General features: G+C 39.9%; 2 gene segments (V, D, J or C); both read right to left on the reverse strand.

Annotated features, from left to right (window-relative positions):
• Positions 1-5,063: 5,063 nt before the first annotated feature.
• LOC121438631 lies at positions 5,064-5,476 on the reverse strand. The segment is given in 2 exon segments: positions 5,064-5,329; positions 5,431-5,476. Coding segments are annotated over 2 exon segments (312 nt in total).
• A 25,856-nt stretch (positions 5,477-31,332) lies between these two features.
• LOC121438490 lies at positions 31,333-32,368 on the reverse strand. The segment is given in 2 exon segments: positions 31,333-31,850; positions 32,308-32,368. Coding segments are annotated over 2 exon segments (564 nt in total).
• Positions 32,369-72,089: the final 39,721 nt, after the last annotated feature.

The following is a 72,089-nucleotide window of genomic DNA, read 5'->3' on the forward strand; positions in this document are numbered from 1 at the left end:
GTACCTCAGCCACAGGCTGGAATCGCAGAAAGCTAAGAAATGGGCTAGATCCATCCATCAAAGCCATGGCTTTAATCCTCTCCTTAAAGACTAATGTAGTCAGAAAAAGGGAGATATACAGTAAAGAGAGATACAAGAAAATATCTCAAATTGTTTACAGTGTGTTAAAAATATATGTAGGCTAAAGGTTAAAGTTCTTAAAAAAAGAAAGAAAGACAGTAGTTGGGTGTGGTAGTACACACCTTTAATCCCAACACTTGGGAGGCAGGGGTAGATTGACCTCTGTGATTTCAAGGTGTGGTAGCACACACCTTTAATCCCAATGCCTGGGAGGCAGAGACGGAGGGATCACTGTGAGTTCAAGGACAGCCTGGTCTACAGAGTTATTCTAGGACAAAGATATACAGAGAACCTGTCTCGTAAAATAACAGTAAAAATAAAAGAAATATAGGTTAAAATAAAGCCACACAAAGATGGAAAATACACTGAGAACCTTGATACTATATGCTATTATGCTCTCTTTGAATTGTTTGAATGTTGAGGAAGGAGCAACAGCTGCTAAAAGATATTTGTTTATAAATGCTAGCGAACTAATCCAAGATAGATATTTTGAAAATACCTTGACTTCAAAATTTGGATCTAAGGTTATGATGCTTTGGAAAAGTCCTTCTTTTGTTTTCACAGAGGATGAGACCCTGTGGATTGCTTTTATCCCAATATGGTATGATAGACCACACAGTCCTGAAAGGTTGCTGTGAATACCTTCAAAAAATGACTTCACTCAACTGCTAATTGAGATGAATCTAGCACACAGATTACACCATAAAAGATCTGATTAACAGTGCCCCCATTCAGCTCGACGCAGTTTGGAGAGAAATAACTACGTCCATATTTCAAAATATTGTTTATAAATGTTCTTTTACGTTTAAAGGGGTATATGATATAGATATGAGTAATTTGAATTGGTATGGATTTTAAGGTCAATTTTGTTATATGTATATGTATTTCTGATATTGATTAAAGTATCACAGGATAGTTCATTTTTAAAATGTAATGTTTAATTAGGAAATATAAGTTGTTAATGGAAATGGATAATCATCAATAATACTCAAGCTTGTAGTCATGTTAGTTAGATTTTCCAGATATATAGAGATATATTTCAGTTAGATAGGCATTCTTCATATCTTTCAAAGACTGCAGAATATGACATTTAATGTTTTAATAACTTAGGACTTTTCAGGACAATGAGACATGTCTGCTCTTTGCAGCACCAGTCTACTTCAAGAGAAAGATGGACATTGAAGAGGTTCTTAATAGAGTTTGATAGCCATTTGGACAAGAAACTGCTCTTGCCTGGACTGCTGCATAAACTGGACACAAAATACACCACAGAGAGAGGACTGCTGAACTTGTCTAAAGGTGAGATGGTCTTTTGAAGTTCCTGACACATGAAAGAGTCTATGAGACGTTCAGCAAGACACAGTAAAAAGGGACTGAACTGTCTTTGAATTTTCCTGCTTCATGGAAAAGTCTGCTGGCTACTATGGGCCTGTAGGCTGAAGATGAATGCCCCAATGGTACTGAGGAACTTTGGGTGACTCTCCAGGCAGCGAGATGTCTTTGTCATTTCTAGAGATTTGGAAGTTGCTTACTTCTTGTTTACTTAGGTAATATTATATCCTTCTGGAGTCTTTGATGGAGTTGAAGAATGGTTACTTATAGTTATAGTTTTCTTTTATTATAGTAAAAGATAAAATAGATCTAAATATTGTAACTGTAATTCTTGCTTGATAATTGTTTTGTTATATGTAATTTTACTTTGTTAGTGTTGAAGCCTTTCTTTTTTGTTTAAACAGAAAAAGGGGAAATAATAAAGGAGGGTCCTCTGTCTATGTGTTACTTTCATTGGTTAATAAAGAAACTGCCTTGGAACTTTGATAGGACAGAAAATTAGGTAGGTGGAGTAAACAGAACAGAATGCTGGGAGGAAGAAGGCAGTGAGTGAGACATGATTCTCCGACCCACTACAGACGTAGACTAGAATCTTTCCCGGTAAGCCACCTCTTTGTGGTGCTAAACACATTAAGAGAAATGGATTAACCAAGATGTGAGAATTAGCCAGTAAGAGGCTAGAGCTAATGGACCAGGCAGTGTTTAAATGAATACAATTTGTGTGTTATTATTTCCGGATGTAAGCTAGCCAAGTGGGGGCTAGGTGGCAGGACGCAGCCCACTGCTCCTTCTACATATTCACTGGTAGAAGTGCTGACTTTCTTTCTTAATTTCTTTTGACTGGCACATTTTGGTTGACCTGGACTCACTATGTAGACCAAGCTGATATTGAACAATAAAACATTTTCTAGCCACTGCCCCATGTAACTGGATTAAATGAATGCATCACTATTCCTGACATTGACATAAAGTCTTAAAAATTAATTATTTATTTTTTGAAAATATTTTCACTCAATATGTTCTGATTACTATTACCCTCTTTCATTCCTTCCCAGGTTCTTCCTCTTCATCACATTACCCAGTTGCACAACTGGAAGAATTTTTAGGACATTGAAGGGATTTGCCTCATGGTTTTCATTTTTATCTAGGCAATAAATGGTTTAAAAATCCATAATTACCAAAATATTTGTCCTTTAAAATCATTATACATTTGTTCCTTTTATAGATTACAATATTCTTATTAACATATACAATATATAATGATAATATCCAGTGCTAAGGAGATGGCTAGGGAGTAAGGTGCTTGCCTCCTAGTATGAGTATCTCAGTTTGATTCTCAGTATTTAACTAGGAACATGGGTTTGATGGTTTATACTTATATTCCCATCACTTGGTTGATTGTGACAGGAGGTACTTTGGGACTTATATCTAAACATTCTATCTAAACATGTGAGCTCCAGTTTCAGTGTGAGAATCTGTCTCAAAAAATAAGTTAAAGGGCAATTGAGGAAGACTCTCCTAATCATCATGTGGCCTACACAGTCATATGCAAACATACACATATGAAGACACAGTATCAGCAATGAGCATTTTAATTCATTCAAACATTTCCTTTTTTCTGGATTGAACTCATAGTTGTATATGTTTAGAACTATCTCAGGAAGAGGACGGGGAAGAGGGGAAGGAAGAAATTGTATCTCTAACTGCTGGCTCCTATCCAGAGTCTGAACCACATGAAATGATGACATAATCATCTACTGTGAACATGGAAAATAAGAGCAGATTGTGCACATGAGCATTGCAGTGTCTGCCCCACACTGAAAAGAGAAATTCAGAATCTACTGCTCTGTGTTTCAGTCTCTGATATTCACAGAGTCACTAGGAATCTTAGGCAGGAAGAGGAACTGGTATGTCTGTAGAGGCTGGTTCAGGGAAAGAAGGCCCAGAACCTGAAAGCAAATTTCCACTCCTAGTCCCATAGGACTCATGACCTGGGTTCACTTGTCCAAGGATGCTGTGGTAACCTGTGTAATGTAATATTATGAGAAAATAAGCATCTCCTAAGTAAACACACAGGCACTCAGACAGAAACCCAGAAACAAAGCAGAGATCAACCTGCACAATTATAGGCATACAAGAAAAGAGAGATAGATGTGTATTAGCAACTTGTGTTGCTTGAGAATGTTCTGGTTCTATCTGTCATTCATCCTACTTATAATGTCAACATCATGCTTGTTTATAATGTTCTGTGATTATATCCATTCATCAGACTACTCTCTCTCTTTTTCCTCTCACTACTTTGACTGTTCTGTCTTCTTCCACTCTCATGTCTCTTCTCTCTTCCCTCCTCCTCTGCTCCTATTCCTTCCTCTTTGCTTCCTTCGTCTGCTCACCAGAAGTGAGATTTCTGGGTAACACGGTCTTACATGTGTAAACCTCTGAGGGACCACCATAGTGTTTGCCAATGTCACCAAAGAGCCATGTTCATATGAATACAGTACATGAATCCTTCCTCTATATCCCCCACACTCATTTCAATACTTTCCTTTGGCAAATGGCACTTGCACCATTGGTTACAGCAACTTATCATTTAGGTTTTAATATCCGTGTCTCTGGTTATTGGAGATGTTGGCCTATGCAATGTCTTCCGCCTACATGAATTTGTCAATATGAAGGAGTGCAATCAGAGGATGGAGGGAAGGAAGTTGTCTGCCCAGGAGGGCATCACCTTTCACATGTGTTCCCCGAGCTTGTTATACCTTGTGGACCCAATTCTCAGACAAGCGAGAGGAATGAGATTTTTTTGTGGGAAGAAAAATAAGACTGATATCTTGAATGAGATAAATGGTGTTCTAGCCTTTAACAAGGAGGATTGATGCTACAAACACAATATTTATTAATCAAAATTTAGGCTACATTTTTTAAATATTATGATTTGGATCAAGGATTCATACATACTACACGAGAACTTAGCCATTGGTATAACTCCCAGAACTGAATGAATTTTTAAAGAAATAGTTTATTTTTAAGTGTATATATATACACTTATATGTGGGTAGTGTAGTTATCATGGAGACAAAAAGAGGGCACAAGGTTCTCTGGACTCACATATGTTTTTGAGCTGCCCTGAGTCTAGGGCTAACATTTTCCAGGTTATTCTTCTTCTTCACAATCTGACACTTCACTAAACATAACCACTTCTGCCCTGCTTGATGAAGGAGGCAGAAAGGGAAGAAGAGCAGTGCCTGGTGAAAGAGAGAGGGGGAGAGAGAGAGAGAGAGAGAGAGAGATAGAGAGATAAAGAAATAGAGGGCAAAACAGTACAATAAACAGAGAAGCATGTCACAATGTAAAATAGATATTTGAATAAAACTGTGAACACTTCAAAGATTACTGTAGAGAGAATCTTAGAATGTGATATGGAGATGCAGCCCAGACACAGAGGAGTCCATCTCTTTATGCCTCTCTGATCAGGCGCCTCTGTGGCCCAGAGGTCTGTGTGCTGTCAGCGCCACCTGCTGGTCCTAAGCACTTTCCATGGAGGTTTGTGTCTGAGTTCACAGTAGCTTTCACTCACTGTGTCTCTTGCACAATAATATATGGCTGTGTCCTCAGACTTCAAACTGCCCATTTCCAGTGTTCCTGGCATTGTCTCTGGAGATGGTGAATCGTCCCTTCACAGCATCGGTGTAGTAGATGCTATTACTATCATAAATAGATGCGACCCACTCCAGGGTCTTCCCTGGAGCCTGGCGGACCCAGCTCATCCAGTGGTTACTGAAGGTGAATCCAGAGGCCACACAGGAGAGTTTCAGGGACTTTCCAGGTTGCACCAAGCCTCCTTCTGACTCCACAAGCTGAACCTCACACTGGACACCTGCAAACACAGAGATTCCTGATTAGAAAACTGTCACAGAATCCAATTTTCTTCTTCCTCGTGTACACAAATGCACACAGCATATGGTCTCCATAAATTACCTTTTAAAACAATGACAAGGAAAAGCCAACTGAGCCCCAAGGTCATGGTGAATGATCTTTGATCAGTGGTGATCAGTGAATGGGAGGACAAGGGAATACAGGTCTGGGCTCCTCTGTCTGAACTGCAGGGTCAGGGCAGTGCTGGTTTTCATTGGCAAAGAGAAGCCTCATTTGCATGTCTTCCTGCTGCAGTTGCTCTAGAATTGGAGCATTGAAGGAAGGTGTTGCTCATGACAGATATAAGGCATCAAAATCAATGATGAAAGTTATAGAAATTGACATAAAATTATAGTTTCATATTCACATTTTTCTTGTGAAAAATTCACAATACTCCAGTTAGTTCCTTTATGTGACTGTGCACAGAACATGCGGATATATATCAGGTCTCCTCAGTACACATATGAAATTAAATGTGTCAAACACAGGTTTGTTTCTACATAAGAGCTCAAATTTTCCTACGTTCTGACCTAGAAATGGACTCTCCCTGATGTGGCTCTTTGACAAGGTAGGTCACAACATTCAGATGCTGTTAACATAACTCACTCTCTGCTGAAAGAACACTTGGGAATTTTCTGAATTTTACTTAATTTTGAGACCATGGTGTCCTCATGTTCTAGAGATATCCCTTGTCACTCTTTCTCTGCACTGCTTTGCACTTGCTAATGAGACCTATTTCCATTTGCATCAAATGCAATTTTATTTTTCATTCTGAATTTCTCTCTTTGATTCCTTTAAACTCCTACTTTGCTGTTATCTTCTTCCATCTTTACACCAGGCAACTCATGACTGTCTTTATTTTGTGTTAGAATTGTTTTCATTTACCTAATAATATAATTATCAAAACCAGAATTTTGATTAAGTTTTATGATGAACTTGTTGTTATTTAATCATTTGTCTGGTTTCCATCTTATTCATCAATTTTTCATCATCACTGCCACTTTTTTCTTTAACAGCACCAACATTACCCTGAGCTTCATTCTCCTTGTCTCTCACTTAAGATGCCTTCCTTTCCTAGGGTTCCCCTTCTTCTTACATGTTCTATAAAGCAGATGGCAGCACACCTAACACAACAAATCTAGGTGATTAATATGAAAGAAACAGGTAGTCTTTGTCCTTCTCAATATTTGTTTATATTTTATGACATAACTGTTTCTAGTTCCACTTACATTCTCCAAGACTCAGAGAACTCTGAGGAGAGGGAGTGGAAAGTATATAAGAGGTTGAGCATAAAGAAGAGCACTGTGAACTGCTGAATTTTGGATTTGAAATGACTCTCACATCATGAACTTATAATGGTAGTTGTTTTCTGTGTAAGCATACCTAAAAACAAGCCAGTCAAAACCATTGTGTGAATTATTTCTAGGCCTTCCTTCTTATTAATAATCTGTTGAATATAGATCTTTCCTGAAAATTGAGACACTTTCTTTTTGAGAATGTGATCATTAGTAGGTTTCTTATACTAAAGTGCCTGGCTACACAAGCATGTACACATGGGTAGCATTAACTAGACTTAAAGAGGTCAATAAGTTGTGAAATGTTATTTTGGGGATGATTATAGGTAGCTGAAAGGGAAATAGGGTGCAAATGTGATTATATTTAACTGTATATATTTTGGGTATGCAATTCCTCAAAATGAAGAAAGAATAGTACCCATTGAATAGATGAATTGTTTTAAAAATAAATCCCCAAAGAAAATGCTTAAGGAAGATACTACTAAATATGAAAGAAATGGGTAGGCAAGGCAAACTTTAGAAATAGAAATGGTTATGAAGGTTTATCCACACTTTATTTCGAACCACAATGAAGTACCTTGAAAATAAATGCAGCTTGCCACCAGCTCAATTGCTGACATATGGGGTCTAGGAGAGGAGCTACAGACTTGAGGTGGTTGATCGTGTTGTGGAGGTGCCCAGGGAATAGTAAGGATTTGCAAGGTAAATACAGGAGTTCTCTTAGGCATACATGGGTCATCTGTCAGGTAGAAAGCAGGGCACTGTGCAATTTGCGTGTGGGTGAATCAGTAGAACATGTCCACGGTAATAGATGGGGTGACAGCTGCATTTTGAGAAGAGATTAGATGTCAAGAGAGCAAATTTACTACTTGGATTTTCTAACCAGGTTGTGCAACTGATGGTTTCCTGCAAAGAGAGTGGCTGGGAGAAGAGACAGAGAACAGCAGGTTACTGACAAGTGGGACTTTGTGAGACCCCTTAGGGAAGATGTTATGGGAGTGATAGGTGCAAGATAGGTCATTATATTGGTGTGTCGATTTAATGAGACAATGAACATATGTAAGTCTATGATATGAATTGGGAAATCTAAATGAAGAGGGATTGGGAGCTGAAATAGAAGATCTTGGATTAACAATGAATAAAGACTTGGGGATTCCATTTAGACAAAGTTGCTGAGGAGGGGCATCAATATTGACTAGCAACCCAGGTGTATGGGGCAGTTGTAGGATCATGGGAAGGGAAGGATGAAAGCATATTTTTTATATTTCATATATCTGTTAAAACACAACTAATCAACAGTTCTTGAAGATCACCTCAATTTCAAGACAGTGGGAGACAAAAATGCTGCCTAAAATATAATGACCATCTTTCTTATTTGTGTTTTTTTTTTGGTTTAAATCTACTCTTTTTTTTTACTTTATTTATTTAATAAGGATTTCTGCCTCCTCCCCACCACCGCCTCCCATTTCCCTCCCCGTCCCCCAGTCAAGTCACCCTCCCTCGTCTGCTGGAAGAGCAATCAGGATTCACTGACCTGTGGGAAGCCCAAGGACCGCCAACCTCTATCCAGGTCTCATAAGGTGAGCATCCAAACTGCCTAGGCTCCCCGAAAGCCAGTGCGTGCAGTAGGATCAAAAACTCACTGCGATTGTTCTTGAGTTCTGAGTATTCCTCATTGTCCGCTATGTTCAGCTAGTCCAAATTTATCCCATGCTTTTTCAGACCCAGGCCAGCTGGCCTTGGTGAGTTCCAGATAGAACATCCCCATTGTCTCAGTGTGTGGGTGCACCCCTGGCGGTCCTGAGTTCCTTGCTCGTGCTTCGTCTCCTTCTGCTCCTGATTTGGACCTTGGGATTTCTGTCCGGTGCTCCAATGTGGGTCTCTGTCTCTGTTTCCTTTCATGGCCTGATGAAGGTTAATATTCAGGAGGATGCCTATAGGTTTTTCTTTGGGTTCTCCTTATTTAGCTTCTCTAGGATCACTCACTATAGGCTCAATGTCCTTTGTTTAAGGCTAGAAAACAAATATGAGTGAGTACATCCCATGTTCCTCTTTTTTGGTCTGGCTTACCTCGCTCAGGATAGTGTTTTATATTTCCATCCATTTGTATGCAAAATTCAAAAGTCTTTGTTTTTTACTGCTGAGTAATACTCTAATATGTATATATTCCATACTTTCTTCATCCATTCTTCCATTGAAGGGCATCTAGGTTGTTTCCAGGTTGTGGCTATTACAAACAATGCTGCTATGAACATAGTTGAGCATATACTATGTTGTATGATAGGGCCTCTCTTGGGTATAATCCCAAGAGTGGTATTGCTGGATCCAGGGGTAGGTTGATCCCAAATTTCCTGAGAAACCAAAACACTGCTTTCCAGAGTGGTTGCACAAGTTTGCATTCCCACCAGCAATGGGTGAGTGTACCCCTTTCTCCACAACCTCTCCAGCAAAGGCTATCATTGGTGTTTTTTATTTTAGCCCTTCTGACAGGTGTAAGATGGTATCTTAAAGTTGTCTTGATTTGCATTTCCCTGATAGCTAAGGAAGTTGAGCATGACCTTAAGTGTCTTTTGCCCATTTGAACTTCTTCTGTTGAGAATTCTCTGTTCAGCTCAGTGTCCCATTTTATAATTGGGTTGATTAGCCTTTTACGGTCTAGTTTATTGATTTCTTTATATATTTTGGAGATCAGACCTTTGTCAGTTGCGGGGTTGGTGAAAATCTTCTCCCAGTCAGTGGGTTGCCTTTTTGTCTTAGTGACAGTGTCATTTGCTTTACAGAAGCTTCTCAGTCTCAGGAGGTCCCATTTATTCAACAATGCCCTTAGTGTCTGTGCTGCTGGGGTTATACATAGGAAGTTGTCTCCTGTGCCCATGTGCTGTAGAGTACTTCCCACTTTCTCTTCTATCAGGTTCAGTGTGTTCGGACTGATATTGAGGTCTTTAATCCATTTGGACTTGAGTTTTGTGCATGGTGATAGATATGGATCTATTTTCATTCTTCTACAGATTGGCATCCACTTTTGCCAGCACAATTTGTTGAAGATGCTCTCTTTTTTCCATTGTATACTTTTAGCTCCTTTATCTAAAATCAGGTGTTCATAGGTTTGTGGGTTAAAGTCATGGTCCTCTATTCGATTCCATTGGTCGACTTCTCTGTTTTTATGCCAATACCAAGATGTTTTCAATACTGTAGCTCTGTAATAGAGTTTGAAGTCAGGGATGGTAATGCCTCCAGACAATCTTTTATTGTATAAAATTGTTTTGGCTATCCTGGGTTTTTTGTTTTTCCATATAAAGTTGATTATTGTCTTCTCCAGATCTGTGAAGAATTTTGTTGGGATTTTGATGGGGATTGCATTGAATGTATAGATTGCTTTTGGTAGAATTGCCATTTTTACTATGATGATCCTCCCAATCCAAGAGCAAGGGAGGTCCTTCAATTTTCTGGTGTCTTCTTCAATTTCTTTCTTCAAAGACTTATAGTTCTTATCAAATTGATCTTTCACTTCCTTGGTCAGAGTTACCCCAAGATATTTTATCCTATTTGTGGCTATCGTGAAAGGTGATGCTTCTCTGATTTCCCTCTCTGCTTAGTTATCCTTAGTGTATAGGAAGGCAACTGATTTTTTGGAGTTGATCTTGTATCCTGCCACATTACTAAAGGTGTTTATCAGTTGTAGGAGTTCTTTGGTAGAATTTTTGGGGTCACTTATGTATACTATCATATCATCTGCAAATAACGAAAGTTTAACTTCTTCCTTTAAAATACGAATCCCCTTGATCTCCTTATGTTGTCTTATTGCTATTGCTAGAACTTCAAGCACTATATTGAAGAGTTATGGAGAGAGTCAGTATCCTTGTCGTGTTCCTGGTTTTAGTGGGATGGCTTTGAGTTTTTCTCCGTTTATTTTAATGTTAGCTGTTGGCTTGCTGTAAATAGCTTTTATTATATTTAGGTAGGATCCTTGTATCCCTATTCTCTCCAAGACCTTTATCATAAAGGGTTGTTGAATTGTGTCAAATGCTTTTTCAGCATCTAATGAAGTGATCATATGTTTTTTTTCTTTCAGTTTATTTATATGGTGGATTACATTGATAGATTTGCATATGTTGAACCAGCCCTGCATCTCTGGGATGAAGCCTACTTGATCATAATGGATAATTTTTCTAATGTGTTCTTGGATTCGGTTTGCCAGTATTTTGTTGAGGATTTTTGCCTCGATGTTCATGAGTGAGATTGGCCTATAATTCTCTTTCGTGGTTGAGTCTTTGTGTGGTTTTGGTATCAGAGTAACTGTAGCTTCATAAAAGGAATTTGGTAATGACCCTTCTGTTTCTATATTGTGGAATACATTACGGAGTATAGGTATTAGGTCTTCTTGGAAGTTCTGGTAGAATTCCGCATTGAAACCATCAGGTCCTGTGCTTTTTTTGGTAGGGAGGTTTTTGATAACAGCTTCTAATACTTCGCGACCAACAGGTCTGTTTAGATTGTTCACCTGGTCCTGGTTTAACTTTGGTATATGGTATTTATCTAAAAAAGTGTCCATTTCTTTTACATTTTCCAGTTTTGTGTTATACAGGCTTTTGTAGTGAGATCTAATGATTCTCTGAATTTCCTCTGTGTCTGTGGTTATGTCCCCCTTTTCATTTATGATCTTATTTATTTGTGTGTTCTCTCTCTGTTGTTTAATTAGTTTCAATAGGGGTTTGTCGATCTTGTTGATTTTCTCCAAGAACCAGCTTTTGTTTCATTGATTCTTTGGATTGTTTTCTGTGTTTCTATTTCGTTGATTCCATCCCTCAGTTTTATTATTTCCAGTCTTCTACTTCTCCTGGGCGCATCTGCTTCTTTTTTTTTTCTAGAGCTTTCAGGTGTGTTGTTAAGTCCCCAATGTATGCATTCTCCATTTTCTTTAAGTGGGCACTTAGTGCTATGAACTTTCCTCTTAGCAATGCTTTCATTGTGTTCCATAGGTTTGAGTATGTTGTCTCTTTATTTTCATTAAATTCAAGGAAGACTTTAATTACTTTCTTAATTTCTTCCTTGACCCGGGTGTGGTTCAGTAGTTGACTGTTCAGTTTCGATGAGTTTGTCGGCTTTCTGTGGGTAGCATTGTTGTTGCCTTCTAACTTTAATCTGTGATGATCAGATAGGATATAGGTGGACACTGATACTTTTTTGTATCTGTGGAGGTTTCCTTTGTTTCCAAGTATGTGGTCAATTTTTGAGAAGGTGCCATGAGCTGCAGAGAAGAAGGTATATTCTTTCCTATTTGGGTAGAATGTTCTATAGATGTCTGTTAAGTCCATTTGCTTCATTACCTCCAATAATTCTCTTAATTCTCTATTAGGTTTCTGTCTGATTGACCTGTCCCGGAGAGAGAGGTGTTTTGAAGTCTCCTACTACTAGTGTGTGTGGTTTGATGTCTGCCTTGAGTTCTAGTAATATTTCTTTTACATAAGTAGGTGCTTTTATATTGGGGGCGTAGATATTCAGGATTGAGACATCATCCTGATGAATTGTTCCTGTTATGAGTATAAAGTGACCATCTCGGTCTCTTCTGATTGATTTTAGTTTGAAGTCAGTTTTGTTAGACATTATTATGGCCACACCTGCTTTTTTCTTAGGACCATTTGCTTGAAACACATTTTCCTAACCCTTTACTCTGAGTAGGTGCCTGTGTTTGTGGTTGACATGTGTTTCTTGCAAACAGCAGAATGTTGGATCCTGTTTTCGTATCCAATCTTTTAGTCTGTGTCTTTTTATAGGTGAATTGAGCCCATTAATATTAAGTGATATTAATGACCAGTGGTTGTTTACTCCGGTTATTCTTATTGCTTTTGGTAGTAGAGATTGTGTGTCTCCCTTCTTTGAGATGTGCTGGTGAAGGGTCGGTAGATGCCTGAGTTATTGTAGGCAGTGTTGGCAGTGTTCGATTCCTTGGGTTGCAATTTTCCTTCTATTACTTTCTGTAGGGCTGGATTTGTGGCTACGTATTGTTTAAATTTGTTCTTATCCTGTAATGTCTTGTTTTCTCCATTGATAATGAACGATAACTTGACTGGGGATAGTAGTTTGGGTTTGCATCCATGGTCTCTTAACTTCTGCAGTACATCTATCCAGGACCTTCTGGCTTTCATAGTTTCCATAGAGAAAGCAGGTGTAAGTCTGATCGGTTTACTTTTACAAGTTACTTGGCCTTTTTCCTTTGCAGCTCTTAATATTCTTTCTTTAACCTGTATATTTTGTGTTTTGATTATTATATGGCAAGGAGATGTTTTTCTTTGATCCAATCTGTTTGGTGTTCTGTATGCTTCTTGAATATTTAAATGAATATCTTTCTTTATGTTGGGAAAGTTTTCTTCCATAATTTTGTTGAAAATATTTTCTGGGCCTTTGAGCTGTGATTCTTCTCCTTCTTCTATTCCTATTATTCTTAGGTTTGGTCTTTTTATTGTGTCCCATATTTCCTGAATGTTTTGTGTTGAGAATTTGTTGGCTTTGCTGTTTTCTTTGATCTGTTTGTTTATTTTCTCTATGGTGTCCTCAGCATCTGAGATTCTTTCTTCTATCTCTTGTATTCTATTGATTATGCTTGTTTCTGTAGACTCTGCTCATTGACCTAGATTTTCCATATCCAGCTGGTCCTTAGTTTGTATTTTCTTCCTTGCCTTCATTTCAGTTTTCAATTCTTGAACTGTTTCCATTACCTGTTTGATCATTTTTTCTTGGTTTCCCAGGGTATCATGTACGTATTTACTCATTTCTTTAAACTTTTTGTTATACTTCTCATCCATTTCTATAAGGGCATTTTTTACATGTTGTTTAAGGGACTCTATTGCCTTCATAAAGTCAATTTTTTCCACTTCTTCTGTGTTAGGTTGTTCAAATACTTCTGTTGTAAGATCATTGGGTTCTGGTGTTTTCATGTTATTTTTCAGATTATTGGGTGAATTCTTGCCTTGGCGTCTGCCCATCTCCTCCTATTGATCCTATCTAATGGGTCTTTTAAAACCCGGATCAGGTTTCCCTGCTGGCCAAGGGCTCCACTTACGAAATGCCCTCGCTCTGTTTCCTGGTTCCTGCCACAGGCCATGAACCCTCTCACCCCTCCGAAGAGTCTTCAGGACAGGACCAGGCTCCACGTTTGCCAGTGACCTGGCTAACCAGAGGCCTACCTCTTTGATTTAATTGTAATAGGGCAATCTGCTCTCCTTATTGCATGTCTGTCCCCGCCGCTTGCGTCTGCCACCGAGCAGGTCCCCCAAAGCCTCTTCCTGAATGGGGTGCCTCTCCGCAGCGTCTGGACGCCACGGCCTCTCCGCCTCCGTGCATCTGTCTTATTTTTGTTTTTTATTGATTTTTGTTGAACGCTACATTTTTCTCTGCTCGCCTCTCTGCCTCTCCCCTCCCCGTCAACCCTCCCAACGTTCTCACGCTCCCAATTTACTCAGGAAATTATGTTTTTCTACTTCCCATATAGATTATATCTATATATGCCTCTCTAATGGTCCTCATTGTTGTTTAGGTTTTTTGGGATTGTGATTTGTGAGTTGGTTTTCTTTGCTTTATATTTAAAAAACACTTATGAGTGAGTAAATGTGATAATTGTCTTTCTGGGTTACTCAAAATGATGTGTTCTAGCTCTATCCATTTGTTTGCAAAATTGTAAATAAAGACATCTAAAATTACCATCTTTTAAGAAAGAGGAATTTCTTTTACCAGGAATCCTGTAGACAAACAACCCATGACTAAAGAAAACACAGAGACCAGTAGTGTCTGCTAACATTAAAAAAAAATTCCATCAACATTTTTCTAAGGGGAAAATGCTAGGGAAACTCATCCAGAAAGCATAAATATTGTCAGTATGTATTCCCCAAATTGGTTAATATAATCATATGAGGGAATATTGACAGAAACTTCAGAGAAAAAATAAATACATTATTATTTTACAGTGTAGTCATTTCATGGGTGTTTACTTACCTGGAAACTTTTCAAGATGTACTTGTAAGCAGAGATTATTGTATGATCACAATACCTCAATGAATTTTCTGTAAAAAATCTGACTAATGTAACTTTGAAGCAGAACCTGCCAGATGAAGGGGAATGCACAATATGTAGTAATGCCACACCAGCTCCAAGGGATTCTTTAATTAATGGGGATCTCACAGATCAAAATGGAGAATAGGAGCTGAATCCAACATCCAGTTGTGGTAAGTAGGAAGGGGGAGGGCACCATATCTTTATGGTTCCCAAAGTCGTGCCAACCATGGTCCAGCCTCTCAAAGGCCATTATCTGAAGGAGGTTCCGTATCACCTCCCTTTTGTGACCAAATAAAAGAATTCCCAAACCAATACAAAACTATATACAATAAGAACAGATAAAGCTGGGCAGTGGTCGTGCATGCCTTTAATCCCAGCACTCAGGAGGCAAAGACAGGTGGATCTCTGTGAGTTTGTGGACAGCCTGGTCTATGGTAGCTAGTTTCAGGGCAGGCACCAAAGCTACATAGAAACCTTGTCTCAAAAAAAAAAAGAACAGGTATCAAGTATAAAAATTAGAATTACAACCAACATAAACAATATTAAGAAAGAATCAAGAGTCTATTATTCTACTGGGTATTAGTTAATATATATATACAGAGAATAGAATTTGACCCTGCAGATGACCTGTCTTTGAGTCATATTTCTCTTTGCTTCATGATCCTTTCTGGATAATTATTTTTTTATTAGGCATCCAGGTGTCCATGGTCTCTTGACTTTTTGAAGATGAGGATTTCCCCTCAAAGACAAGAACTGAACCCTTCTCCAAGTCTTATGATGTTTTTTTTAAGAACTGTATGATTGGCAACTCTAAGCATGAGCTGTCATTTCTCTTTCTCAAGAGGTTTCTCCTTTTCAAATCAAATCTTTATTAATTTTAATGGTATCCATATTTTTTTCACATCCTGTGGGAATAAGAGTGAAACCTCTTCCCTAATATACCACATCTTCTGGTTCCCATTCTGAGGTCAACATATCCTTGACATACACCAGCTGATTTAATTCAGAATTTCTTTCTATTATACAATGTTCCTCTACTGCCATTATTCTTTTTTCATTAGCATTAAAAATGCAAGGTTAATAAAGCTTTATGCAATCTATTTCCTGGGATATTTCCATTCCTTTATGTTTATTTAACTTTTCCTTTAGAGTTCAATTTGAGCATTCTATAGCTGCCTGACCTGTAGTATTATTTGGTATACCTGTAATATGCTTTATATTATGATAAGCAAAAAAAATAACTGTTTCATTTTCTTAGAGACATATGCTGGCCCATTATCTGTCTTTATTTGTACAGGTATACTCTTGTTGGCCATAACTTCTAATAAATGTGTGATTACTGAATCAGCCTTTTCCAAGTCAAGGCAGTTACCACCCTTTGAAAACCTGAGTTCATGTCTATGGTGTGGTATACATATTTTAATTTACCAAATTCTTTAAAGCGAAACACATCCATCTGCCAGATTTCATTTTCCACATTTGTTGTATGTAGGATCCATTCATCCATTGGTACTGATCTGACCTTTGACTCCCCAAATATCTTTTTGCATTGTAAGTTGATATTTTTGTTGTTGTTGTTTGTTTGCTTTTTTAAATCTTAGGAGTAAGGCATTCCTGAGCTCCATTACAACTTAAGTTTTCAAATCTCACAACTGACGTCCTGTTGCTTAACATTGAGTTGGATGGCTTTTCAGAGCAGACAGAATAATAGTGACATAACTATACTTCCATATACATTCTCCCCCAAATAAATAATGTCAGGAGTAAAAGATCATTGTTTCTGCAATGTGGCTGAGAGTAATCTTGAATCAAGAGTCCAGCTAGTTTTTTAGAACAATTGCTTTATTGGCTTATAATGGCTATCTTTAACCTTGGAAAGTAGATATTTGAAAATAACATTTATTTTCAAAATAAAAGCATAGGTGATATCCATTCTAAGTTAGATTTAAAAAGAGCAAAATCTCAACCCTAAACCAAGAATTCCAGGCAATTATCCTCTCCAGTGAGGAGCTCCCTGTTTGGTTATTCAAATACAAAGTGATCAGTCCTGAAATCCTATTAACACAAGCTACGCTAAGTGTACTCAACAGAAGGACTGGAATTAAAGTCATGTGCCACCACTCTGGGAGAAAAAAAAAATGCTGATTTTTTGTATGTCTATCATTTTGCTCTTTTAAAATCTAAGTTGATATTTTAAAAAGCGATAATTACAATAACTTCTCATCTAGCTTCTGAGTCTATTGCTTCTATTTGTACAGTCTGAATTTATCTTTGTAAAAAGTCACTAAAGGTTTCTCTCTGGCCCTGTTTAACCCTCGTATATGATTCAATTCTTTTTCCTATTTCTGAATCCTGTCCCAAGCATTTAAAGCTGCTGTGTGGCATATGTACAAGTAGTGTTCATCATATAGAGCCTGGTCCTGTGGGTTTGAATTATAGCCCTTGACAAGAGTTTGATCTTGGGAAGCCTCAAATCCTTTTGCTTTTAACTATTGTTCAAAAATGTTTGTCCGCTGGGCGGTGGTGGCACACACCTTTAATCCCAGCACTCAGAGGCAGAGGCAGGCGGATCTCTGTGAGTTCAAGGCCTGCCTGGTCTACAAGAGCTAGTTCCAGGACAGGAACCAAAAGCTATGGAGAAACCCTGTCTCGGAAATTAAAAAAAAAAAAAATGTTTGCCCATTCCCCCCAGTGACACTTCCATAATTGCTACAGTCTGTCTTTGAGGACCACTGAAACTAATTAAAACCAATCGTGTGGAGAGGCCTTATTGTTTGAAGCCCACATTTTCACCATTTCCTTAACAAATGATGACAACAAGCCATAAGATACTATTGCTTACTTAATTTCCTTTAGATGCTCGTAACTATAGGTTGCTATTTACATTCTTTGAATACTCTAGGGTATTTATTATTTGATAACTTATCAGATGAGATTACCAGATAAGAGCTAAAACTCTGTGTAAGTCATATTGGACTCTGGCATGTACTAGCTAGGCAAAATCCTGTTCTTGTATCTTCTTTCCCTTATCTTCAGTTCCAATAATTTCCTCAATTTTTTCAAATCTTTTTAACATTGCCTTTTATAAAGTCTGAATCTCCTGTCCTGTGTAAAGTTCTAGTGCCCCCATTCATTCATTTAGCTTCTGGTTCTGCATATTCTGCACATATGATTACAATATATCAAATTTTTCCATTAAAGATAATGTCTCATTCTTGTATATTATATTAATGGTGCACATATTGCCTTCCTGGAAAGATTCCACATCTATTAACCCATCATAACTTTTTAACAGATTCTGATTGTTAAATTCAACCTTATGAATTTTTTTCAGGTAATTTCTCAACACCTTGTGACATCTATTGAATTTTTTCTTTCAAATTAATGTTATCCTTTTCAATGGTATTAAGTTTTTCAGGTAGCTGTTCATTATTATTCTGTAAAGACTATATCATATCTAAAAGTGCCTCATTCTTGACTCTGTTATCAAACCATTTCCTTAAGGAAAATATGAAAAATGCTAATTCCAAAATAAGAGGATGTATAAGGACAATCACACAAGACTTGCAGAATATCATCTATAGCATATGGAAAAATGTTATTAAATTCCTGAACACTAAAATTGTCTGTCATAATATAGCTTTCATTTTTATTAATTCACTTACTTTCTTTAGAAAGTTTCAGTCAATTGTTGTAGGTATAATATTGTTTGCTGGTCAGTAGATGTCATGGTTGCAGCCATGTAGTGGAGAGTCATGGTGGATTGATGACAGCAGAGGTGAACATGCCTGCTTTGGCTGCTGACATAGATGTCTACTTAGATACTGACAAATATGCTTTGTTTAAAAAATTAAGAACAGCTATTAAGGACAATTAAATTGATTCCATACACAAAGAAAGTTTTTTTTGGCCAGAATAAGATAGATACCCAAAATTTTCTATCTGTCATGAGCCACAATATGTGCATCTGGTCAATGTAACACTGGGTGGATCACAATGTGAAAAAAAAATGGCATGCTGCAGCAGGGAATTTCGAGGAGCTAGGCAGTGGCAGGTAGGCTACAGGCAAGAATGTGCCTGGGCTGGCAAACCAGGAGTGTGATGGGGGTTCCAATAAATATTCCCACATGAGTGCCAGAAGAAAAGGAACATGCCAGATGAAGGGAAATGCACAAGATGAAGTAATCCTCCATTGCTCCAGATAAGATGTAATAAGGGTTTCTTTAATTAAAGGAGAACCCAAAGATCATAATGGGGAACAGGAATGGAATCCAATATCCAGGTGTGGCAAGAAGGGAATGGGAGAGTGTGTTGGAAGGCCTGCATTTTTTGGTACCCAAGGTCATTCCTAACCAGGTCCAGACTCTCAAAAGCTATTCTCTGAATGAAGTTTCCAATTATAACCATTGTCTCCACTTTCACTCATGGACCAGCTCCACATTGATGACATATCAGAGAAGGACCATATGGATGCGAGAGCTAGAAGAACCATCTAATGAAGTTTTTTTTCGTGAGACTTGACACCTCAGTGTTTAAATAGTGAATCTTGCAGTAGGAGACAGTTTGACTGTGATATCAAGAAATGAAGAGAAATTCACATCTTTATTTTAAGTGAAAATGGCATTTCTATTGCTTACCCACACAGACATAAGATGGCTGGATAACATAGTCTTTATTTTAATTCCCTGAGTGACCAACACATTATTTGTCAACTTTATAGTTAAACCATGTTCACATTGATAGAGAAGATTGAACCATTTATCCCATGCCCACAACACTTTTTCTTATTCTTTTCCTTAGTCAATGGCAGTCTTTCCATTGGTTAAAAAGCAATTCATCATTTAGGATTTAATTTAGATTTCCTTGGTGATTATAAATATTGGCTTTATGCATCTTCTTCTGCCCACATGCCTTGGTCAAAATGAAATATCCTAGGATCAGAGGGTGGAAGGGAGGAAAATTTCACCCAAGAGAACATTAATTGTCTTCTTTTTCCCTGATCTAAGTGTTATCTTATGGATTTTTCTCAGGCCAATGATAAAAGTGAGTTTATCTTGAGAAGAAAAATAAAGCTTCTAACATGGGGTCTTTCTATTAGTCTTATTAAATATAGTCAGGGGATATAAAAAGAACAAAGAATTTCGATGGAATCCCCATAATTTTGGTACTTACATACTATTTCAGAGGAGGATTCTTGTCTTACTGTTTATCCAATAATCTATTTATGTCAATATGCACATATGGATAGTCTTGTGGACATAGTGTTAGATTCGAGTTCATGATCCAATAACATGGAGCCCATTGCTATACTGCTTCTCTGAATGACACTTCTCTAGCTCACACATATGATACCAGGTCCTTCCAGTCAACAGCAAGAGAGAATTCAAGAGCTGTAATTTTGGAAGACTTTGTAGGCAGCAAAAGCACTAACTAAAGTACACACTGTGAAAATCATAGAGCTCAGAAGTTTATGGGATGTAATGATGAAATATGAATACACAAAAGCAGCTGACATCAGCTAGAATGTGCACACAAGTGCCTGAGAATTTTGTTATGTGAGGGCACACACTACACCTGCAGAGAAATCATTATATTGGACTCCAAGTCGAAGGAAATTTTTCCAATCTAATTTTGGAAAATCACATTAATTCAGGGAATTTGTGGTTTGTCTATTGCATGTGAACAATAAGGTGGAAGAATTAGAGATTATTTAAATTCCTAAGTTTTCTTACTGAATTTATAATGCCTGTCATAATTACTGACGTCTGTTAAAATGAATGTATCTACAATCACACACACACATACACACACACACACACACACACACACACACACACATATATATATATATATTGAAATGTATAAATTCATGTTCTGATTTATACAGAGCAAGAAACAAAAGATTAGCTTAAAGGGTTTGTGGGGGCAAAAAGAGAAGCTTAGTGTAACAATAAAAAGAAATTTATCAGAATATAACAGATATGACAGGCGCTGCTAGAAGAATCCTTGGTTATAAGAGGAAGTCGTAGGTTACATCATTAGAACACTGGCTTGTACAGCGTATTCTAGAACTTTATAGCTTCTAAAGCATTCAACTAATGTTCCTGCAATGTCCCCGTTTGTCCTCAGAGCCCTCTGCTGCTCCTGAGTGCCTCTGTAGGGAGGTTTTTCACAAGCTTATACTGTCACTGGCAGAGAAATAGGGGGCTGTGTCCTCGGCTTGCAGATTGTTTGGTTTTATGTCTTGCAGGTGATCCTGCTAATATTGAAATGGGCTTTGAGAGTTGAATTTTAATCAGTGCTTCCAGTAATTCATATTCCTTCCATCTACTCCAGACCTATTTCCAGAGACTTCCAGAATCAGCTTACACTATAACTGGTTTATGGGAACCCTGAAACAGTGAAGGTGAGAGAAAGGGTCTATGACTGCACTATGACAGGTCCTATCTCTGTCAGATAAACCTGAGGTATGGTATCTGGGGACAAGAAACATTACTGTTAGTCATACATGCTATGGATTACATGTCTAGGTGCCTCTTCTGAAACCTGGAAATAATTACAGCTAGGATAAGTAACCAGGAAGAGTAAGAGTGCCAGGCCAACAATTCTCTCATGGAGGACCTAGTGAAGAGATGGGGCTTCTGAGCTAGGCCTGGTTTTTCAGCCTGAGTCTGAGGACTGCTTTGAATTGGGGAAGATTTCTGACAGAAAAAAGAAAGCATGGAGCTTGCAATTTTTCTTCCAAATGATTTGTTTGTCTCATGTTTCTTTGATGAAAATAAATGTATACTCATGAATATTATCTTTGCCCAGTCTGGATTTCCAATTCTGGAAAACCAGGGAACTAATTTAGAAGCAAAACATGGGAATATTTATAATGAGTCTGCATTCATGTACTTAGTGAGCCATTTCTTAAATGCAATTTTACAACTGTGTAATTTCCAGCAGAGAATCTAAGATGGCATTAGGGCCTTGGGAATCAAACATACTGCTTAAGAAATGACTCAAAATTCTTCTTTTTGGTGTCAATGGAGACAACTTTTCTCAGCACTAATCCAAAAATCCAGTTTGTGAGAAAGCAGATCACTAACATTTAGTGCATTTCAGAGGTTTATCTGAGAGGAGACCTAAGGAAGTTATTTGGGTTCGTCTCCCTAGGTTCAGACTGTTCCCCCTTACATTTTAGCTATTGTACTTGGGTAGTAGTCTTTGTGCCTCTTGATTTTAGTCTCACTATCTATATCTATCTATCTATCTATCTATCTATCTATCTATCTATCTATCTATCATCTATCTATCTATCTATCTATCTATCTATCTATCTATGTATGTATCATCTGTCCTTCTTTGTCTTCCTTCTCAGCTTGTAGCACATAGCAAAATTATGTTTCTAAGCATGATTATTGTGTTTTTGATAGATCAGAAGGTCCATGGGTAATAACACTTGACAAAAAGCAATAGCATGTCTCCAGGCCTGAGGTTTATGTTAACTGAGGTAAGAAAAAAGACAGGACCCCAAATGATGGCAAGTAGTGAAGGAGGACATGTTTGTACATGAGGAATGGAGTTCCTTTGGTGCGGGAGAAATGTCTGTATTCTGTCAATCATATTTTGAATAAACACTGATTGGCCAGGCAGGAAGTATAGGTGGGTCAACAAGACAGGAAGTAGAGGTGGGGTGATGAGAACCAAATTCTGGGAAGGAGGAAACCCATTCCTCCCATTCCTGCCCAGACCAATGAGAAGCAAGATGAAGTCTACCCCACTGAGAAAGGTACCGTGCCATATGGCTAACACAGATAAGAACAATCGATTAATATAAGCTACAAGAGTTAACAAGAAGCCTAAGCTAATGGGCCAATCAGTTTATAACCTAATGCAGACGCTCTGTGTGATTTTCTTTGGTGACTTGCCTGCTGTGGGGTACTGGGAGAGACAGAAACCCCAACAAGCAGGCCCCTCATGTTACATTCCTTGAATTGACGGTCAGTATAGAAAGTTTGTAGGAGATGTAAGTCTTTATTCCAATTCTTGATAAAATAAATCACTATGGAAGGGAAGTGCAAGGCTGAATTCAAACCTTGTTATCTTTATAGATCATGCTGTTGTTATTAAGGGCCAACAGGCAACACTCCTTCCTAAGAGTCTCAAATGACACTTTTCTTTGTTTCCTTTTGTGGTTATAAATTTTCCTGAGAAAAATCAATGGAAAGAAGAACAAATTTATTTTTTTTAAAAAAAGAACAAATTTATTTTGTGTCACACTTCAGTAGCACAGTTCATTCTGACAGAGCAGTCAATATAGCAGGAACTTACAGGAGTTGCTTTCTCCCATCCTTAATTATAAAGTATAAAAGATGAATGCTGGTATTGAAGAGGGTCTCAGGTGTCCACAATCTCCTCTTCATAGTGGAAATATTTACCATATGTAACTCATAGGAATGACATTTATATTGATCAGAGAAAGAATGGGGCAATAAAAATTTATTCAAGTGTGTGTTTGTATGTGTATACATATGTATATATGACATAATATAACCTTACAAAAAGCAAGTAATTCTGATTTTTCAACACCTTATAGACTCTACATTAAGCAAAAATAGCATTATCCAGAATGGATATTAACTTAATAGTTTACCTGTATGTGCAGTAAACTAACATAAACACACAGAAAGAACCAAAGTGAAGGATTACTGTCGTTTAATTGATGAAAAGACAAAATCGTAGGTAGTGATTACAGGGCTTTCTAATGTAGTCAGGTAGTCAGGTTTTTCTAAAGTGGTGTAATGGGTATATAAAAAGGGATTATTGAATTGCCTTACACAATAAGGTCTGTGTAGTGCAATAGTAGTGTCTTACATAGAGAAATTGGGAGTCTGGTCATTGATTTAGGAAACCTGAGCAGTTCCAATCTCCCTACAAAATCTTGCAGGATTCGTAGAGAACTGCTGTTCTTCACTTTATTGGAAGCATGAAAAACCTTTTTCTAATATCTGTGAATGAATGCTGGAGTTTTGGATAGATAAACTTTCCACTAGTGAAAGTAAAAAAGACAAAAAAAAAGCTAAATTTCTTTCTTTCACATGCTTTTATCAAGTCTGTCATCTAACAGTGCTGCCCACATGTAACTAAGTAGGACTTATCTCAAATGATATGACACAAGGAAACACTATAAAATAACTGTTTGGAAGTTGGCATTGGAGGTGGGAGGGGGGAATATACATAATATAAATAATATTCTCTGTTTGAAGTTTACAAAGAAAATACTAAGAAAATAGGAAAACGTTTCTTACAAGAATACCTAGTAGGTGATATTTTATTTAATTTGTGATCCTGTCAAATTGAAAACCCAGATTAATCATTACATTGTTATGCAGAAGTGTCTCTGTAGCGTCACTGTACAGCCCAAGCTCAGCAGTAGTAACTAGTAAGTGTGCTGAACCTATGGAATGTGAGTCCCAGGAAATACAGTTTAAGCTTCACACAGAGAAGAAATATAGAACAGGAACTATTAAAGGGTCATGATAAAATTTTAACAGTGTAGTGACAATAGTTAAATGTTTCTTATGTGTTTGCTGACATATGAAAACATAAGTTTGTACACAGTAAACTCAGTTTTGCTCCCATCTTATTAAGTCAGTTAATATAGACAGATGAATGTCATGTCAGTTGGTGCATACATAAATGATAGATAGATGGTAGGCAGGTTGGTGCATGACTATATTACTAAATATTTCTGAATGTTAGATACATAGTTGAATTATAGCTGTCTATAATACATGATGTTGTATGAATATTTTATATTCATATAAATCTGAACACAGGCATAGACTTGGGCATCTTTTCTTTCTGATCATGATGTGCTTTTGTGAAATCATGCTCAGCTTTCTATCCACATTTCTCTTAAGTTTGGGTGCAAATACAAATTTCTTACTGAAATATTTGCTTGAAATTAAACTGACCTCATGATGTCGGTAAGTTATTACAATCCAGGCATTAATGACAAACATGACTTCACACTCTGATGCATCTGTATGTGCACACATTCTGTTAAGCACATCCTGTCTCGTAGAGCATGCACATAGCCATTAGCTCCACTATATTCTGAGTGAGCAGATCTTAAACAATATGAAAAAATAGACTGGAGAAAAACTTCAGTTTTATTCTTCATGTCTGTTTCAAATTTGATTTCTTTGGATTGTTCTCTGTTGATAGTGCCCTCCTGATCATAAGCTCCTTTGCAAGAAGTTTTGTGTCTGGGTTCACACAGAAGTGCCCTCACTGTGTTTCTTTCCCAAAAATACATAGCAGTATCCTCAGTGGTCACAGAGTACAGTTTCAGGAAGAACTGGTCCTCAGATTTTTCACTAATGATGAACCTTTGTCTCTTGAAGGATGGACTACATTGGTGCCACCACCACCACTGCTTATGTAATCACCCACTCTATGACCTCCCATGGAGCTTTCAAATCCAGGCCCAGGCTGGTGATGCAGAAACCAATGACAAGACAGGTGAGGAAAAATGACTATGAGAGCTTAATCGGTTTAGGTCTTGTCTCCTGAAGTTTCACCTGGAATAGCAACCTGAGTATAATAAAAAATAGTCATTGTCAATTATCTGCTGTTAAAAGTTCTGTACTGATATGTGCACAATGGTGACATTCACCTTGAGGTGTGTCATCAGTCACAGGAGAAGACAGTTTGTCTCATCAATGTACAACAGCCATCTTTACCCTGAGGTCAGAATTTGGGTAAGAGAGCTATGTGATCCCATAGGCTATGGGATCCTGCATCCTATAGGAAAGGATATAACAGAACTGGAAGATAAGTTTTCATGCAGGAAGTCACATCAGGGTATGAGGAAAGTTTATTGAATATACTACCCCTTTCTTCAACCGATCACCCATTATTGGCCCTAGGAACCAGTCAACGAGTATCGTATCAGGGCTCACATTGACGGCCCTTCATTTTTTTTTATTTGTACCAAATTACTATATGGCAATGTCCTCCATCTTTACAAAATTCAGTTATGGGATAACTGTTTCTTCATTGTGTGTGTGGAGATGAAGATGTGACTCAGGACAGATGGAATCTAGTCCAAGTTTCGAGAATCACTTTTGTGTCATATGTCAAGGCTCCCATCCCATTTCCTCAAGTTTGGATAACAGTCACTATTAGGAAATAAAGCATGGTGATATGACTTCTCATATTTCTTATCTTTAAATACACTTCAAGCTGTGGATACTATTTCCTGCTCTGTGTCAGGGATAAGAGGCCTCCTTATGAGTGGTTACTCATGAGGAAAGGCCCAAGGCTCCTCAAACAAAACAAGTTATTGACATTGCCTCTGGTTTCTTACCAGAATAGATAAAAGATGATAGTGTTCAAGACATCATTACACACAGTTTGAGGAATCAAGCTGAAGATGGCCTAATTTACATGAAGGAATTCATGCCTGATAATCCAGACCCTTAGGCTTGGGGAGGTCATAGTTCTTAGAGAAGAACCTACTGCAGTCATTTTGCTAACTGAACATATTTGTAAATGTAGTCTAAATATTTATTTTTACATACATAGTTAGAGTTGATTTCATCGTTTATCTGATAAGCGTCTTTTGGAGTGGAGTGATGCTTAATTCTGATACACATAAGTTTTCAAATTGCTTAGATTAAATGTATGTGTTCAGGTCTAGTGGGCATCTATGTCACCTCCTCCATGTCAAAAGAATACCTCAGTAGAGAGGGTGGAGAACATGGAAGACCCAGAGAATGGGAGGAGTGCTATGCTGTAGATCTCCACGACAATGTGAGCAGACCAACAACAGATTCTTATTTTCATCATATTTGAGTTGACAAATGTTATCTCATTGATTTGAATACCCACTTATTCTTCTCCAGTGAGATCAATCAGAAGATTCCAAGAATGTGATGGAGGGTAGCCCAAAACACACAGCCTTTCCCAGACTCCCACAGGTGCAACAAGCTGGGATATCTGATAGTCAGATCAGGGATATCACAGCAGAGACCATAAAACTTATTTGCAAGTGAATCAGTGGAAGTAAGATCTATGTGGAGGAAGTTATGGTGAGAGAAATGTATCTACATGATGAAAATAAAACTGATAAATTTTAAAATGTGTTTAAATACCTCGGTAGATGTCAGGATTTTATTTTAGTCAAAACCAAATTGATGGGAGTTCCATCTGGACGGGTCCTTTGCTCAGGAACAGTTTCCCGCTCCTACACTAAGGCTACCCACCCAGAGCGGTGAGTGCCTGCCTACCGGGCAGGCCTCAAGGTCCCCCGCAAGAGAGGGAGCGCGGGCACCTTCAGCTTGTGCTGCAGGGTCTCCTGTGTTCTACTCAACCCCTCCCTGCCCCCCACATTCGCCCTTTTGTCCGCGGTCATTGGACTACCAGGCATCCCTGTTTTGGTGCTGAGGAGTTCCATTTGGACAGGTGAGTGTGTGCTATCCAGGGGAGGCCTGTCCCGGAAGAGAGCACAAACCCCACTCCCCCAGCTCCTTCTGCAGGACTGTCTTTCTTACAAAGACCCAGCCCCCCCACCCCTCAAGCCTGTCCTGTTGTCTGCAAGGTCTTTTGCTCAGGAACAGTTTCCCCCTCCTACACTAAGGCTACCCACCAAGAGCAGTGAGTGCCTGCCTACCGTCCAGGCCTCAAGGTCACCTGTGCTGCAGGGTCTCCTGTGTTCTACTCGACCCTGCCCTGACCCCACATTTGCCCTCCATCACATTATTGGAACCTTCTGATTGATCTCACTGTAGACCAAGTGGGTATTCAAAGCAAAGAGAAAACTTTTGTCAACTCAAATATGATGAAAATAAGGATCTTGAAAATGCTAATTAATCCAATTAAAAAATGGAGCACTGATCTGAACAGAGAATTCTCAACAGAAGAAATTCAAATTGCCAAAAGACACTTAAGGTCATGCTCAACCTCCTTGGTGGTCAGGGAAATGCAAATTAAAACAACTTTGAGATACCATCTTCCACCTGTAAGAATGGCTAGAATCAAAAATCAAAAACACCTTTGCTGGCGAGGCTGTGGAGTAAGGGGTATACTCATACATTGCTGGTGGGAATGCAAACTTGTGCAACCACTTTGGAAATCAGTATGGTGATTTCTCAGGAAATTCGGGATCAACCTACCCCAAGACCCAGTAATACCACTCTTGGGAATATACCCAGGAGATGCCCTATCATATGACAAAAGCATTTGTTCAACTATGTTCATAGCAGCATTGTTTGTAATAGCCAGAACCTGGACAACCTAAATGCCCTTCAATGGAAAAATGGATGAAGAAATTGTGGAATATATACCTATTAGAGCACTACTGAGCAGTAAAAACAATGACATCTTGAATTTTGCATGCAAATGGATGGAAATAGAAAACACTATCCTGAGTGAGGTAACCCAGACCCAAAAAGAGGAACATGGAATGTACTCACTCATAATTGGTTTCTAGCCATAAATAAAGGACATTGAGCCTATAATTTGTGATCCTAGAGAAGCTAAATAAGAAGGTGAACCCAAAGAAAAACATATAGTTATCCTCCTGGATATGGGAAGTAGACAAGACTGCCGGGCAAAAACTGGGAACATGGGGGTGATGTAGGATCGGGGTAAGGGGAAATGGGGAGAGAAAATTTAGAAGGGTAAGATGGGGGTAGCTTGGGAAAATGTTATGGTTGGTATAAAGGAAGGGTGGATATGGGAGCAGGGGTGTATATATCCTAATTAAAGGAGCCATCTTAGGATTGGTAAGAGACTTGACTCTAGAGGGCCTCGCAGGTGTCCAGGGAGATGTCCCCAGCTAGTTCCTTGGGCAACTGAGGAGAGGGAACCTGAAATGACCCTTTCCTATAGCCATACTGATGAATATCTTGCATATCATCATAGAACCTTCATCTGGCGATGGGTGGAGATAGAGACAGAGACCCACATTGGAGCACTGGACTGAGCTCCCAAGGTCCAAATGAGGAACAGAAGGAGGGAGAACATGAGCAAGGAAGTCAGGACCTTGATTGATGCACCCACCCACTAAGACGGTGTGGCTGATCTTTTGGGAGCTCACCAAGGCCAGCTGGAATGGTACTGAATAAGAATGGGATAAAACCGGACTCTCTGAACGTGCTGGACAATGAGGGCTGATGAGAAGCCAAGGACAGTGGCACTAGGTTTCGATCCTACTGTATGAACTGGCTTTGTGTGAGCCTAGTCTGTTTGGATGCTCACCTTCCTGGACCTGGATGGAAAAGGAATCCAGAATGCTCTTCAGACTGGAGAGGAAGGGGGAATGGAGTCAGCAGATGGGGAGAGGAGTACGCGGAGGGGGAGAGAAGTGGGAGGCTGGGAGGAGGCAGAGATTTTTTCAATAAAAAAAAATAAATAAAGCCAGGCGGTGGTGGCACATGCCTTTAATCCCTCTACTCGGGAGGCAGAGGCAGGCAGATCTCTGTGAGTTTGAGGCCAGCCTGGTCTACAAGAGCTAGTTCCAGGACAGGAACCAAAAGCTACGGAGAAACCCTGTCTGGAAAATCCAAATAAATAAATAAATAAATAAATAAATAAATAAATAAAGTCATTGCATCTAAGAATAAAACATAACCATTATCAGCAAAAAAAAAAAAACAACAACAACAAATTGATTATACACCAGCAATCTTAGAAGACCATAATAGATCCTAAGACCTACAAACTACATTACAATTTGACATCATTTTTAGAAAGCGACTTGAGACTCAGGGACACCTTAAGCAGAGTGTTAGCCAGGAACCTCCTGCTGGCTCCTGAGCTTAGCTGCTGTTTATAGATGCATTGGTTCCATGGTCTAAGTACCAGAGCATAGCCTGGTTCAATGATAAAATTGCTGTTCATGTTTCATGTGAGGATGATGAAGAGAGTAGAGGAAGTCAAGGTTAACGGTTTATAGTCCTACCAGGGTATTCCTGCATGATCTGTTGGCTCTTGCCAAAATCCCAAATTCTTCTCTAAGAGGAGAATTAAATGAAGCTCTCTTTTGAATCTAGGTACCCTATCCCAATTAATCCTTTGTTACTTCAAGATTGATCCTGGTGCCCACAGCATAGCCAGGTCTTCCCTTTATGATACTATCTTGTTCAGATGAGATTGCAAATTGTATAAAAAAAATTACAATGGAAACAGGACTTCAAAAATATTCAGATTCATTAAAGATTAGTAAACACTAAATTCTAGAAGAGTGCAATGAAAAATATGATTTTGATGCACAGAGCAACCCAAGTAATAGAGAAGCCAACCCTTCATGGGCTTGTGTGCCTGCTTTGATTGCACACACTGAAATGTCTTGTGCTATTGCTGGCGAGGCTTTGTTGGCCCTTAGTACCACCTGCTGTTCCTGAGGTCTCCAGGTTCACACTGGAGTTCCCTTACTATGTGTCTTCTATGGTAATATATGACTGTGTTTGCAGACTGTTCAATTTTAAGAAAACTTGGCTCTTGGAGGTGTCCCTGCTGGTGGTGACCTTGGATTTGAAAACTGAATTATAATCAGTGTTTTCATTATTCCTTATTATTCCCATTAACTTTAGATGCTTTCCTGGAGGCTGGTGTCCCAATGTGCATGACAGCTGTCTAATGAGAAGACAGTGAGTTCAGGTAAGAGACAGGGTCTCAGTCTGTGATGGCTGCACCAAGCCAGGTCCTAACTCCTTCACCTGGACCTGGGACATTGCACACGGGGACAAGGAGCATCATCATCAGTCATACATTCCTTACATGATGTACCTGTGTCTCTCCTGAAATCCTGAAGGACTTACTCTAAGAGAGTGAGAAATATTATTTGTCTAAGCGCTTTATTCATACTTTTAAGTGAGTTTGTTTCTTAAACTTAAGACCTTTCACATTGTCAGAAATCACTCTAGCACAGAGCTACAAGCCTTGTTCAATCTTTTAAAACATCACTTTTTTCCTATAGAAAATAGTTTTGGATGACTGCACTTATACACTTTTAAAATAAACACAAGGAATCACAAATTCTTTTTTGATGCCCACCACTTATAACTGATTCTATAAAGTATCAATCTACTGAGTATGGATCTCATGGATGTTGGATTAGGGAGGATAAATCAAACCAACCAACCAACCAAACAAACAAAAAACCAGAATGATGAGGACAAGGAGAAGTAGAAGGAAACTTTACCCTCAGTAGTGATTCCTATTCTGAGTCTGGACTCAATGACCTTTCAAGACCACTGTGTAATTAAAAGACAGGATGTGCTGGAATTCATGTTAAACTCACAGACATGAATTAAAAGGTAAAAATGAGAGCAGACTGCACATATGAGTAACAGTGTCTTCCACACACTGAAAAGAGGAAGACAGAGGCTGTTGAGTATCATATGTCAACACACAAACACACAAACACACACACACACACACACAGTAGTTAGAGAGAAAATGTGAGAGAGCAAAAGAGAGAGAGAAAGAGGGAGAGTGAGAGAGAGATAGTGAGACACTGAGAGAGACAGGTAGACAGAGTTAAAGGGAAACAAGGAGAAACACTGTAACAAATAAACAAACACAAACCAACAGGAAAAAGAAATGGGAATAAACATTTTGACATTCAAGAATTACTACACTCTATTCCTGTGGAGAAAATCCCTACAATACGGAGAGGCAGTGCAGAAACAGAGAAATCCAGTCTTCCATTTTTCTCTAAGCAGGCTCTCTGACTCTGATTTCTAAGGGATCTCAGTGCCCCCTGCTGGTCCTGTTCCCCACAGCAGTGTTTTTGTCTGAGCTCACAGTAGCATTCACTCACTGTGTCTGTTGTACAGTAATACATGGCTGTGTCCTCTGACCTCAGACTGCTCATTTCCAGGTACAGAGTGTTCTTGGCATTGTCTCTGGAGATTGTGAACCGGCCGTTCACAGCGTCAGTATACCTGGTGGTACCACCACTACCACCACTACTGCTAATGGATGCTACCCACTCCAGCCCCTTCCCGGGAGCCTGGCGGTCCCAGCTCATGTCATAACTACTGAAGGAGAATCCATAGGCTGCACAGGAGAGTTTCAGGGACTTTCCAGGCTGCACTAAGCCTCCCCCAGACTCCAGCAACTGCACATCACACTGAACACCTATCAACACAAAGAACTCTGGCTACAAAACTGACACAATAGACATTTTTTTTTCTTTCTCACGTCCACACTACACACAGTATCTTGATGTGGGAGTGATTTCTTATTAATAAAGAAACTGCTTAGGCCCATTTGATAGGCCAACTCTTAGGTAGGAGGACAAAACAGAACAGAGTGATGGGAGAAAGAAGCTGAATCAGTGAGTTGCCATGATTCTCCCACTCCAGGCATACGTGGGTTAAGATCTTTCCTGGTAAGCCAGCTCGTGGGCTACACAGATTATTAAAAATGGGTTAGACCAATATGGAAGAGCTAGCCAATAAGAGGCTAGAGCTAATGGGCCAAGCAGTGTTTAAAAGAATACAGTTTCCGTGTAATTATTTTGGATAAAGCTAGCTGGGTGGTGGGAAGCAGCCCGCCACTCCTACTGTAACAGTATCTCATCTTTATGAATTACCTTTTAAAATCAGGACAGAGAAAACCATTATGAGCCCTAAGTCCATGGTGAGTGGCCTGTGTTCACTGCTAAATCCTGACTGGGAGAATTTAAGAATCTAGGGCTAGTCTCCTCTGCCAGAATTGTAGGGTCAGGGCATGCCTAGTTTTTATGGGCACAAAGAAGACTCCTTTGCATATCTTCCTGATATAGCAAGCCCCGTAGTTGGACCAGGGCAGAAGGCAGTACTCAGCCCAAGATATGTCATCCATACACACTGATGATAGTTATAAAAATTGAAGCATTAACTTAGCTCTGTGTACATTTTCCTTGTTAAGTATTCACTACACTGTACTTAGTTCCCTTTTCACCATATGCATAGATAATGTTGTGTTTCCACATTGTCACGTCTCTTTAGGATCAATGGGAAATTGAAAAGCTGTGTTTCTAAATATTATCTCTGTCTGTTACTATAAACATAGTTTTTTTTAAATATTTATTTATTTATTATGTATACAATATTCTGTCTGTATGCCTGAAGGCCAGAAGAGGGTGCCAGACCTCTTTACAGATGGTTGTGAGCCACCATGTGGTTGCTGGGAATTGAACTCAGGACCTATGGAAGAGCAGGCAATGCTCTTAACCACTGAGCCATCTCTCCAGCCCCTACTATAAACATAGTTGAACAAATGCTTTTGTAGTATGATTGATTATCTTTTGGGTATATGCCCAAGAGTTGTATTGATGGATCTTTAGGTAAGTTGATTCCCAATTTTCTGAGAAACGACCATACCGATTTCCCAAGTGGTTGTCAAGGTTGCATTCCCACCAACAATGAATGTTTTGTTATTCCACATCCTCTCCAGCATAAGCTATCATTAGTGTTTTTGATTTTAGCCATTCTGACAGGAGTAAGATGGTATCTCAGAATTGTTTTGATTTGCATTTTCCTGATAGCTAAGGATGTTGAACATCCCGTTAAGTATCTTTGGCCATTTGAAATTCTTCTGTTGAGAATTCCCTGTTTAGTTCAGTACCCCATTTTTAATAAGTTATTTCAAATTTTAATGTCTAATTTCTTTAGTTCTTTATATATTTTGAAGATCAGTCCTTTCTCTGAATAGGGGTTGGTAAAGATCTTTTCCCAATCAGTAGGCTGCCTTTTTGTCTTATTGACTGTTTCCTTTGCTTTAAAGAGGCTTCTCAGTTTCAGGAAATTTATTTGCAGATAAACCTATACATTATCTGTAAAATCTTTTTTAACATTTATTTAGTTGTTACTTAACTCTAGGTGACATTATCCTGTCATCATTCAGAATACGGGGAAACACATATCAATCCTGCCTAACCTTTCAGGGCTCAAGCTGCAGTAACAGTTATTCTGGTCTCATCTAGGTATCTCCTTTTCTATAAATTATCTAGAACAAAACAGAGAACATACTGAAGTGAAGAGAATTTCAAGGGCATCTCTATAAACAACTATTACTTCTTTTCTACTCCAGAAGGAAAACTTGGCCTGTGCCTCTTTGTTCAATAATATATTTACCTTAATGTGGACATGTGAAGTCTATTAATTAATATTGGTAGGCTCTCCATAAAATGTTCTGGATATTCTTGTTCAAAAGTTAAATCCTTGGGATTAGAATAGAGGTATTGGTTCAGATATACTTTATGCCAAAAACCTCATAAAAACTTTAGCCTGTCATTGTCCTTAGCTTGTCAGTCAAGGACAATGACACTGAGTTTTGATTCTACTGCATGAACTGGCCTTGTGGGAGCTTAGTCTGTTTGGATGCTCACCTTCCCAGACCTGGATGAAGGGGGGGGTCCTTGAACTTTCCACAGAGCAAAAAACTCTGACTGTTCTTAGGACTAGAGAGGGAGGGGGAGAGGGAGTGGGGGAAGTGCAAGGGAAATGGGAAGAGGGGAGGAGGTGGAAATTTTTAATAAAAAAATAAAATTAAAAAAAAACTTTACCCTATTCATCCATTTCAGGAGTAACCATGTAACCTGATCCTCACACTGACACTGGGAATTATGACAGTGGATCCTCTGGGTTCAACATAGTGTGGAGTTATTCAATTCACGGTTATGTGTTCTGCTATCAGGATTCTAAGAATGTAGTCAATGTGGTCTCCAAGGCTTCATCACACACTATTGGTGTCAATGCATGAATTTCCAGAGAAGCCTTAGCCTCAGATAAAAAGGGTTCTCTTTTACATTTTAAACCTGTCTCTCATTTACAATCCATTAACGTGGAGCCCACAGCCAACACGGCTTCTCTGAAGACACTTCTCTAGCTCATACATGAGAAACCAGGATTTTCCTGTCACCAACATCAGAGAGTGCAGAGGGGTAATTCTGGGAGCAACAAAAGCACCAATAAACTGTGAAAATAAGAGAACTCAGTTGTCTATGGAAAGGGTTGGAGTGAGATGAACCAGGGACTGGAGCTGATATGTGCTGGGATGTGCATATTTGTGACTGAGAATTCTGAAGTCTGAGTTGCACAGTCTGCCTCTAGAGAAATCATTAGCTTAGATTTTGAGGTGCAAGCCAATTTTTACCAAAATGCAAAGGTTCAAAAATAGAGTCTTGCAACAATTTTAACAACTGTACACTTTTATCAGGTCCTACTAGTTTAGTGGTAGAAAACTGTGGATGGCTCATTTTCCAAGCTAACTGTGGAAATAAACATCAATTCAGAGAAGCTGTAGTTTCTCTACCACAAGTTTAAAAAGAAACTGGATGAATTAAAGATTATTCAAAATTCCCAAGCTGTCTTGCAAAATTTACAGTCAACAAGTTTCATAATTTCAGACACCTGATTACATATATATGTACATATATATTTTTATATATGGAATATATATATAATTAATGTGATAATTTGTTCTGAAAAGAAGCAATTATACGTCTTAGAGTATTGTGGGGAACAAAGGCATTTAGTGTGTAATTAAAAAAGAAAAATTAATAGGTTATTAGAGGTAAAGGGTACTCTAGAAGATTTCCTTGTGTAAAAAACCAAAAAGTTTATTAAATCAAACAGGTGCAAATGCAGCATATTTGTGAACTTCCTAGTTTCTTAAGTGACCACCTCTCTTTCTGGGAGTACCTGTTGTTCTCCATATCCCATGCTGGTCTGAGTAGAAAGGTTTCTGTCCAAGCTCACACTGTAGTTCTCTCACTGTGCTTCAGGCACAGTAATACATGGGTTATGTTAAAAGTTTGCAGATTGTTCATTTTTATGAAAACATAGCTCTTGGATGTGTAGTGATATTTTATTTGTGATCTAACAAATAAAGCTTCCTGAAGACTAGAGTGCAGAACTAAGTCACTAGATAGCCATAGGCAATGGTGGCACACACCTGTAAATCCAGCACTAGGAAGACAGAGGTGGATGGATCTCTGTGAGTGCAATGCTACCCTGGGATACAAAAGATTGAATCTGTGTAAAAGAGAAATGAAGCTCACATAAAGGTGATTCCTACACCTGGGATCATATGCCTTTAATCCCAGATCTAGGATGGCAGAGACTGGTTTCACATGGGTGGGCAGAGAGAGGAATTTAAGACAGGAGGAGACAAGAGCTCGGATCCAGTCTGAGCTTTCAGTCTGAGAGGCAGTCTGAAGTTTTGGAGAAACAGCATTCAGTCAGAGGCTATGTAGAAACAGGATCTTTCTTATTTTGTTTAAGCATTGGTAGAGGTGAGAACTCTCTAGTGGCTGAATGCTCTGCTTTTCTGATCCTTCTGTTTTTGCCCCTGGATTTTGACTCAGGATTTTTATAAGTAAGTACAATTAGAATTCTTGCAACAGGAGGTGTCCCTGCTGATGTTAACTTGGGATTTGAGAACGGAATTACAATTTGTGCTTCCACCAGATTCTGCACATCCACTTCAGACACTTTTTTGGAGGTTGACAGACCCAGTTTACACCATGACTGTATAATGAGAATCTACAGAGAATTCAGGTGAGGGACAGGGTCTGTATGTCTTTTCTGAAACCCTGAAACACGTAGAACTTGGCAATGTTACCAGGCAGAAGAGCAGCACCAGGACAACCATGCCCTACTGGAGGCCTGAGTGAGAAGAAGATGGGGCTTCTCATTTAGGTCTTGAATTTTAGCCTGAGCATGAGGGCTGCTTTGCATTGTGGGAGGTTCCTGCGATGATAAAAGGAAGCACAGGCCATGGTATACACTTTTTCCTCAGGTTTCCTAGAATTGCCCTTGTGTTTCTTAGATGACTTAGCAATAAAAAAAATGAGTAACATTTTTCAGACAGTGGATTCCCACTTGCATATAAATAGGAAATTGTATGATTCACACTGTGCAAACCTTGAATGAAAACATTAAGTGACTCCACATTCATGCTGTGCAGACAACAGAGGATACCACATCCTCAGTGCATATCCCTGTAAACCCCAGCAGAGTGTTTAGATGGAATTTAGTCATAAGATGCACTTCAGCCTCTTCCTGATGTGAAATCAGGATTAAGGAACTACTTAAAATCCTGTCTGTTGTGATTGAAGTTAATTTTTTTATCACTCACCTAGAAAATCCAACTTGTGAGGATGCTACGCACAAAAATTTAGTACATATTATTTATTTTTTTTGTGTAAGAGGAGATTCAAGGGATTGATTTTCATGCACATTAGTGGTCTCAGGGACACCACACCTGGATATTTCTTAGTTCCTATTTTCTATTTTTCTGTGTCTCTGACACTATGCACTTCTTACTTTACTTTCTTGTCTTCTTATCACCTAAAGCACATTGCAAAAGCAGGTTCCTAAATATGATTGTTGTGTTGGTGCAGGATGGAGAGGCACCTTGTAAAAGAAGTTACATGGAACCAGTCTTCATGGTTATGTTACCTGAAGCAATAAAAAGACAGAGAACCCTAATTGATAACAAAAGGTGGAGAGCAAGTCGTGCTTGAACAATAGAAACTGTTTGTCCCGTGGTGAAGATCACCATTGAGAAAAGGAATTTAGGGCTTTTCTCAATGCCTTGTTAATGTAAATCATTAGAAAATAGCAGAGAAGAGCTTGAAACAATCTGTCAGTAAATCCCAGAGAATATCCACTGATTCTTTCACATTGAACACCCCATATGTGGTGTCCCTTATTCCTCTGAGCATATTCTGTATTGTGAGAAGCAGAGGTAGGGAGCCTGCCACCCTGTGCCAGCTCTGAAGGGCACCCATCCCATAAGTGCTTTCTCAACCTTGTTCAGACATTAGGCTCAGTGTGTCTCATTTTTGCTTTTTCTGATTTTTTTTAGTGTGCTTTTTAGATCTTGCAAAAGATCACAGGAAAAATTGCACATTTTTCATACCATTTTGAAGTACTAGTATGTGACCCCTTATTCAAGATTTTTTTCTTTGGTTACATCAGACAGAGTTTTTGTCCACATTTTGTTCTCTCATGCTTCAAGAGGTTCACTTCTCTATGAAACTCTCTAGAAAGAATAACTAAGAAAAAAAGTGTTCAACAGGAATGCTTAAGGGTAAAGCTGCAAATTACTTACAATTATCTTCTATTTGATAGCTGCATCCCTTATACTTGAGTTTGTCCAGTCATTTATTCACTCATGTAATGGCTCCTGTTACAACGACTGCACTATATTTTATGTATGTATGTGGTTAGAATGTGTCTTTGTAGAAAAATCTATAATCATCTGGGAAGTGCAAATCTCATTTGGTAGAAAATGCTCCCACAAGATTGGCCTGCAGGGAAGCCTCTAGTGTCATTTTAGCAACATTGGAATGACATAATTTCTTTTTTATCATTGAGGAAGGAACTGGAAAATATTTCATTTGAAACAGGGAAAGGGAGTTGGTTGCAGAAGTAGAAATTTTATGTAGATTTAGACAGAATAAAACTTACTCAAGCTAATCCATGAATCAGTCATTCCTACTTCCCTCTTTACTCTGCTACTCACTTCTGATGTCCTTTTCTGGCCACTCCAACCCTCATGTCTTTTCTATCTGTTTGTTCCTCCCCTCCTTTCCTGCCTTCTTACTAAACTTTTGCTTCCTCATTTCCTCTCCCCCTCTTCCCTCTCACTCTGTCACAAACCCTTTCTTCCATCACTTCCTTCAGTTCCCTTGTTTCTTGCTACATGTTGCAAGTTATTTCTGCTATATGTGCATTGTAATGGCTACATTGTATCTAAAATAAAACGCCCAAGTCTATCAAATTCCTCCAGCTCTCTCTTGCTACCTTTCTTGGGCTTCAGAACATGCATAATATGTATATTTTGGGCTGAGTATTCATCAGTCACTTATTTTCAGTATTAGGGAAGTCATGGGTCCGTACTTTACATGACACAGACTTCAGAAAGGCTTCACTGACCAAGGCTGAGTCAGTGAAGCCTTGTAACATGTTGGTACAAGTATAGGAGACAGTGTTAGTATATAAAAGCCAATAACTGATTTCCTCATAGTAATGTTGATCTTTGAACATAACTGTGTTATAATTTTTAAAAATGTTAAAACATGTTTTACTTTTAAAACATGTTTAGCTCAGTAAAATATATTGAGGACCTCAAGTTGGTGTGGCAAGTACAGTTCCTCTCCTCTACATGTTGGACCATTTAACTGGCTTGGTTTTGTCCATATCTTGTACAGGAACACATAACAGTTCATGTGCGTAATGACCATACAGTGTCCAGAGGTAACCATCTCACAGAAATCCTCCCAATTTTACAGTACTTTCATTCTTTCAACCCACTCTTCAGTGATCTTCCTTGTGCCTTGTGGGAGGAATATGGAGGAGTAGGGAAGTGGGGTATGTGGGAGTTATGATATAAACATTCTATCTGTGGATAAGCCCTCACACAGTGGTCTATTCTCAATAGTGAACAGTCATGGACTTTCTGCATTCAGTGATGGCTGTTGGTGGATAGAGATGCATTTTATTTGCAGGTGTAGCTATTGGTTGGTTGCCTTTGCCCATTAGGTGACCCACAGGCATATGGATAGTACTGTTTGGATTTGTTGAGTTATAAAAAGAGAACATGAATTTGGGAGGAAAATATGTTGTGAGGACCAAGGAGAGGAAATTGTAAGGAAAAACCAGAGTGAGAATGTGATGAAGATACATTGCTGATGTGTATGAGTTTTCAAAAAATATGAAGGTTTTTTTGAAATATTATAGTATATTTAGAGTTCATTACTGTAGAACATTAAAGGCCTCCTACTCCAATGTTCTGATGAGCACCTGGTTCACTAGCAGTGTTTTCCTACCCCCACAAATTAAATTCCCTTAAATCTGTACTGTCTCCATGAATTATGGTGACATCCCTATCTTATGTCTTTTTTGTTTTCAACAGATCCTGACAGTTTCAATGTTTTTGTTGAAAACACCCCCTACTTTTCTTGGAATCTGCATTCTTATGAAGCACCTGGAAGTTCCAGTTCTGAAAGAAGGATTCCCAATGACTCCTGTGCCTTGAAGACAATTCCTATAGTCGCTTCCTAGAACTCTAATAGAAACACAGACTTTTAGGAATGTTCCTCTCACTTTCCTTTCTTTCACTCCAGGCTGTCAATCTTTATTTGGATGCAGTGCCACTGAACTTCTTCCTCTCATTTCTGCAGCTTTCTCAAATGAAGCCAGCAAGGCTTCTCTCTCTCTCTCTCTCTCTCTCTCTCTCTCTCTCTCTCTCTCCATCTCTCTCTCTCCTTATTTCATTTAATCTTTTCTTAATTTTTTGTTTCCAAGAGATAAATATCTAAATTAAATATATTTTTGCTTTTCAGAATATTTATCCCCTTCAGCAAACACATGAATAATTTGTATTATATTTTTAATTTAATTTTAATGATCAGATTAAGTAATTGAGCCTGTAATCCTTATATAGAGACCACGTAGCCCATCCTCATGGTAACAGATAGGAAGTGAATGTGTGTAAAACAGAAAACCTATAGGAAAGAATAAATGTATATTAAAAAGGCAAATTCTTTAGTGCTGGTGAATTCAGTGATCTGTATTGAAAAAGCATACAAATAAATATATAAAAGTGAAGTAATGAGCTGTGGGCAGCCTTCCTGCTGCAGCTTCTGTCCACCTGGATAGCTTATGCCACAAAATAACAACACACAAATTGTATTCTTTTGAGCACTGTCTGCCCGTTAGTTCTAGCCTCTTCTTGGCTAATTCTCATATCTTGATTAACCCATTTCTAATAATCTGTGTAGCACCACAAGGTGGTGGCTTACCAGAAAAGATTCAGCATGTCTGACCTGGCGGCTGGCTCCATCACATCTGCCTCACTGCCTTCTTTCCTCCCAGCATTCTGTTCTGTTTACTCCACTTACCTAATTTTCTGTCCTATCAAAGGGCCAAGGCAGTTTCTTTATTAACCAATGAAAGTAGCACATAGACAGATGACCCTCCTCCATCATAAAAGGAAAGATAAAAAGAGAAATGATTCCCACCCATGGCAGCTCCTAGCAACACAGAAGATCCTGCAAACTCCAGTCAATAAAGTGATCCAATAGCTGATTTTGTTTTTTTTGTTTTTTTTTTTTTGCCTTAAGCAGAAACATGTATTTGCCAAATAAACAAAGGGAGCTTGGGCAACAAACTCATGCAGAATGGAGAGGAAGGGTACCATTAAGGCAACTGTATTCTTTTAGGTCAGCGATTTTTAACAAGGAGAAATCTTTCTCTACGGAGTCATTCATGCTTTCTGAAATGTTTTCCTTGTCACATTTGGAATGGGAATTGAGGAACAAAGATTCCTTACTTGGTGAGTAGGACAAATACCCGAGGCTCAGCTGCTGTCACCAGCTGCATTGTTCTCCTAGTCTCCATGCTGGAGCCTTCTCAGGATCAATGACATTCCACACAAGTTATGACAAGCTAGACAACGTGTTCAGTGTTTTGATGTATACAGATTGTGAGAGGACTATGCTGATTTTAAAGCTTTCCTGGAATTATGGATCACTGACCATGGCCAACATTTCTGTTTAACTTAAATTCTATACTGTTTCAACCTTGAAACCCAAATAAGACTCTGTCCTGAGTCTAGGGAACCCACTCTTTAGATCCTAAATTGTTTCACAACTGATCTTGGTGCCCAATGTAGAATCAGTTCTTCCCTCCATGATGTTCTCCATCTCATTTGGTTCAGAATACAACTGTATTTAAATACATACATCACAGTTGAAAATACATTTTTATATATGGCCAATCCAAATATATGTACACAACACAGTTGAAGAAAGATTTTTCTGGGTGATTTACAGAGGCAGTTCAGACATATGGAGTCTAGTCCTTCATGTCCCTCTGCTCTTGTTCAGGGTGACTTTGACCTGCCTACATTTTCACTGCTCCCTTCTGTTCATAAGGACACCCTGAAGGGAAGCTTGTGTCTAGGTTCATATTTATTCTCCTCAATCTACGTTTTGATACAGCAATTTTTGGTTTATCATAGACTTTCAGACTATCCATTATGAGATACAGAGTGTTCTTGTTTCCAGAGATGGTCAATTGGTCCTTGACAGAATTTGTTTTTTATTGAGACACCAGCTTTATATGTATGAGATCACTCTTGTTCCTTCCCTGGAGCATGGCAGACCCAGTGCCCATAGTAATCACAGAATGTAAATGTTGATGGCACATAGGGGAGTTATACAGTTGCCCCAGGTTACAACTATCTTCCTCCAGACTCCACTAGCTCCACCTCCCATAGAACACCTGCAAACACTGAAGGAAGCTATTACACATGTCTATCTTCCCTCTTAGTCATGTACACTTACAAACTCAGCATCTCTTATTTGCCTTAAATTGCCTTGTAAAAGAGCAACAAGAAAAACCAAGCTCATACTCAGTTTTGTGGTTAATGGTCTGTGTTCAGTGTTTATTACTGATAGACAGACCTGAAAATCCTATACTGGGTTCCTCTTCCAGGGCTGCAGTGTGACAAGTGGGCTGGTTTTCCTAAGCAGAATGAGGTCCTGTTTGCATTTTCCTGCTATTTAAGTCCTCTCAACCTAGGCTCAAAAAATGAGGCTAATTCTCAGGGAAGAACTGACATTCATGGTGGTCATTGTAGCCATGACAGAAATCAAATAACCTATCCTGTATCCACTTGTGAGTGAGTACATACCATGGTCAACTTTCTTGGTCTGGGTTGCCTCACTCGGTGTGTTCTTTCTCTAGTTTCATCCATTTGCATGCAAATTTCAAGAAGCCATTGTTTTTGACTGCTTAATAGTACTTCATTGTGTAGATGACCCACATTTTCTTTATCCATTCTTTAGTTACTAGGTTATTTCCAAGTTATAGCTATTACAAATAATGCTGCCATAACCATAGTTGAACAAATATCCTTGTAATATTATTGAACATTTTGGAGATATATGCCCAATAGTGATATTTCTGTGTCCTGAGATAGGTTGAGGTAAGTAGTAGCTGTAAAGCAAAAGATAATATGCCTATAGTTCATACTCCTAGAGAAGCTAAGTAACAAGGTGAACTCTAAGGAAAACATATATAGATCCTCCTGGAAAGAAAAAAATAAACAAGATCGCTTGACAAAATTGGGAGCATGGGGGTTTGGCGAGAAGAGAGGATGGAAGGAGAAAAGTAGGAAAAGGGAAGGTGGAAGGAGAACTTGAGGGAATGGGTTATCTGAGATAGAGGAAGGACAGAGATGAGAGCAAGGAAAGAGATATTTTGATTGAGGGAGCCATTATGGGGCTAGCAAGAAACCTGACACTAGAGAAATTCTCAAGAATCCACAAGGATGACCCCAGCTATGAAACTAAGCAATAGGGAAGAGGGTTTCCTACTGGCCTTGCGCTATAGTCAGACTAATGAATATCTTAAATGTCAACATAGAACCTTCTTCCAACAACTAATGGAAACAAAGGAAGAAACCAAGTTCAGCTGAAGAGTGTGAGGAGTGAGAATATGAGCAAACAGTTCAAGACCATGATGGAAACACCTACTGAAACAGTTTATCTGAGCTAATTGGAGTTCACCCACTTCACCCAGCCAGGGAAGGAAACAGCAATGCTTTTACCAACAATTTAGCTCATACACAACAGATTCAAGAAAACAAGTTGGGGTCTGTAATGTGACTCATGGAGAACTAAGCCAGGTTAATGAACTCTTTTTCCAAACATGGATATTTACTAATATTTGACTCCACTTTTCATTTACTTTGGAGTAGCAGTCTTCCATTCAATACTCTCAGTTCCCTCAGGCTCCTCCCTCTGAGGATCCACCCACATCTCCTTTATATTCATTCAGGAAGTATAAGAACTGTGATGTTCAGTTCTCTGAATAAATCCATTGACAACACTTTTAAAAAGAGTTAACCAAGGTCTTGTGGAAATATGAAGCAATCACAATAGTCGCCAATCTGAGACATCATCCTGGTTGGACCATTTTTCCAGTTATTGAGTCATTAACTAGCCCTGATATGACTGTGAGCTGTCAGAGCCATGATAGAAATCTTGGATTTCTGTTGGTCAGGACAAAGTCCTCATAGAATTGAATGGACCTGATGCTGGAAGGGCAGTGCAGAGAAGATGCAATTGCTTTGTAGGAGCCGTCTTGTCTCCTGTCTGCAACTTCCAGATGCTTTACCTAATGGCTGAACTTATGAATACAGAGCTCCTGTCCTGCCATTTTTTCAGAACTCACAGAACACCAGAGCTTCCCAGGCTCAGTTATGACATCATCAAAGGTAAGAAAAGTTCAAGATAATCTTGGTGCTGGAGAATTGTCTATATTCTGTCAATCATATTTTCAATAAGCACTGATTGGCCAGGCAGGAATTATAGGTGAGTCAACCAGACAGGAAGTAGAGTTGGGGCAATGAGAACAGGAGAATTCTAGGAAGGAAGAAGCCCATTCCCCCCACTCCTGCCCAGATCACCAAAGCAGTAGGATGTGATCTGCCCCATTGAAAAAGGTACTGAGCCACATGGCTAACATAGATCAGAATAATGGGTTAATATAAGCTACAAGAGCTAATCAGTAGCCTGAGTTAATGGGCCAGTTTTTTAACTTATGGAGATCTCTGTGTGATTTTCTTTGGGACTTGCAGGCTGTGGGGTACTGGGCAGGATAGAAACCCCAACAAGCAGGCCCCATTCGGGTTACACAATCTGAGTATGCCTTGATCACTTCTCAGATGTCATATTTTCACTGAAAAAAAAAACATATTCGGGTTTCCAATGCTTATATGTTCTTTCTCTGTAACACTGTCAATACCATCTCAGTATACAGTGAAGAATTATCAGTTATTCCAGGTTCCTGTAGAATCCAAGCTTGAGTAGACCTGAGCTTCAGATAAAGAATGTGTCTCAGATTTACAACAGGGACCATACATCATTTTTGCTGAAAGGTAGTATAAATAAGCCATAAGAAGGAGCTTACAGGAAAAAATGGATGGGCATGATAAAAGAAATTTCCCTGGGCCCATTAAATTAAGGAAATATATGAGTAACAATAGCAAAACGTATTAAAGAAGAAAAGAAAAGACATGCTATCTGTGAGTAGATTAGGGACTGCCTGCAGCTAACTGAAGATCAGTGAGTGACACTGGCTGCATTGTCCTCACAGTCTCAATGACAGAGATTCACATACATTTTATTACCAGATCCATACCTGTGTCTGCACATATATTGTGAGGATGAAGGTGAGAGTGAAGGCCATCAGGGTTCTTGGGTCTTTAACCCTGCGTGATTTCCTTATTGGCTCTAACTTGAATCCCAAGGCTCTCACCATAGTGAATATTGAGATTGCCCTGAGTCTAGCACTGCACAATTTCTAGACAGTTTGGCCCTTTTGGGATCTGATACTGGTGCCTATACAGAATCACTCTCCTATCTTTTAAAATATCACACTTTCCTACAGAAAATAACATTTTTTATTACAGCATTGGGTTATCCAATTTTAAAACAAACACTTGCCTCCCCAAATTCTTCTTGATGCCAGCATTTATGACTGTATGTAAGGCAGCAGAAAAAAAAATATAGGATCAATATTTTGTGGATCACTGTGAATCAGTCTCCAGAAGGTAAGGAATGAAGGACAAATAAAAAAGGAGAGAGAGAGAGAGACAGAGAGAGAGAGAGAGAGAGAGAGAGAGAGAGAGATGTTGCGGGAGGTCCTCCCACTCCTCCAAACTATAGCTGCTGAGATACCAGCCTATTGGGGCGTGGTCTCTCTCCCTTTAAAAAAGTGGCCACTTCCCTCTTCTCTCTCTCTTCACTTCCTGCTCCTCTGGCGACTAGACTCACTTCCTGGTTGCATAGAGGGCTGTTGCCTGGGACAGTGATCTGTAAGTTTTTTCCCCTTTAAATAAATACCAACCTATTAATCATAATCCCAAACTGGTGTGGCATTGTTTGTGACTTACGCCTTGAGAGAGAGAGAGAGAGAGAGAGAGAGAGAGAGAGAGAGAAAGAGAGAGAGAGAGAGGAAGAAACTTCCCCAGCTTGTGTTTTCTAGAATCTGGAATACATGAAATGATGACATCATTATCTACTTTAAAGACCCACAGCACTTGCTAGAATTTCATTATTCAGGTTGAACACCACTCACCATGAGCAACATGGTGTCTGCCACACACTGAAATGAAGAAGGCAGGGGCTGCTGATCTGGATTGTCAGCCACTGGTGTTCTTAAGGTAACTTTGGCTTTTAGGCAGGAAGTGGAGCTGGATTGTGTTTAGAGAATTTAAAAAGGAAAGGGAGGTCCTGATCCTGAGTCAAATTTCAACTCCCAGTTTCCCAGGATACCTGACACCTGAGCTGGGCTCTGTGGACAGAGGATGCGTGGTAACCTCAGACGTAAACTATCAACATAGTATGAGAAAATATGCCTCTCTAAAGCAAACATACTAACGTAAAGACATAGATATAGACAAACAGACACATAACAACTAAGATAAACCTAAACAAACACACACATACTAGGGCAAAAGATATTTGTATGCTAAAATCTTAAGTTATTTGAAAATATTCCTTTTTAGCCTATAACATTCATTCTACTTAAAAACAAAACCTCAAGCTCATTCACAATATACCTTGATAATACTGATGTATCCTAGTACACTTTCTCATCTGCATCTTACTCAAGGTGGCCCTATGTTCCCTGAGCTCTATACTATGTCATTTTAAAATGGGCCCTGCTGCCTGTACAAATTCTGAATATGGAACATTTGTGGGCCTGGGTGTTTGTGTGCCTGCTCGGGATTGGGAGGAAAGTAGCTGAGACCATGCCTGTGGCTCAGCGCTTCTTGCCTGGGCAGATGGTGGAATCAGGCTTGGGCAGGCAGGAGAGTGTGGTGGATTCCTGCCACCATACAGAGACATGTTTCCAGGCTTTACGGTGCTCTACATGGCAAATATGGCTGTATATGCTGCACGCTCATTCTCAGAGGTAAAGTGCTAAGTGCAGCTCCTGCCTGGAAGCCCCAGAGCTAGCAGAAATGGTACATCCACCATTTTGAAATTGGAGTGAGGTGGAGCCAACATCTAGAGCAGCCGCAAACCTAGCTGCTTAGCATTTTTAAAAGCTCTTCAAGTCAGTGGAGAATTAAAGACAATGCAATAGGACAGATTCAGACATAAAAGACATCTAAATGGGTCTTAGTGTTAGATAGACATAAATAGACTTGGGAGAGAGAAGAAAAAGAGTATTAAAAAGTCATAAAATAAAGCTAATATTTTAAAAAGGGTAAAGTCTTTAAAGAGATAAAATAATAGAGTGAAAAAATAAGCCACGTACAAATGGAAAATTCACAGAGATTCTGGATTCTGTGTATTATTGTGTTTTCTTGGAATTTTTTTGACTGTGAAGGAGCTAAATCCAGAGAGACATTTCATTGTGTGGTCTGCTAAGCTAATCCAACATGTATATTATAAAGCTATCTTGACTTTCTCGAGTTTCTTCTTTTGTTTTCACAGAGGATGAGACTGCATTTAGACCAATATGGTATTATAGACCACACTCTCCTGAAAGGTTGCTGTGAACCCACAAAAAATTACTTTGCTCAACTGCTGACTGAGAGAAACTTAGCAAACAGGATACACCATAAAAGACCTGATTAATGGCACACCCAAGCAGCACAAAGCAGTTTGGAGAGAAAAAACTGTGCCTATATTCCCAAATATTGTTTAGAAATGTTCTTTTACATTTAAAGGGGGATATGATATAGATATGAGTAATTTGAATTGGTATAAATTTTGCCTTATTAATAGAAATTTAAGGTCAATTTTGTTATATGTATATGTATTTCTAATCTTGATTAAGGTATTGTGATTGTGTAGTTCATTTAAAAATGTAATGTTTAATTAGGAAATATAGATTGTTAATGGATAATCATTGGTAATAGTGAAGCTTGTTGTCATGTTAGTTAGATTTTTCTAGATATATAGAGATATATTTCAGTTACATAGGCGTTCGTCATATCTTTCAAAGACTACAGAATATGGCACTTAATGTTTTAATAACTTAGGACTTTTTATGACAATGAGACATATCTGCTCCTTTCAGCACCAATCTACTTCAAGAGGAAGATGGGCATTGAAGAGGTTGCTTATAGAGTTGGTCAGCCATTTAGTCAAGAAACTGCTTTTGCCTGGGCTGTTGCATAAACTGGACACAAAGAACCTGCAGAGAGATGACTGCTGAAGTTACCTAAAGGTGAGATGATCCTTCAGGGTTTGTGCTTCTCAATAGAGTCTGTGAGACATTCAGCAGGACACAGAAAAAAGTGACTAAACTGTCTTTAAATTTTTCTGCTTCATGGAAATGTTTGCTGGATACTATGGTCCTGTAGGCTGAAAATGGATGCCCCAATGGTACAGAAAAACTTTGGGTGACCGTCCAGGCAGTGACATGTCTCTGTCATTTCCAGAGTTTTAGAAGTTGCTTACTTCTTGTTTACTTAGGTAATATTATATCCTTCTGGAGTCTTTGATGGAGTTGAAGAATGAATAGATAGTTATAGTTTTCCTTACTTACGATAAAAGATAAAATAGATATTAATAAATACTGTGAATGTAATTCTTGCTTGATAACTTTTGTTATATGTAATTTTACTATGTTAAAGTTAAAGCCTTACTTTTTGTTTAAAAAGAAAAACAAGACATGGTGTCGAAAAGTCTTCTTTCCATATGTTGCTTTCATTGGTGGAATAAATAAAACTGCCTTGTCCTTTTGATAGGGCAAAATCTTAGATAGGAGGAGAAGACAGAACAGAATGCTGGGAGAAAGAAGGCAGGCAGAAAGAGCCACCATGGAAGCATCTGCCAGGTCAGACATGCTGAATTTCTCTTGGTAAGCCACAGTCAAGTGGTGATACAGATTAATAGAAATGGGTTAATCAAGATGTGAGAGTTAGTCAATAAAAGGTTGGAACTAATGGTCCAGGCAGTATTTAAATGAACATAATTTCCATTTGGTGATTTCGGGGGTTAAGCTAGCGGGATGGTGGGATGCAGCCTGCCACTGCTCATACTATAGTCCTCGGGATTCATATGTGTTTAAGAGATGCCCTGAGTCTAGGATTTACACAGGTTCTTTAGCTTCTCCCAGATCTCATGCTGGTCACCACAGAATCACTTATACCTTGTGTGAATATCTGCATTTTATTGATATCAGAGCATAACCTAAATTTAAAAAGTCACTTTAGTCTTGGATAAAACCGGACTCGCTGAACACAGCGGACAATGAGGACTACTGAGAAATCAAAAACAATGGCAATGGATTTTTGATCCTACTGCTTTGTGGGAGCCTAGGCAGTTTGGATGCTCACCTTACTAGACCTGGATGGAGGTGGGTGGTCCTTGGACTTCCCACAGGGCAGGGAACCCTGATTGCTCTCTGGGCTGACGAGGTACGGGGACTTGATTGGGGGAAAGGGGAGGGAAATGGGAGGCAGTGGCGGGGGAGAGACAGAAATCTTTAATAAGTAAATAAATTTAAAAAAGTCACTTTGCTGGGCAGTGGTGGCACAAGCCTTTAATCCCAGCACTCGGGAGGCAGAGGCAGAGGCAGGTGGATCTCTGAGAGTTCGAGGCCAGCCTGGTCTACAAGAGCTAGTTCCAGGACAGGAACCGAAAGCTACGGAGAAACCCTGTCTCAAAAATCAAAAAAAAAAAAAAGTCACTTTAATGGAATTGTGAAAATAGCTCTGTGCTTCAGATTCTTCCATAGCAGAACTGTTCATTTGGATCTAAACTATGATTTCAGGTGTCCAAGACTACAAAAAAAACTGTATGGCAACCAAAAAGTTATCCCATTTGACGGATGTACATACGGCATTATCACTGGGGCTCACCAGTCTAGCCTTTTGTTAGATCCAGGCCAGGTGATAGAAGTTGTCTTTATAAATATGGTGCAGGCTGATAGATGAATGAATCACATATCAACATGTACACAAATACATACATACACAGAGGGGTGAGAAGAAGGAAGGTAGAGAAAGAAGGGAAAAGTTTAATAAAATAAAAAACACATATCACTATAGAAAACAGAAATTTGGATAAACATTTAAACACTTCAAGAATTACTACAAACTACACCTATAGAGAGAATCCTGAATGTTATGTGAAGAGGGAGCCAAGACACAGAGGTGTCCAGATTTTAGGTCTCTCTGAACAGGTTTATCTGTGAACCAGAGTTCTGTGAGCTTTTAGCACCCCCCTACTGGTCCTTAGGATTATGCAGTGAGGTTCATATTTGAGCTCACAGTAGTATTCACTCATTTTGTGCTTTGCAGAGAAATATATGGTAGTGTCCAATAACTATAGCTTCAAAAAAAAAAGAATTCTTCTTCTTCTCCAGGAATTGTCTACATCCAACATCTCCTCAGTATGTGGTAAAGTAAGTGAATAATCTCCCCTAGGGTTTCAACTAGCTCGGACATGAGAAAGAAAAAATGGCTCCTAGATAGTTCATCACCAGATTTCTCTGTCCTTTCAGGGGTCCAGTGTGTGGTGTCCGTGTTGGAGCCTAGGGGAGACTTAGTACAACTTTGAAAGTCCCTTAGACTCTCATATGCAGACTATAGATTCCCCAGAGGACACTCGTTTACAGGTACAGAGTGATCTGGAAATTGTCTCTGGAGAGGGTGAATTGGCCCTTCATGGCATCAACATAGTAGATTGAACTACTACCACCATTAATGAATTCTAACCACTCCATTCCCATCTTTGGGGCCTGGCCGACCCATTAATTAAGTAGTCACTGAAGGTGAATCTATACTCTGAAACTATCTAGGAGCCATTTTTTTCTTTCTCATGTCCAAACAACACACATCATCTTATATCTATGAAATACCTCTCAACATAATTACAGAGAAAAACCAACTGAGCCTCAAGTCCATGTGTTCTGTGTTCAGTAGTGATCGCTGAATGGGGGAACTTGGAAATCCAGAACAAGTCTCCACTGTCACAGCTGTATGGTCAACAGGTCTGGTTTTCATGGTCAAAGAATAGACTTATTTACATATCTTCCTGCTATACTAACCCCTGGAGTTGGATCTCAGGGGAAGGCATTTCTCAGAGCAGATAAAAGTATTCCAATCAATGATGACATTTATAGAAATCAACACATGATTGTAGTTTGGTATTCATACTTTCCTGATAAGGATTCATCACTTTTTGTTTTGTTCTCTTTTGTGCATATGCACAAAATTTGCTTTCTTTCCATGATGGCACGTCTTCTTTGTATAAATGTATAATTAAGTAGTTCCACTCAGGTCTGTGTGACATGAGTTCAGTCTGTCCCTCTGTATAGTCTGGACATGGCTTCTCCCTAGTGTGTCTTCTGGATACGGTCTGACTCTCCAGGTAATGTTTGCAGAACTCCATGACTGTGATGGGAACAGTTTGGAATTTTCTGGATTTTCTCACTTCTGAGACAATGCTTTCCTTAGGCAACAGGACACTTACAGTAAGACATGTCTTGTCACTGTCTGTCTACCACTTTGTGGTTACTATGTAGACATATTTCTGTTTTCATCAAAATCACTTTTCTGCTTCCTGATGTGCTCTCTTTGATTCTTTTAAATGCTCTGCCCTTATCTTCTCACTTGTTTAAACCAGGCAACTCATGACTCCCTTTAGGTTGTGTTAGCTTCATTTTCATTTCTCCAATTAATATAATTAGCTTAACCTGGGCCTTTGAATAAGATCTAGGATGGCCTTTTTTTTAAGTTTTTAACATTTTTTAAGTCTGTTGTTTCCTTCCTACTCATTTCCTTTCTCTCAGCACAACTCACTTTTGCTTTCACATCATCTATATGCCTCTTCCATTTATCCCCATTGTTTCTCACTTAAGATGTCATCCCTTCCTAGGGTTTCCATTCTAGTTCCAAAATCTGCAAAACTGAAGCCATAACGAAAAACATACATAATCTAGGTTCTGAATTTGCCCAAAATTCCCCCAATCTTTATTATATTGCTTGAAATATAAATTTTCTAGTCCTATTAATATCCCTCCTATGCTCAGAGAATACAGAGAAAGAGGAGAAAGAGGAGGCAGAAAGAAAGAGGTGGACCATGGGGAACAGAGCAGGAAAATCCTGTCTACTGGACATGGTAATCACATTTATGAATCATAATGGCTGCTGTTTCATGTTTAAGCCCTACATAAGAACAAGCAAGTTGAAACCCTAGGGGAGATTATTCACTTACTTTACCACTTACTGAGGAGATGTTGGATGTAGACAATTCCTTGAGAAGAAGAAGAATTCTTTTTTTTTATTGAGAAAAGGAAAAGAAACAAGTTTCTGCCTCCTCTCAGCCTCCCATTTCACTCCCCCTCCTCCCAACCTTCTCCCCCTCCTCCCACCCTTCTGCCCCTCCTCCCACCCTTCTCCCCCTCCCCATACTCATCTCCCCCTCCATCTCCAGTCCAAAGAGCAGTAAGGGTTCCCTGCCCTGTGGAAAGTCCAAGGTCCTCCCCACTCTGTCCATATCTAGGAAGGTGAACATCCAAAATGGCTAGGCTCCCACAAAGCCAGAACATAAAGTAGGATCAAAACCCTGTGCCATAGTCCTTGACTTCTTATCGGCCCTCACTGTTCGCCATGTTCAGAGAGTCTGGTTTTCTCCCACGCTTTTTCAGTCACAGTCCAGCTGGCCTTGGTGAGCTCCCAATAGATCAGCCCCACTGTCTCAGTGGGTGGGAGCACCCCTCGTGGTCCCTACTCATGTTCTCTCTCCTTTTGCTCCTCATGGGGACCTTGGGAGCTCAGTCCAGTGCTCCAGTGTGGGTCTCTGTCTCTATCTCCATCCATCACCAGATGAAGGTTCTATGGTGATATGCAAGATATTCGTCAGTATTGCTGTAGGATGGAGTCATTTCAGGTTCCCTATCCTCAGTTGCCCAAGGAACTAACTGGGGACATCTCCTTGGGCTCCTGGGAACCACTCTAGGTTCAAGTCCCTTGCCAACCCTAAAGTGGCTCCCTTAACTAAGAATTGTGGTTCCGTGCTCCCCTGTCCAACCTTCCTTTATCCCAATCATCCTGTTTCCCCAAGTTCCCCCCATCCTCCCCTTCTCACTTTTCTCTCCTCATCTCCCCTTACCCCCATGCCACCCCACCCCCAAGATCCCAATTTTCTCCCAGGCAATTTTGTCTACTTCCCATAGCCAAGAGGATAACTGTATGTTTTTCCTGGGGTTCACCTTCTTACTTAGCTTCTTTAGGTTCACCAGTTGTAGACTCCGTGACCCTTATTTATGGCTAGAAACCAATTATGAGTGAGTACATCCCGTGGTCATCTTTTTGGGTCTGGGTTACCTCACTCAGTATAGTGTTTTCTGTTTCCATCCATTTGCATGCAAAATTTGAGAAGTCATTGTTTTTTTACCGCTGAGTAGTACTCTAATGTGTATATATTCCACACTTTCTTCATCCATTCTTCCATTGAATGGCATGTAGGTTGTTTCCAGGTTCTGGCTATTACAAATAATACTGCTATGAACATAGTCGAACAAATGCCCTTGTCATATGATAGGGCATCTCTTGGGTATATTCCCAAGAGTGGTATTGCTGGGTCCAGGGATAGGTTGATCCCAAATTTCCTGAGAACCGAAACACCGATTTCCAAAGTGGTTGCACAAGATTGCATTCCCACCAGCAATGGATGAGGATACCCCTACCTCCACAGCCTCTCCAGCAAAGGAGAGTTTTTATTTTAGCCATTCTGACAGGTGTAAGATGATATCTCAAAGTTGTTTTGATATGCATTTCCCTGATCGCTAAGGAGGTTGAGCATGACCTTAAGTGTCTTTTGGCCATTTGAAATTCTTCTGTTGAGAATTCTCTGTTCAGTTCAGTGTTCCATTTTTTAATTGGGTTAATTAGCATTTTAAAGTCTAACTTCCTGAGTTCTTTATATATTTTGGAGATCAGACCTTTGTCCGTTGCAGGGTTGGTGAATATCTTCTCTTAGTCAGTAGGTTGCCTTTTATTCTTAGTGACATTTTCCTTTGCTTTACATAAGCTTCTCAGTTTTAGTAGGTCCCAATTATTCAATGTTGCCCTTAATGTCTGTGCTGCTGGGTTTATACATAGGAAGTGATCTCCTGTGCCCATCTGTTGTAGGGTACTTCCCACTTTCTCTTCTATCAGGCTCAGTGTGTTCGTACTGATATTGAGGTCTCTAATCCATTTAGACTTGAGTTTTGTGCATGGTGATAGATATGGGTCTATTTTCATCTTTTACAGGTTGACATACAGTTATGCTAGCACCATTTGTTGAAGATGCTTTCTTTTTCCATTGTATACTTTTTGCTCCTTTATTGAATATGAGGCGATCATAGGATTGTGGGTTAAAATTCGAGTCTTCTATACGATTCCATTGGTCGACTTCTCTGTTTTTATGCCAGTACCACACTGTTTTCATCACTGTAGCTCTGTAATAGAGTTTGAAGTCAGGGATGGTAATGCCTCCAGAAGATCCTTTATTGTACAGATTGTTTTGGCTATCCTGGATTTTTTGTTTTTCCATATAAAATAGATTATTGTCCTCTCAAGATCTGTGAAGAATTTTGATGGGACCTTGATGGGGATTGCATTGAATCTGTAAATTGCCTTTGGTGGAATTGCCATTTTTACTATGTTGATCCTCCCAATCCAAGAGCAAGGGAGGTCCTTCCGTTTTCTGGGATCCTCCTCAATTTCCTTCTTTTTTTTTAACTTTTTTTATTGAGAAAAGAAAAAACAAAAAAAAAAAAACAAATTTTCTCCTCCTCCCAACCTCCCATTTCCCTTCCCCCCTCCTACCTTTCTCCCCCTCCTCCCACCCTTCTCCCCCTCCTCCCACCCTTCTCCCCCTCCCCCCCACTCCTCTCCCCCTCCCTCTCCAGCCCAAAGAGCAGTCAGATTTCCCTGCCCTGTGGTAAGTCCTAGGTCCTCCCCCCTCCGTCCATTTCTAGGAAGGTGAACATCCAAACTGGCTAGGCTCCCACAAAACCAGCACATCACGTAGGTTCAAAACCCCGTGCCATTGTCCTTTGGTTCTAATCAGCCCTCATTGTTTGCAATGCTCAGAGAGTCCAGTTTTATCCCTGCTTTTTCAGTCACATGTCAGCTGGCCTTGGTGAGCTCCCAATAGATAAGCTCCACTGTCTCCGTGGGTGGGTGCACCCCTCGTGGTCCCGACATCTTTGCTCATGTTCTCCCTCCTTCTGCTCCTCATCGTGACCTTGGGAGCTCAGTCCAGTGCTCCAGTGTGGGTCTCTGTCTCTGTCTCCATCCATCACCAGATGAAGGTTCTATGATGATATGCAAGATATTCATTAGTATTGCTCTAGGATAGGGTCATTTCAGGTTCCCCATCCTCAGCTGCCCAAGGAACTAACTGGGGACCTCGGCTTGGGCATCTGGGAGCCACTCCTGGTTCAAGTCTCTTGCCAACCCTAAGGTGGCTCCCTTAACTAAGAACCGTGCTTCCGTGCTCCCCCATCCAACCTTCCTTCATCCCAATTCTCCCCCTTCCCCAAGCTCCCCCCATTCTCCCCTTCTCCCCCCTCTCTCCCCATCTCCCCTTACCCCCATCCCACCCCACCCCCAATATCTCAATTTTCTCCCTGGCAGTTTTGTCTACATCCCATAGCCAAGAGGACAACTATATGCTTTTCCTTTGGTTCACCTTCTTACTTAGCTTCTTTGGGTTCACAAATTGTTGACTCCGTGACCCTTGTTTATGGCTAGAAACCAATTATGAGTGAGGACATTCCGTGTTCATCTTTTTGGGTCTGGGTTACCTCACTCAGGATAGTGTTTTCTATTTCCATCCATTTGCCTGCAAAATTCGAGAAGTCATTGTTTTTTACCGCAGCATAGTACTCTAATGTGTAGATATTCCACACTTTCTTCATCCATTCTTCCATTGAAGGGCATCTAGGTTGTTTCCAGGTTCTGGCAATTACAAATAATACTGCTATGAACATAGTTGAACAAATGCCCTTGTCAGATGATCGGGCATCTCTTGGGTATATTCCCAGGAGTGGTATTGCTGGGTCCAGGGGTAGGTTGATTCCAAATTTCCTGAGAAACCGAAACACCGATTTCCAAAGTGGTTGCACAAGCTTGCATTCACACCAGCAATGGATGAGGGTACCTTTTCCTCCACAGCCTCTCCAGCAAAGGCTATCATTGGAGTTTTTTATTTTAGCCATTCTGACAGGTGTAAGATGATATCTCAAAGTTGTTTTGATTTGCATTTCCCTGATTGCTAAGGAGGTTGAGCATGACCTAAAGTGTCTTTTGCCCATTTGAACTTCTTCTGCTGAGAATTCTCTGTTCAGTTCAGTGCCCCATTTTTTAATGGGGTTAATTAGCATTTTAAAGTCTAGTTTCCTGAGTTCTCTATATTTTGGATATCAGACCTTTGTCAGTTGCGGGGTTGGTGAAGATCTTCTCCCAGTCAGTGGGTTGCCTTTTTGTCTTGGTGACAGTGTCCTTTGCTTTACAGAAGCTTCTCAGTTTTAGTAGGTCCCATTTATTCAATGTTGCCCTTAAAGTCTGTGCTGTTGGGGTTAAACATATGAAGTGATCTCCTGTGACCATCTCCTGTAGGGTACTTCCCACTTTCTCTTCTATCAGGTTCAATGTGTTCTGACTGATAGTGAGGTCTTTAATCAATTTGGACTTGAGTTTTTTGCATGGAGATAGATATGGGTCTATTTTCATTCTTCTACAGGTTGACATACAGTTATGCCAGCACCATTTGTTAAAGATGCTTTCTTTCTTCCATTGTATACTTTTGGCTCCTTTATCAAAAATGAGGTGTTCATGGGTTTGTGGGTTAAAATTCGGGTCTTCTATACGATTCCATTGGTCGACTTCTCTGTTTTTATGCCAGTACCACGCTGTTTTCATCACTGTAGCTCTGTAATAGAGTTTGAAGTCAGGGATGGTAATGCCTCCAGACAATCCTTTATTTTATAGGATTGTTTTGGCTATCCTGGGTTTTTTGTTTTTCCATATAAAGTTGATTATTGTCCTCTCAAGATCTGTGAAGAATTTTGATGGGACCCTGATGGGGATTGCATTGAATCTATAAATTGCCTTTGGTAGAATTGCCATTTTTACTATGTTGATCCTCCCAATCCAAGAGCAAGGGAGGTCCTTCCATTTTCTGGTATACTCCTCAATTTCTTTCTTCAATGCCTTAAAGTTCTTTTCAAATAGATCTTTCACTTCCTTGGTTAGAGTTACCCCAAGATATTTTATGCTGTTTGTGGCTATTGTGAAAGGTGAAGCTTCTCTGATTTCCCGCTCTGCATCCATATCCTTTGTGTATAAGAGGGCGACTGATTTTTTGGAGTTTATCTTGTATCCTGCCACATTACTAAAGGTGTTTATCAGCTGTAAAATTTCTTTGGTGGAGTTTGGGGGGTCGCTTATGTACACTATCATATCATCTGCAAATAACGAAAGTTTAACTTCTTCCTTTCCAATTTGAATCCTCTTGATCTCCTTATGTTGTCTTATTGCTATTGCTAGAACTTCAAGTACTATATTGAAGAGGTATGGCGAGAGTGGACAGCCTTGTCATGTTCCTGAGTTTAGTGGGATGGCTTTAAATTTCTCTCCATTTAATTTAATGTTAGCTGTCGGCTTGCTGTATATAGCTTTTATTATATTTAGGTATGACCCTTTTATCCCTAATCTCTTCAATACTTTTATCATAAAGGGGTGTTGAATTTTGTCAAATGTTTTTCAGCATCTAATGAAATGATCATATGGTTTTTTTCTCTCAGTTTATTTATATGCTGGATTACATTGATAGATTTTCGTATGTTGAACCAGCCCTGCATCCCTGGGATGAAGCCTACTTGATCATAATGGATAATTTTTCGGATGTGTTCTTGGATTCGATTTTCCAGTATTTTGTTGAGGATTTTTGCATTGATATTCATGAGTGAGATTGGCCTGTAGTTCTCTTTCCTGGTTGAGTCTTTGAGTGGTTTTGGTATCAGAGTAATTGTGGCTTCATAAAAGGAATTTGGTAATGACCCTTCTGTTTCTATATTGTGGAATACATTAAGGAGTATACGTATTAGGTCTTCTTGGAAGTTCTGGTAGAATTCTGCATTGAAACCATCTGGCCTTTGAGCTGTGACTCTTCTCCTTCTTCTATCCCTATTATTCTTAGGTTTGGTCTTTTTATTGTGTCCCATATTTCTTGAATATTTTGTGATGAGAGTTTGTTGGACTTGCTGTTTTCTTTGATCAGAGTGTTTATTTTCTCTATGGTATCTTCAGAATCTGAGATTCTTTCTTCTATCTCTTGTATAATGTTGGTTATGCTTGTTTCTGTAGACTCTGTTTGTTTACTTATATTTTCCATGTCCAGCCGGCCCTCTGTTTGTGTTTTCTTCTTTGCCTCCATTTCAGTTTTCAAGTCTTGCACCGTTTCCATTATCTGTTTGATTGTTTTTCCTTGTTTTTCTAGGGTATCATTCACTGATTTATTCAGTTCTTCAAACTTTCTGTTATATTTCTCATCCATTTCTATAAGGGCGTTTTTTACATGCTGTTAATGGGCATCAATCACTTTCATGAAGTCAGTCTTTTCTACTTCTTCTTGATTAAGGTGTTCATGTCCTCCCGTTGTGTGGTCGCTGGTTTCTGGTGGCTTCATGTTGCTTTTCAGCTTGTTGAATTCTTGCCTGGGCGTCTTACCCATCTCTTCTTCCAAATGCTCCCTTATGGATCTTCTTTACCGGATCAGGTCTCCTTGCCTTCCCAATGCTGGCTCTCCCCAACATTGTCTCTCCCCAACACTGGGTCTCCCCAATGCTGGGTCTCCCCAACGCTGGGTCTCCTGGTGCCTAGAGATCAGGCCTCCGTGCTGGTGGGCAGGTCACAATCAAAGCGCCTACCCTGCTTGGTGCAGGCAGGCCATAGAAACAAAGAGACTCCCGCCCACTTGGGTGCCCCTAGGATTCGGACCCAGTGCCCAGACTGGCTGGGCTGGGTGATGTTATGTGCAGAAAGAGGGCGGTGGGGCAAAGTGGGGAGGGTTCTGGATGGAAGCTGGGTGGGCTAGGAAGAAAAAGGAGGTTTGCAGGGAGTGGAGTCCCTGCAGAGAGCTCAAGAAGGATAGGGGGCCAAGGAACCTCTGAACTCCCCTTCCCGGGTTGGCGCCTCAGGGCCAGAAACTCACCCCAATGCTGGGTCTCCTGGCACCGAGAGATCAGGCCTCCGTGCTCGTGGGCAGGTCGCAAAGCGCCTACCCTGCTTGGTGCAGGCAGGCCATAGAAACAAAGAGATTCCCACCCGCTTGGGTGCCCCTAGGATTCGGACCCAGTGCCCAGACAGGCTGGGCTGGGTGATGTTATGTGCAGAAAGAGCTCAATTTCCTTCTTCAATGCCTTAAAGTTCTTGTCAAATAGATCTTTCACTTCCTTGGTTAGAGTTACCCCAAGATATTTTATGCTGTTTGTGGCTATTGTGAATTGTGAAGCTTTTCTCATTTCCCTCTCTGCTTCCATATCCTTTGTGTATAAGAGGGCGACTGATTTTTTGGAGTCGATCTTATATCCTGCCACATTACTAAAGGTGTTTATCAACTGTAAAAGTTCTTTGGTGGAGTTTTGTGGGTCACTTATGTACACTATCATACCATCTGCAAATAATGAAAGTTTAACTTCTTCCTTTCCAATTTGAATCCCCTTGATCCCCTTATGTGGTCTTATTACTATTGCTAGAACTTCAAGCACTATATTGAAGAGGTATGGCGAGAGTGGACAGCCTTGTGTTCATGAGTTTAGTGGGATGACTTTGAGTTTCTCTCCATTTAATTTGATGTTAGCTGTCGGCTTGCTGTATATAGCTTTTATTATATTTAGGTATGCCCCTTGTATCCCTAATCTCTCCAATACTTTTATCATAAAGGGATGTTGAATTTTGTCAAATGCTTTTTCAGCATCTAATGAAATGATCATATGTTTTTTTTTCTTTCAGTTTATTTTTATGATGGATTACATTGATAGATTTTTATATGTTGAACCAGCCCTGCATCTCTGGGATGAAGCCTACTTGATCATAATGGATAATTTTTCTAATGTGCTCTTGGATTCGGTTTGCCAGGATTTTGTTGAGGATTTTTGCCTCGATGTTCATGAGTGAGATTGGCCTATAATTCTCTTTCTTGGTTGAGTCTTTGTGCGGTGTTGGTATCAGAGTAACTGTAGCTTCATAAAAGGAATTTGGCAATGCCCCTTCTGTTTCTATATTGTGAAATACATTAAGGAATATAGGTATTATGTCTTCTTGGAAGTTCTGGTAGAAATCTGCATTGAAACCATCTGGTCCTGGGCTTTTTTTGGTAGGGAGGTTTTTGATAACAGCTTCTAATTCTTCACGACTAACAGGTCTATTTTGATTGTTCACCTGTTCCTGGTTTAACTTTGGTATATGGTATTTATCTTAAAAAGTGTTCATTTCCTTTACATTTTCCAATTTTGTGGCATACAGGATTTTGTAGTGAGATCTAATGATTCTCTGAATTTCCTCTGTGTCTGTAGTTATATCCCCCTTTTCATTTCTGATCTTATTAATTTGCAAATTCTCTCTCTGCCATTTGATTAGTTTGAATAGGGGTTTGTCAATCTTGTTGATCTTCTCCAGGAACCAGCTTTTTTTTCATTGATTCTTTGTATTGTGTTCTGTGTTTCTATTTTGTTGATTTCAGCCCTCAGTTTGATTATTTCCAGTCTTCTACTCCTTCTAGGTGAGTCTGCTTCTTTTTTTTTCTAGAGCTTTCAGGTGGGCTGTTAAGTCTCCAATATGTGCTTTCTCTATTTTATTTAAGTGGGCACTTAGTGCTATGAACTTTCCTCTTAGGACTGCTTTCATAATGTCCCATAAGTTTGAGTATGTTGTTAATTTATTTTCATTGAATTCCAGGAAGACTTTTATTTCTTTCTTTATTTCTTCCCTAATCCAGTTATTGTTCAGTAGTTGCCTGTTCCGTTTCCATGAATTTGTTGGCTTTCTGGGGGTAGCATTGTTGTTGAATTCTAACTTTAATCCGTGGTGATCTGATAAGACACAGGTGGTTACTAATATTTTTTTGTAACTGTGGATGCTTGCTTTGTTACCGACTATGTGGTCGATTTTCGAGAATGTTCTATGAGCTGCAGAGAAGAAGTTATATTCATTCCTATTTGAATGGAATGTTCTATATAGTGCCCAGACAGGCTGGGCTGGGTGATGTTATGTGCCGAAAGATGGCAGGGGGTCCGAAGTTGGGAGGGTTCTGGATGCAAGCTGGGTGGGATAGGAAGAAAGAGGCAGTATGCAGGGAGTAGAGGCCCTGCAGAGAGCCCCATATTCTTTTTTTTTTGAAGCTATAGTTATTGGTAGTTTCCTATGTGGCAATGTTTGTCTCCACACATATTCACATATGGCCAACATTAACTGACCCTCTACATGTCATGAAGTGGTGAGAAACTTACATTGGTGAGGATATTGCAGAGACATGAAGGGAAAATAGCAGAGAGGTGTGATCATATTTAATTATATACAGGCAGAGTACACAATTCCTTAAAATAAATACCTGCTTAATAACTGAATGGTTTAAAGACAAAGCAAATCTCCAAAAAAAAATGCATAAGTAAGATTTTGCTAAATGTCATATACAGGGGGCCGTCAAGGCAACCCTCAGTAAAAATAATGCTACTGAAGGTGTAATACACATTATCACAGGGGATACACTGCAGTAACATGATAAATTCAGCTTGGGACAGCACAAAACTAGATACACACAGAGAGACAGAGAGAGAGGGAGAGGGAGAGAGAGAGAGAGAGAGAGAAAGAGAGAGAGAGAGAGAGAGAGAGAGGGGGGGGGGGAGAGAGAGAATTCCTTAGTGGAGATGTACACAGAATAAAATGTGCATGATCATTCATTGTATTGTTGTGCTGGCTTAGTGACACAAATGGAGAACTCTTGATAGTCTGTGCTTATTATTTGGGCTCTGCTCAATAAAGAGGTACCAGGAAGAGAAATACAAGATACTGGTTGAAGAGTTGATGAGGATTTGGGATTCCCATCAGTAAGAACTTTTAGAAGGAGGAGGTATGTTCCTGGACCACTTAGGCCTATGTGACAATTGTAGGATCTCTAGAGGAGACATATGACAATAACCATGAATTATTATATTTTATGAATTTTTTAAAAGCACATCTAATTAACATTTCTTGAATATCTTCTGTCCTAGGTATAACCCCAGAAGCACAGACATTAAGGGCAACATTGAATAAATGGGACCTACTGAAACTGAGAAGCTTCTGTAAAGCAAAGGACACTGTCAATAGGACAAAAAGGCAACCCACTGACTGGGAGAAGATCTTCACCAACCCTGCAACAGACAAAGGTCTGATCTCCAAAATATATAAAGAACTCAAGAAACTAGACGTTAAAATGCTAATTAACCCAATTAAAAAATGGGGCACTGATCTGAACAGAGAATTCTCAACAGAAGAAGTTCAAATTGCCAAAAGACACTTAAGGTCATGCTCAACCTCCTTAGCGATCAGGGAAATGCAAATCAAAACAACTTTGAGATATCATCTTACACCTGTCAGAATGGCTAAAATAAAAAAAAAAAACACCAATGATAGCCTCTGCTGGAGAGGTTGTGGAGGAAGGGGTTCCCTCATCCATTGCTGGTGGGAATGCAAGCTTGTGCAACCACTTTGGAAATCAGTGTTTCGGTTTCTCAGGAAATTTCCGATCAACCTACCCCTGGACCCAGCAATACCACTCTTGGGAATATACCCAAGAGATGCCCGATCATCTGACAAGGGCATTTGTTCAACTATGTTCATAGCAGCATTATTTGTAATAGCCAGAACCTGGAAACAACCTAGATGTCCTTCAATGGAAGAATGGATGAAGAAAGTGTGGAATATATACACATTAGAGTACCACTCAGCGGTAAAAAACAATGACTTCTCAAATTTTGCATTCAAATGGATAGAAATAGAAAATACTATCCTGAGTGAGGTAACACAGACCCAAAAAGATGAACATGGGATGTCCTCACTCATAATTGGTTTCTAGCCTTAAATAAAGGTCAGTGAGTCTATAATTGGATAACCTAAAGAAGCTAAATAATAAGGTGAACCCAAAGAAAGACATATAGCTATCCTCTTGGGTAGGGGAAGTACACAAGATTGCCAGGCAAAAATCGGGATCTTAAGGGTGGGGGGAAGGGGGTAAGGAGAGATGGGAAGAGAAAAGTGAGAAGGGTAGGATGGGGAGAACTTGGGGTAACGGGATGATTGGGATAAACTAAGGTTGGATAGGTGAGCAGGGAAGCACATATCTTAATTAAGGGAGTCATCTTAGGGTTGGGAAGAGACTTGGACCTAGACGGGCTTCCAGGTGTGCAAGGCAAGGTCCCCAGTTAGTTCCTGGGGCATCTGAAGATAGGAAACCTGAAATGATCCTATCCTATAGCCATACTGATTAATATTTTGCATATCACCATAGAACCTTCATCTGGCGATGGATGGAGATAGAGACAGAGACCCACACTGCAGTACTGGACTGAGCTCCCAAAGTCCCAATGAGGAACAGAAGGAGGGAGAAGATGAGCAAGGAAGTCAGGACCAAGAGGGGTGCACCCACCCATGGAGACAGTGGGGCTGATCTATTGGGAGCTCACCAAGGCCAGCTGGACTGTGACTGAAAAAGCAGGGGATAAAACCGGACTCTCTGCATATGGCGGACAAGGAGGGCTGCTGAGAAGCCAAGGACAATGGCACTGGGTTTTGATCCTACTTCATGTTCTGGCTGTGTGGGGGCCTAGCCAGTTTGGATGTTCACCTTCCTAGACCAGGATGGGGTGGGGGGGAGGACTTTGGACTTTCCACAGGGCAAGGAACCCTGACTGTTCTTCAGACATGAGAGGGAGGGGGAGAGGAGTGGGGGGAGAGGGTGAGCAGTGGGGGGCCGGGGAGAGGAATGGGGGGGAGGAGTGGGAGGCTGGGAGGAGGCAGAAATTGTTTTTTCTCAATAAAACAAAAAGAAAGTTAAAAAAAAGATAGTGGGAAGCAAAGATCATTCATACCATAGGTTCCCCACCATAGAAGACACAGGTGGTTGCCCAGGAAAGCTAAAGGCAAACAAGCTATGAGCATAGAAAATTATAAAAATTATAAAATCCATTATACATTTTTCAGTTAGCATTCCTCTAAGGAGGAAAAAGCCAGGAAAAATCATCAAGAAACTTAAATATTTCAGTATATAAACCTCAAAGTGACTAGTAAACTTGTATGATGAAATATTGATGGGAACATCGGGGAGAAATGAAGGTATTACTATCTTAGAGTACAATGGTTTCACTAGTGTTTACTCACAAGACAGCTATTTTGATGTACATCAAGATATACATTAGTTATCAGAGATTGTAGCATGCTGAAAATACCTCAGTAGATTTCTTCTTAAAATTCTGTTCCCTTTTTTATTTTATTAAAAATTTCTGCTTCCTCCCCGCCTCCCTTTTCTCTCCACCTCCCCCCACTTCCCACTCCCCTTTTCCTCCCTCTCCAGTCCAAAGACCAGTCAGGGTTCTCTGCCCTGTGGGCAGTTCAAGATCGTCCCCCATCCATCCAGGTCTAGGTAGGCTAGGCTTCCTACAAAGCGAGTACATGAGGTAGGATCAAAATCAAGTGCCATTGTCCTTGGCTTCTCAGCAGCCCTCATTGTCCCCCATATTTAGAGAGTCCGGTTTTATCCCATGCTTTTTCAGTCTCAGTCCAGCTGGCCTTGGTGAGCTCCCAATAGATCAGCCTCACCGTCTCAGTGAGTTGGTGCCCCCCTCATGGTATTGACATTCTTGCTCATGTTCTTCCTCCTTCAGTTCCTCATTTGTACCTTGGGAGCTCAGTCGATTGCTCCAATATGGGTCTCTGTCTCTATCTCCATCCATTGCCAGATGAAGGTTCTATGGTGATATGCAAGATATTCAGTAGTATGGCTATAGGATCGGGCCATTTCAGCCTCTCTCTCTTCAGCTGCCCAAGGACCTAGTTGGGGGCATCTCTCTGGACCCCTGGGAACTCCTCTAGAGTCAAGGCTCTTGCCAACCCTAAAATGGCTCCCTTAATTAAGATATATACTTCCCTGCTCCCATATCTATCCTTCCATTATCCCAAACATCCCATTCCCCCATGCTCTCCCCATCCTCCTGTTCTCACTTTTCTCTCCCCATCTCCCCTTTCCCCCATTCCACCCCACCCCCAAGTTCCCAATTTTTGCCCAGCAATCTTGTCTACTTCCAATATCCAGGAGGATAACTGTATGTTTTTCTTTGGGTTCACCTTTTATTTATCTTCTCTAGGATTGCGAATAATAGGCTCAATGTCCTATATTTATGGCTAAAAACCAATTATGAGTGAGTACATCCCATGTTCATCTTTTTGGGTCTGGGATACTACTTTTATTCACAGACAAGCTCAATGCTAATGACACATAGAATAAGGACCATAGGGCTGTGAGTTCCATGGAACCCTGCTTCACAGCCTGCTCCAATACTGACGGGACCTAAGAGAACCTTCATCCAATAGCAGATGGAAACAGAGGCAATGACCCACATTGGAACACTGGACTGAGCTCTCAAGATCCAGCTGAAGAGTGGAAGGAGTCAGAGTATGAGCAAGGAATTCAGTAGTATGAAGGATTCACCCACTGAGACAGTTTGCCTGAGCTAATGGTAGCTCACCAAATCCAACTGGACGGGGAGTGAATGAGCATGGGAACAAGTCCTTCTGAATGTGGGTGACAGTTGTGGAAGACTGACGAGCCACTGATCGTGACACTGGCCCTTGTCTCTACTGCATGTACTGGCTTCTTGGAATCCTATTCTATTTGGGTGTATACCTTGCTCAACCTAGATGTAGTAGAAAGGACACTGGACTTTCCTGTTAGAGGGAGTGGCAGCCCCTTGTTTGTCCCTGTTGCCTGGCTGGCTTACACCCGAAAAAATCACACAGAACCTGTATTAATTAAAACACTGCTTGGCCATTGGTTTTAGCCTCCTATTGGCTAACTCTCACATCTTGATTTAACTCATTTCAATTAATCTGTGTTCACCACGAGGTCATGGCTTACCAGGAAAGATTTAGCATGTCTGACCTGGCATCTCCATGGTGGCTCTCTGTCTGCTTTCTTCCTCCCAGAATTCAGTTCCATCTTCTTTGCCTACCTAAGTTTTGCCCTATCAGGCCAAGTAGTTTCTTTAAGGATTAACCAATAAAACGTGTACATAAACAGAAGGACCTCCTACACCACAATATGATGGAGGATAGTTCACAACATACAAGCCTTTCCCCAAATCCCTGAATGCTGCAAATCGGGATATCTGACATTCAGATCAAAGATCTATGACACAGATATCATTGCAGAGACCACAAAACATATTTGAAAGTAAATCAGTGTAAGTAAGAAGTCTGTGGAGGAAACAATAGAGAGAGAAATGTATCCACATGATAAAATTAAAATCCTATAAAATTTTAAAATGTGTTTGAATACCTTGGTAGAAGTAGGTTACTTTATTTTATTCAAAAACAAATTGATTACATACCCGGGACTTGAGAAAACCAGAATAGATCCTAAGACTTACAAATTACAATGTGATTTAACAGCATTTCCTGAAAAGGACTTGAGCTTCAAGGACACCGTAAGCAGGATGTTAGCCAAGAACATCCTGCAGGCTCCTGAAGCTCAGCTGCTATCTCTAGATGCCTTGGTTCCATGGTATAAATACCAGAGTATAGCAAAGATCAACAATGAAATAGATGTTCAAGTTTCATGTGAGGATAATAGAGAGATAAAGGAAATCAAGGTTAATGGTTTATAGGTCCTACCAGGGTGTTCCTGCATAATCTGTTGTCTCTTACTAAAATCCTAAATTCTACTCTAGCTGGAGAATTAACTGAAGCTCTGTTACAAATCTAGGGACCTCACTCCCATTGATCTCTGAATCTCTTCCAAATTGATCCTGGTACCCACAGAATAGCCGTATCTGCCCTGTTTGTTGCTATATTGTTCATAGGAGATCACGAATTGTGTAGAAAAATAAACATTACAGTGGAAAACAGGACTTCAAAAATATTCAGATGCATTAAAAATTAGTAAAAACTAAGTTCTAGAATGTTGCAATGGTGAGACTCTAATGGTTCTTAGTCCTACCTGCTGGCCATGAGCTCTCTTTAAGAAGGTTTTATACCGGTTCACACTGGAGTTCCATCACAGTGTCTCTGGTAGAGTAGAATATGGGTTTGTTCTCAGTCTGCAGACTGTTCAGTTTTAAGAAAACTTGGCCTTTGGAGATGTCTTGCGGATGGTGATCTACAATTTGAGAACTGAATTATAATCAGTGTTTTCATTATTCCATTTTATTCCCATTAGCTCCAGACCCTTTCCTGGAGACTGGTGTACCAGTGTTCATGACAGCTGTTTAATGAAAACACAGAGTCAGTGCAGGTGAGAGACAGGGTCTTGGTCTGCTGTGGTGCCTGAACCAGTTCAGGTACTGACTCCTTCACCTGGAACTGGGATAGTTCACCTGGGGAAAAGCAACATCACCATCAGTCAAATATTCCATACATGATGTACCTGGTTCTCTCTCCCTAAACTTTGAAACACTTACAGGTTGGACAGGTCAAGAGGCAGAGGAGCAGCACCAGGACAGCCATGCTTTGCTGGAGGCTCCAGTGAGAAGGAGATGGGGCCTCTCAGCTAGGGCATGGCTTTCATTCTGAACCTGAGGGCTACTTTGCATTGGGGGAGGTTCCTGAAAGGATAATGGAAGCCAGGAGGTTTCCCTTTCTTTTTCAGGTGACTGAATTTTGCTTCTGTTTCACAACTGAATGTATTGACACTATTATTTCACCATGCCCAAAAATCAAATGCAGTGTTGTCAATCATTAATGAATTTATTTCCTTGAAAAACTTTCAACACAATATATTCTAATAAGTATTTATTTCAATCATCTTTGCAGATCTTGCCCATCTCCCCGATTTCAGATTTTCATAAAAAGTCAGAGTTTTTCAAGTCCAAATAGATTAAAGACCTCAATATCAGTCCAAACACACTGAACCTAACAGAAGAGAAAGTGGGAAGTACCCTACAACAGATGGGCACAGGAGATTGTTTCCTATGAATAACCCCAGCAGCGCAGACATTAAAGGCAACATTGAATAAATGGGTCCTACTAAAACTGAGAAGCCTCTGTAAAGCAAAGGACACTGTCACTAAGACAAAAAGGCAACCTACTGACTGGGAGAAGATCCTAACCAACCCTGCAACAGACAAAGGTCTGATCTCCAAAATATATAGAGAACTCAAGAAACTAGACTTTAAAATGCTAATTAACCAAATTAAAAAATGGGGCACTGAACTGAACAGAGAATTCTCAACAGAAGAAGTTCAAATGGCCAAAAGACACTTAAGGTCATGCTCAACCTCCATAGCAATCAGGGAAATGCAAATCAAAACAACTTTGAGATATCATCTTACACCTGTCAGAATGGCTAAAATAAAAAACACCAATGATAGCCTTTGCTGGAGAGACTGTGGAGGAAGGGGTAACCTCATCCATTGTTCGTGGGAATACAATCTTGTGCAACCACTTTGGAAATCAGTGTTTCGGTTTCTCAGGAAATTCGGGATCAACCAACCCCTGGACCCAGCAATACCACTCTTGGGAATATACCCAAGAGATGCCCTATCATATGACAAAAGCACTTGTTCAACTATGTTCATAGCAGTATTATTTGTAATAGCCAGAACCTGGAAACAACCTAGAAGCCCTTCAATGGAAGAATGGATGAAGAAAGAGTGGAATATATACACGCTAGAGTACTATGCTGCAGTAAAAAACAATGACTTCTCGAATTTTGCATGCAAATGGATGGAAATAGAAAACACTATACTGAGTGAGGTAACCCAGACCCAAAAAGATGACCACGGGATGTACTCACTCATAACTGGTTTCTAGCCATAAATAAGGGTCACGGAGTCTACAACTGGTGAACCTAAAGAAGCTAAGTAAGAAGGTGAACCCCAGGAAAAACATACAGTTATCCTCTTGGCTATGGGAAGTAGACAAAATTGCCTGGGAGAAAATAGGGATCTTGGGGGTGGGGTGGGATGGGGGTAAGGGGAGATGGGGAGAGAAAAGTGAGAAGGGGAGGATGGGGGGAACTTGGGGAAACAGGATGATTGGGATAAAGGAAGGTTGGACAGGGGAGCACGGAACCACAATTCTTATTTAAGGGAGCCACCTTAGGGTTGGCAAGAGACTTGAACCTAGAGTGGCTCCCAGGAGCCCAAGGAGATTTCCCCAGTTAGTTCCTTGGGCAGCTGATGATAGGGAACCTGAAATGACCCTATCCTATAGCAATGCTGACGAATATCTTGCATATCACCATAGAACCTTCATCTGGTGATGGACGGAGATAGAGACAGAGACCCACACTGAAGCACTGGACTGAGCACCCAAGGTCCCAATGAGGAGCGGAATGAGGGAGAAGATGAGCAAGGACGTCAGGACCACGAGGGGTGCACCCACCCACTGAGACAGTGGGGCTGATCTATTGGGAGCTCACCAAGGCCATCTGGACTGTGACTGAAAAAGTGTGGGATAAAACCAGACTCTCTGAACATGGCGAACATTGAGGGCCGATGAGAAGCCAAGGACAATGGCACGAGGTTTTGATCCTACTTCATGTGCTGTCTTTGTGGGAGCCTAGCCAGTTTGGATGTTCACCTTCCTAGAAATGGACGGAGGGGGGAGGACCTTGGTCTTTCCACAGGGCAGGGAACCCTGATTGCTCTTTGGACTGGAGAGGGAGGGATAGATGAGTAGGGGGAGGAGTAGAAGGGTGGGAGGAGGGGGAGGGAAATGGGAGGCTGGGAGGAGGTGGAAACTTTTTTTTCCTTTTCTCAATAAAAAATGTCAGCGTTTTAAGAGTCATTTATGAGGACATATAAGTGTTCGTACATGAAGTATTCATTTCCATATAGACAGTTAATAGTTTAAAAATTTATAATTAGCAATACATTTTCTCTTTTAAAAATTTTTATTCAATATACATATTTGTTTTTCAAATTACAATTCTATCAATGTACAGTGATAATATTCAGGGCTCAAAGGTTGGCTCAGTAGTAAGGCATCTGCCTTCCAGTGTTAAAATCTTTGCTTGATTCACAACACTTGGCTTAGAATCTGGGTGTGATGGTATATCCTATATTCCCAGCATTGCAGGCATTATGACTGGAGATTCTGTCTGAGTATTTGTGCTCCAGGTGCACTGTGATATCCTTACTCAAAAATAAGATAAATCATCTGATAAACACACTCAAATTCCTCTCTAGCCTCCTGACACATGTACAAACTATCTACTGTGCACACACAGTCTAGCCAATTAGCACTTCTAGTCATTCAAACATTGTCCTTACTTGGCGTTGGATTCATGGTTTGTTGTTATTCAAAACTGTGCCACGGATGCTGTAGACCTTGGATGAACTACTTTTCATGTAAGCCAAGAGATGAACTCCCGTAGACTTGTTTCCTCTTCACAGCTTTCTAGCTGTCCTTCATATTGTGGGCACTTCCATTATTTTTCCAGTCATAGAGTGGCTCATTTAAGACTATGAAAGTGAGAAATGATATTTGTCTAAGTGCTTAATTCCTATTTTAAGTGAGTTTGGTTCATAAATTTAAGACATTTCATATGATCACAAAGCACTACACCACAGAGCAACAAACCTAGCTCATCCTTTTAAAACATCACATTTTTCTACAGAAAATATTTTTTGATAACTGCATTTATGCACTACTAACATATACACCAACAAACAAAATTATTTCTCCCTTGGCACCCAGCACTTATAACTGATTCTGTAAAGGATTAATTTACTACAGGGCAGTGGTGTTGCATATCTTTAATCCTAGTACTAAGGAGGCAGAGGCAGGCAGATCTCAGTGAGTTCGAGGCCAGCATGGTGTACAAGAGCTAGTTCCAAAACAGGCTTCAAAGCTACAGAGAAATCCTATCTCGAAACACAAAAACAAAAGAAAACCAAAAAAAAGAGGGTCAATTTCCTGAGCATAGATTTCAAGATTGTTGGGGTTGAGAGGATAAATCAAACCAAACAAAGAGAACAGAGGGAAGAGGACAAGGAGAAGTAGACAGAAACTTCACCCTCAGCTAGTGATTCCTATTCTGAGTCTGGACTCCATGACTTTATCTAGACTACTGTGTAGTTAAACCACAGCATGTGCTGGAATCTCACTATTCATGTTCAAATCACACACCTGAAAAAAAAGTAAAAAATGAGAGCAAACTGCACGTATGAGTAACAGTGTCTGTCACACATCAAAAAAGAGAAAGACAGGTTCTGTTGAGTTGTGTTCTCTGCCTCTGGTGCTTTGGGAATCATTGGAATCTTAAAGAATGGGAGCGGGTACACGCAGTAGGATCAAAACCTAGTGCTATTGTCCTTGGCTTCTCATCAGCCTTCATTGTCCACCATGTTCAGAGAGTCCGGTTTTATCCCATGCTTATTCAGTCCCAGTCCAGCTGGCCTTGGTGAGCTCCCAATAGATCAGCCCCACTGTCACAGTGGGTGGGTGCACCCCTTGCGGTCCTGACTTCCTTGCTCATGTTCTCCCTCCTTCTGCTCCTCATTTGGCCCTTGGGAGCTCAATACAGTGCTCCAATGTGGGTCTCTGTCTCTATCTCCATCCACCGCCAAATGAAGGTTCATGTGGGAGCCTAGCCTGTCTGGATGCTCACCTTCCTGGACCTGGATGGAGGGGGGAGGACCTTGGACTTCCCACAGGGCAGGGAATCTGGACTGCTCTTCAGAGGGAGGGGAAATGGAGTTGGGGGAGTGTTATAGGAGTGGGGATAGGAGGAGAAGAGTGGGGGGAGGTGGAGAGGAGAAGGAGGAGGGGGAGAGAAATGGGAGGAAGCGGAGGGAAATGGGAGGCGGGGAGGAGGCAGAAACTTTTTTCAACAAAATAAATAAATAAATAAATAAAAAAGAAATGTTTAGAGTTAGAGCAAATATTCTTTATCTCAAAAAGGAATACATATATTTTTGATATCACATCCTTTTGTTTTTGTATTTTTTCCTTACATTTAAAAACAATAAATAAATTGATAGTATTAAATTTAGAGTTAAATAGTTCAATGTTATTAAGTATAAAGGATTAAAGAGTTTACAACTCTTCAAAAAAAAATGGGAGCAGGAATGTCTTCAGGGGCTTCCTCAG

This window comes from Microtus oregoni, unplaced genomic scaffold, assembly GCF_018167655.1.
Source record: "Microtus oregoni isolate MIOR12 unplaced genomic scaffold, Mior012 000056F_ref0000123, whole genome shotgun sequence".
Lineage (NCBI taxonomy): Eukaryota > Metazoa > Chordata > Mammalia > Rodentia > Cricetidae > Microtus > Microtus oregoni.